Source organism: Manacus vitellinus, unplaced genomic scaffold (assembly GCF_001715985.3).
Source record: "Manacus vitellinus isolate BGI_N305 unplaced genomic scaffold, ASM171598v3 scaffold_9_pilon, whole genome shotgun sequence".
Taxonomy (NCBI): Eukaryota; Metazoa; Chordata; class Aves; order Passeriformes; family Pipridae; genus Manacus; species Manacus vitellinus.
The window spans coordinates 17,352,974-17,420,146 of record NW_021940917.1 but is presented as its reverse complement, the minus strand read 5'-3'; the positions used below and the strand labels follow the sequence as shown (position 1 = coordinate 17,420,146).

Sequence of the window (67,173 nt, the reverse complement as noted above, 5' to 3'; positions counted from 1 at the left end):
CTGTCTATTTTTAAATCAGTCACCCCACTCCTCAGTGTCCCAGTTCTAAATATTTTATTTGAGGATGTAATTTACTAACTCAAGAGCTCTTTCAAAAGCTTTTGAGCTTGATTACTATCATTTGGAACATCTGCCTGACAAACTTCTGCATTAGCAGAATGTGGGTTTCATTTCTCAGGGGATTCATGGGTTTATTTCCAGGAAACCTTAATCCATGAGTGATTTTGCATAAAATAATTGTCCTTTGCCTTGGATGGGTAAAAAGGTAAATTTTTTTTTCTTTCATTTTTTTTAATGGATTAATGGAACATAAAAGAAAGAAGAGGTCCAGAGTACAGCTAGCTATTTTTAGCTAGCTTCTACTGTCAGAATCTTGAAGACATCAGAATGAATAGCCTCATCATCTCTCCAGGTCTGCCACCACCTGTGGAATTAATAGATTATATTCATACCAGCAAAGCTGAGTAGCAGTTGACCTGTTTTGCAAACAGATTCATAAATGTGTCTGAGACCTTTAGTAGTTACAAAACTGTTTCTTGAGTCTGGCTTTATTGCTGCAACATCCAAGTAAAAGCAATAGATGACAAAAAGTGAAGAAAAAAGAAATGCTTTTTCTTTTGCTTAAAGATCTTTGTCTTTGGGGGGATTTCTACCACTAGTAATAGGGTTTCTGTTACTGTTTGTTCCATGATGGACTGTAAAATAAGTATTTGTTGAAAGTTAGGGCTAAAAAAGTCATGAATTTGGACGAGATCTTATTAACAAAGAGCAATGCAATGGAATATGCAGGGATAATATTATCCCCCGTGTATGTTTCAGTGGGTTCAACTGAACAACATTCTGAGTGTCACTAAGAGTTTCAATAGCTGAAATCCTTTCCATTTTTCTGTATAACCTCTGGGGGTTAGTTCAAATGGCTACATGTTTTATTTGGGGTTTAGAAAAATCACGGGAAAGCAGAACTCCAGGGCCAAATGCAAGATTATGGCTTTAAGCTGTATTTGTTGCCAGGTGTGATGCCCTATCCTCTGCAAGAATTTGCAGTAAGAACCTCTGTGATGACCAGCAGCTTCCAGATGTGTTGGACTAGCAGTTGTAGTACAAATTCTAATTGTTCAAAAAGTTCGTAGTAGGATTTTGAAAAGCTGCAGTTTTGGAAACTGGACATAAATTTTTCAAATAACTGCTTCTGAGTGACTCTAATCTTAATGTCACAGCAAATACCTCATTGTCTTGCATCTAAGTAGAGTTATTTTTATAACAGAAGGTCAACAAAATGAGTCATACGTTTTTGTTTTAATATTTTATTGCATGCAACAGGCCTTTTATTAAATGCAACAATGCTGTCTAGTGTATTGCTTGAGTTGATTTCACTGCACAGTTTTAGGGTCCTGCTGGCTCCTCTACTGAGAATGTGTAACAATTTTATTTTTTAAACAGATGCAGGATGGTGATGACAGAAATCAAGATACTGTGATTTATGGGATGCAGGCAGAATGATTTCCATTTAAGTGCTGAATAGGCCTAAACATAGAGGTTCTGAATGTAGTTCTGGGAATTTCCTACAGAACATGTACACTGCAGCTAACATGAAGGTAATTGCCACACCTGACTGTGTAAATGAAAAGCTACTGGTAGTTCCCTGACAGTCCTGAAAACTTTTTTCTCTAGAAACAGGCTTTAGAGAGTCCCTTTCTGACACCAGTCTTCATATAACAAAGCAAGGCAGAGATTATCTTAACTAGGTGACATGCTGTCTAAGAAGAACTTTTTCTGAACATCACATAGAGAGGTTCAAAAAAAATGCAGACTATAGGATCAACATTTTAGTTAGGGAGTGTTTAATGTTATGAACTAGCTGAACAAAGTGAGTGATCTCAAAAATATTTGACAAAAAGCCTTCTTGTATGCCACGTTTCTCTGAAGAAATTCAGTTTTAATATAGCAAAAGAGGAAGCCAAAAGGTCTTTTAAAATAATCTGTGCATCGAGGCAAAACTTACTACCTCCAGCTAGTTCAGAACATGCCTGAAAAATGGCACAGGGACTCCTCATTGTAGCAGAGATATGCCAAAAGCAGACTAAGACAATGGTGCATCATGCTTAATATTGTTTTGATCTGCGAATTTCCCAACAAAACCAGTTTGTTAATGGCAGATTATAGGCATTTGGGTAGATGTAAGCTTCTTTTCACAAAAAATTGGATTTTTGTGGCCAGCAAAGTGGAAATGGAGTTACAATTTCTGTAGTCCAGAAGAGGTTTTCCTGATCTTATGACAGAATATGGCTTTGTTGCCACAGTGATATATGACCAATTACAGAGCTTTCACATGTCATCAATAAGTAATTTCCTCTCTTTAATTTATGATTCTAATGAAATGCTTGGATAGAAACTGAGCTGAATGCGTATGGCTACTTTTTCATGGCCATCTGTAGAATTGCAAGCATTTGCAAAAAAAAATTGGTTTTATGTCATTCCAGGTGAAAGCTCAGATATCTCTGTGCTCCCAGCAAATGAGAATTAGATGCCTACGTGCTGGCAGGAGATGGATCTAAGACATAATCCTCTTCTCACTGCTCCCTGCTAGTCAATTTAGGCAGTTCTTGCTCTTCGAGCTGGCTTTTGTGGCTCTTACTCTCAGGCATATAACTCTCCCACTCACATTTTTTTAAGACTCAGTCATCCAGCATTCTGTCTGTGAATTTCACTAAGCATTTGAGCTCTTGAGCTGGGCTCTGAAACAGTGCCTGCAGCAACTGCATTTCCTTCAGCTACTCAGCTGCAAAATGAGCAACATTGCTCCTGAGGCATGATGGCTTCAAATGAACCAGGAAGTTGGATCTCTCTTGTTTAGTATCACAGAACTGTAGAATGATTTGCACTGGAGGGGACCTTAAAGACCATCTACTTCCACTTCCCCTTCCGTTGGCACGTGCACCTTCCACTGTCCCAGGCTGCTCAGGGCTCCATGCAACCTGGCCTTGAACACTTCCAGGGATAGGGCATCCACAGCTTCTCTGGGCAACCTGTTCCAGTGACTCACCACTCTCATAATAAAGCATTTCTTCCTAATATCTGATATAAATTTACCCTCCTCCAGTCTAAAGCCGTTGTCCCTTGCCCTACCGCTCCATGCCCTTGTAAAAAATCCTCTCCAACTTTCTTGTAGCCTCATTCAGATGCTGGAAGGCTTCTACAGGATCTCCTCAGAGCCTTTTCTTCTCCAAACTAATATATATATATATGTGAACACAGAGATACATATATATGTGTGCTTAAAACAATAAAAAACATGGTAACGGTAGAAGCATATAAGTGGAAGGGCTCTGAGTATTAGGACTTCAAAATGTGCCATACCTTTGGAATTTTAATTCAGACTTTTCCAAAATGATAGTCTCTTAGTCTTTTAGACATTTACCACCAATTTGGGTTTTCTTGGCAACTTTATTTTCAATAATTTAGAAAAGATATCAGAACTTTGCACCAAAAAATGCAACTGATGGAGATATTTAAAAGGTGTCTTTTTCAGCCCCTCACGTGATGTTCATTTAAGTAGAACCACAATAGAATTGTCCTCTAGAAGTATTGAATTTCATTGTCATTTCAGTGAAGACAAACTATGGCTCCTGCATGCTGTTTTTTAGAGGCTGACAAGTAAATAAATACCTTTTATTTTGACATTTGGATGAATGGCATCATTAGCTCTTCTGCACTCACTCAAGATGATAGCTGGTAGTTTTCCTTGACAACAAAGTTAAATGTCAGAAGACAATCTTGATGTTCATGTCAGTTTTGCTGCCCATGACTATTTTTCTACTGAGAAGTCTTTTAGTTCAAATGTAACTAGAGCAAGATCTGAGAGTAGCATCCTATGCCTACATACCTTTAGGACAAGAAGCTGTTAGAATGAGCTAATGCTTAGGCATTCCTCCCCAGAGATCCATCTTCAAGTTCATGCTTTTCCATACTAATAAAAACGAATCCTCATACATGGGGAATACATTCCAGCACAAACTAATTCCTCTTCACAGTTTGCTCATGACCTATGACTGGTATGGCACACGTGTTTCTGCCTAAGCTGCAAAGGTGAAAACAACAAGTCTGATAACAAAAATTAAAAACAAACAAACAAAACAAAACCAGGAGTATTAGTGATTGAGTCTCTTGCTGTTAAAGTGCAGTCCACTCAGTGGAGATAATTATTAGCATATAATAGAAGGTACATGTGTTAATATGTTGTTAGAAAAGTGTCGTGAGCTGCCTAGTAGAAATTAGTTATTAAAAAAAAAAAAGGTTTGGAAATACCTGGGTACTGCACACAAGTATTTAATGATCTCACAGTTAGCTATATTTTAGTAAACTCTGTTGGTGTTCAATTTTTTTTTTTCTTTTTAAATTACTGTAACTATGTTCTGCGTTTGGAGAAAAAAGTAATTTGCCAGATTTTTGAAGGCAGCTACCTGGTAATGCCTGCATGCTTAACTTCTTTGCTTTCACTGACACCATGAACTTAACAAGTCCAATGTTGTTTTAAACCCCCTTGAGCAGATTTTCATATATCAAGTATAAAACTTAAGTCATTACTAATTATTGGGTTCAACAGAGTTCCAATGTGACATGACTAGTTTCAGCATTAGCAACTTCCTAACTTACTGTTATGAATTTAAAAAAAAAAATTGGGGATGCAAGTATATTCTTTTATTAGCATGGAGAAAAGAGTGAACAGGAAAGGCAGGAAACATAGAAAACTGAATGGAAATTGTGCTAATCACTACAATGTATTTCTTCTTGAATCACAGGTCATTTGTCATTACTCACAAAGCCGTCAGTTAGTTTCTCTGCTACCCATCATCCTGTTGCCACATATTTTGGCCTCATGTAGTTAAGAATGATGCACAAATACCCTGCAAAAGCAGATTAGAAATTAATTCTGTCAGACAAATAACCGTACCCTGAAATGAGTTGTCTGGTTTTGGATCAAATCAGCTCTTTTAGACAGTATTTTAAAATCAAATATGTGCTCTTCCATACTATAAGCACTATAAAAGACAGACAGTTCTGTTCATCTGTACTCAGTAGGTTGAACTGAATGAGCAAGACTCTTTTCGTATTAGAAGTCCCATCAAGGCATTCACTCCTTTCTTGCACAGCGTGCTTCAAATAATTAAATACTCATTACTCGATTTGCTATAATGTGAGGTTTAGGTTTGGATTGCTTTTTTTGTTTGGTTGGGTTTTTTTTATTTGTTTGGTTGGCTGGTTTTTAAGTGGACTGAGCCATTTACTTGAGTTCTAAATCCAAAACTACCACAAAAAGCATCTTACCAAACTTGGCCAGTTCCATACTAGCAACACTGTCCATACATACTTGAGAGAAACATCATTTTTGTCAACATAGCAGTATCAGTTACTTGAAGGAGCCACAGTAATGAATGGTTTTGTGCCAGTCTAAGTACTGGTTTTATTTATCAGTAAGGATTAATCTTGTGTATGGTCCAGCTGACATAATGCATAACCTCACGATGCCAGAACAGCTTCAGTTGGAAATAGTTCTGTGTATCTCCTTCTGCAAGGCAGCAACAAAGCCTGATTCATTGTATTGCAAAAGCAATTCCTGAGTGTCTGATTTGAGCTGTGCTTATTGCAGTCTTTAGAGAAACTCAATTAAGTCTATTTTGGTAAAAGATTCTCAGACCTGTAGATTTGTTAGTGACACAGGAATTTAATTTCACTCTGATATGATCTAGTTTGCTTAGAACTAGCATTGCATGATCATATAATCCCTTTGTCTAATTGAGGGTACAATGTGTAAGGTATTATGTCCTGAATATCAGGACACAAGCAGATGATCTTCTGATGTTACCCATATGGCCAAATTAATTGCCAGATCATGCTGTCAGGTATTGACAGTACTGCTAATAATACATATCACACTAAAATTACTCTTAAAATTACTACTATTCACATGCAACTTTGTTTGGCTGTCTGCTGAATCTTTGCATGTAATGTTTTTGGCAGCAAATACTAAACAGAAAGACTTTATTTGCTTGAGATTAGTCTTGACCTAATGAATAAGTTTCATAAATGCTGGTACATGTCTTATTATTTCTGCTCTAAAAATGCATATCAAATTACTAGTTGAACTGTTAGCTGGGGACAGGGGGACAGGCTGCTGAAAAATAAACCATCACTTTTTTTTTTTTTAAAGAAGAACTTCTTTTTTGTCTTTCCTCCCATAGCCCTCCAGTATTTTTAGATTTTAAAAATGCAGGTAAAACTTCTCCTCCTCCCTTTAACTCCCTTTTCTCCAAAAAAAAGAAAGAAAAAAAAAAAAAGCAAAAGCAACAGTAAAAGATGTTTTCTGTACTTCATCTGCAGGGAATTTGTAGGTCAATTGAAATACATTCTTTACAGTGGCTGTCACAGCTATGGGAATTCTCTTGAAAAGCCCTATCTGTCCAAATTGGGTGAGGAGAACAAAATTCACGCCTGTGATCTGCTTAGGAACTTTTTGGGTTTTTTGGGGGATCCTGAAAAAGATTTATGAAAGCTAATCCAGATCATAACTGTACTGGCTGTATCAGATTAAGTGGGACAAGAGAGTGGATGTGTGTTCACCCTCTCAGAATTTTACCTTCCCTAAGTGTTAACTTCAATCTCTTCTTTTTTTCTTTTTTGTTTTTTTTGATAAACATTTCTTTCACCATTGACCCTCCTTAGACGCAGAGGAAAACTTCAAGATATATACACGAAATAGCAAAAGTAATTACCTTAATTTATTTTAATCCTTCTCTCTCTTCTTTTCTTTAATACAGGAGGTTGGCACTGCAGCTCTCCATCCACACCCCAGCCACCCCTCATCCACTTCTTTATCCCTACTGCATGAAATTAAATTTCCCAGGTAACTACTGGAGCATAATTTTGCAGCAACACTAAAGCCCTCAGACCTCAGCCATCCAGATATTGATCTGAGTGTGAGAGTAGGAAACAAACAGGTTAGTCTAAATATTTTCTCATTCTGAAAGGAAGACCCTTTGTGGTGTTTGACATGAACATCATTATTATTCAGCCTAACTACACTGCTGGTTCAACAGTTTACATATCCATGGGAAAGAAGGCATTTTGCTGCAACATGCTTCAGTGCATCTGCTGGCACCTAACCTACTGGCTAAAAGAAATAAAGCTACTGGATTGAACATAATATACAGTTTTCCCCTTAGGAAATACAGAGCCTATGGTTCTGCAGATTTTCCGTTTATTATTTTCTTGACATCATAAGCATCCATTTAATGTGGAGGGGACAAAACTATTTTACTAGCCTTTGATAACAGGCAGATTGCCCAGGCTGTCTTGGTTGCACAAAGGAAAACAGGAGAGTAGCTGGGAAACAAATACCTGTAGGCTGCCCAACCCAGCTAAGTTAGTAGAGTCCCATTGCTGCTGAAAATGTGCTCCAGAGCTCAGAAACATCTACTGAACCAGCACTGGACAGAGCATGAAAGTTAGCATGCATACGCTGGTCTTTGATGTTTCTCTGACCCAACTACTCTTCACAAAAACAATCTTAGATACTTCACAAAACAAGTGACCAAATGGTGACATTCATGAACAGGGTTTTGCTTCTTTTCTTTTTTTCTTTTTTTTTTTCCTTCCTTTATGGAAGACTATTTTCTTCTTTTTTTTTTTTTCACTTTTTTTCCCTCCCATTTCTGTTGCATTTAAGTGGTAGAATCTTTTCACTAGTCATATATGCTATCAAATATTGCAGAGCAAAATAAATTTTAGAAGTGCTAAATATGACACCAAAGCTAAGTATTTGATTTCATTATACTTTTTTTATATTCTATTACAAGATTAAATGTGCTACTGTGGATCTCAAGGTACCGTTTTTTGGGGGCAAACATTTAAAAAAACCCCAAACAATTATTTTCCATAGAAAGAATGTAAAGTTTACTGTTGCAATAAAAGAAAAGGGATCCTGAATTATATTCAGCACACACTTATGTAAGAGATACAAAAGCTGTGATTTCAACAATCAACACTTTACTAAAGATTGCAGGCTAACTTGGAAAGTTGGGTTTAACTTTGTAGTAAATAGCTCATTCTTAAATTTCCTAGCTTACTAGGAAAGTGCCTCTGCAGAACAGAGCAACAATACTTCCATCTGTTTGAACAAGCCATGTGGGCACTGCCTAAAGAAACAGACAAAGTGGGACTGCTCAGGCAGTGCTGGGCCATAGTGACCCCCACCATCCTTATGCAGCAGTTCTCTCCAGCCCCCATTATGAACTTCTTATTAACATCTACCATAAAGCATGACCTTGGTGTAAGTACTATAAGGTCTCACTGCTTTGTAAAGTTGTAAACTTGCTTATTTATACTGGCAGTCCCATAAAGAACATGTATTAAAAAATATAAGGAAGCTTATATGTTATATATATATTTTTACTGCAACCTTGGTTTGGGTTTTTAAGGAGAATCAGTGAAAGTGATAATCAGAGATTCAAGAGTTGACACAGGTTCTAGTGTCTTGTTAGGTGTAAAAATTAGTAAGACACAAGAAAATGTAGTTATTTTTAAAATGTCTTACATCCTACTCTTTTATGAGAACCTGGTTTCATACCACTGTTGTGACAGAAGAGAGAAATATGATGCCCCGTGTTGAAGAGAGTCACCCTTTCAGTATTCTCTGATATTGCTTCTGGCTGATTCCGAGATCATCACAATCCATTAGAAGATGACACTGAGCACACAGTGTATCAAGAGAGGCTAGAAAACAGACTTTATGCAATCAGACTTAAATCAAACTGAGACCGTAGGGTATTTGGTTTAAATTATCTTATATTTTATTTTAAAAGTCATAAAAAGCAATTATTAGGACACACAATTTAGAATTTTAAATTTTCTACTATATTTTATATTTATTAAATAATGATCTATAACAGTCATTAATAAGAGTAAGGAAGCTATTTCTTAGTCAGTATGCATGACAAAGTCCTGCAATAATTCTTTTTACGCTATATGAACAATTTTCCCCATTAAGTAGGCAGATTTTCTCTGCCTATTGTTCATCTGCTGATAAACATTTTGCAAAAGTTTGCTTTGTCTTCAGAATTTGACAGTCCAAACAGCCAGTTTAACAAACAAAAGAGGGTGGATTATGACCAAAAAAAAAAAATCTCAGCAGTGATGTTAGTATTTGGCTTTGTTTGGAGAGCTTTCTTCTGCTTCAGTTTCTTTCATCTTACATTCCATCAGGAAAGTCTCTGCAGAAGAGTTGTTTTTTTCTTCCAGCCACTGTGGAATTTTTACTTCTTGAAATACATATTGAGAAGTACATATAAAATATAAACTGCATAAAAAAAGATGTTACTCGCGTATTTTTTCTTTTTAGACACAATGTGTGACACAATATCTTTATATATTGAATATTTTTTTATCATTTTTTATCATTCATGTTCATTTAGTACTAAGAAAAAGTATCAGATTCAGCATTTATATTCCAAAGTTAAGATAAAATAGATTTCAATCATGTTTTACAGGTTATTTACTTAGAAATTTGTCTCAAGAGGTAAAAAGTGATCAATAAAAATAATGATAAAGTAAGTAAAGATATAAGATATATCTGAATGTAAATACCAAATATATAAAACATTATTCTGGAGATAACTATGTATAAATACTGGTAATTACTTTTATTGTTTTCTCATACAATAGGTCCTATGGACTGATACTTAAGAGCCTATTATTTGGTTAATTAAAGCTTCATTTTCCCAGATAAGATCATCTCATGTACTTCTTTGGTTAACAAGACATATGCTTTCTTAGAATTATCTAAAAAATAAAGAGGATCAGTAATTGTAGATGGATTAAAACCTTCATCCACAAGGCGAAATTTTTGTTGTTTGAATGTTCCAGTCATTTCCATTTTTTCCTGTAGAAGTGAGGAAGATACATTATTCAGAAGGGAAGCTTCTTCTCTTTTGCTCACATTCACATGTGCTTTTCAAAATCTTACTTGATATAAGATCAATACTGTTTACTCTCATTGTGCTGGAAATCTAGAACTTGTGTGCTGCTACAGACCAATACAAGGAGGTGTGGTGGACAGAAGCTAGAGCTCATTTCTTTCTGCATCCCTGTGCAATGTCTCATTAGTGTCACATGTGGTGCAGCCCCAGCCTGCCTGAGACAATCAATCTCCTTCACCGTGCACATTATAAAATGTGTTAAACTACACATCATAAAGAACGTGTGAGTAAAAACCATCACTATCAAGAGCTCTTTAATGATAAAACTCAGAAAATTCTCTATATAATCATTTGTTGTCACCTTAAAAGAGGGGTTGAAAGAGTCACATACTATATTAGCCGTATGTATATTCAGCAAGTCCAAAGGAAGACAGACCTTGACCATACATTTTGTGTTTTCAGGCCACTGTGTACCTTGGAAAAGTAGTGGGAGGCACCTCTAGTAAGACTCTCTTCTCTATTCTCCCTACCTCTACTCAGCCCAGCTTTATGATCTCTCTTCATCATCTTCTGGAGATCTCCTGGGAGGCCAATCAGCTGACTAGGGGCCAGAACCCAGCCCACCCAGGAGGGATTTAAACGGCTGCTGGGAGCACACCAGGGATCAGTGTTGGGCCCAGTCCTGTTTAATATCTTTACTGATGATCTGGATGAGGGGATTGAGTCCATCATCAGCAAATGTGCAGATGACACCAAGCTGGGGGGGAGTGTCGATCAGCTGGAAGGCAGGAGGGCTCTGCAGAGGGACCTGGACAGGCTGGATCCATGGGCTGATTCCAAGGGGATGAGGTTCAACCAGGCCAAGGGCCGGGTCCTGCCCTTTGGCCACAACCCCCTGCAGCCCCACGGGCTGGGGACAGAGTGGCTGGAGAGCAACCAGGCAGGAAGGGAGCTGGGAGTGGGGATGGACAGGGAGCTGAACAGGAGCCAGAGTGTGCCCAGGGGGACAAGAAGGCCAATGGATCCTGGCCTGGCTCAGGAACAGTGTGGCCAACAGGTCCAGGGAAGTGATTCTTCCCCTGTACTCAGCGCTGGTGAGGCCACCCCTGGAGTGCTGTGTCCAGTTCTGGGCCCTCAGCTCAGGAAGGACATGGAGGTCCTGGAGCAGGTCCAGAGGAGAGCAACGAGGCTGGGGAAGGGACTGGAGCACAAGTGCTGTGAGGAGAGGCTGAGGGAGCTGGGGGGGCTCAGCCTGGAGAAGAGGAGGCTCAGGGGAGACCTCCTCACTCTCTGCAACTCCCTGACAGGAGGGGGGAGCCGGGGGGGGTTGGTCTCTTTTCCCAGGCAACTCTCAGCAAGACAAGAGGGCTGGGTCTTGAGCTGTGCCAGGGGAGGTTTAGGTTGGATATTAGGAAGAATTTCTTTCCAGAGAGGGTGATCAGCCATTGGAATGGGCTGCCCAGGGAAGTGGTGGATTCTCTGTCCCTGGAGGTTTTTAAGATGAGACTGGATGTGGCATCAGTGCCATGGTCTGGGAACCACGGCAGTGTTGGATCAAGGGTTGGACTTGATGATCTCGGAGGTCCTTCCAACCCAGCTAATTCTGTGATTCTGTGATTCTCTTCTGTCTTTATATTTATATACATACATACATACATACATTATATATATAGCTTATATATATATATATATTATATATGCTAGCAATCTCTGAAAAAGAAAAATTAAGTATGATGTCCAACAAAAATGTCAAAGAGCTGCTGTATCTACTCCAGGTGTACCTCCACATTGTATGTACCTGCTCTGGTTGGTCTAAGAAACGTTCTGACATCTTCTAAAGTATGATTATATCAAGCTTAATACATTTTTAATTTCTTCCCTTGAAGTTTCACCCACTACCTTTTTTCTCAATTAATAACAGCTTTACCAACAGCAATTCATCTGTAATGTAAGCATTTAAATTTTAGTTGAAATTCCAGATACTTGATGTCAATGCTACATCCAAGATTCAGATTCCTTCTGTCCAGCATAAAGGCTTTTTTGTGCATCTATACAGGAGTAAATCTCGACTAGGTTATCATAATTTCATAAACTGACTACTGCAACATTCTCAAGTCTAATCTTGCTCGTTCATATCAGAATGCTGCTGCAAAAGATATCTTCCTGGACTTGTAGATAGAAATACGTATATTTCAATTTCAAGGTCTTTCGCAGTCTTTTCCTTTCCATTCTTTATTCTGAATCAGTATTCAGTCTCTGGTTAGCCTAGGGAACCAAGTTCCATAATTTAGCTTCTCTCTTTAAATGATGATTACTTTTTTCATCTGCTCCTCAGACTTAGGAGACTCCTTCACAAGCATCCTCAAAAACATTTTTCTGTTCATCTTTATCATGATGTTTTCAAAACACTAACCAGAACTGAAGATGCTCATCATATTTCAATTATTGTGATTATCTGTATTTTATTATTATTATCTGTATTTTATTATTATTATCTGTATTTTATTATTATTATCTGTTTTCTACGCTCCATTTTTTCCTAGCCCTATGTAATCCCCTGTATTGTATTCATATTTTTAACTCTTTGGGGGAGGGAGTATTTTTTTCCCCAAACTGGACAGTTACTAGAGGGAAGTAGTACAGAAATAGGGATGACTGATGATTACCGTGGTGATGACAATAACGTACATTTTTAATTCACCTTTTCAATTTACCTAGTATCTTTTCTTTTAACATTTGTCGTTAGCTTACACAGAAAATAGCATTTGTTTTATTGTGCATGATTGATATCTCCTGCTTTAGCTGTACTTCTTTATTCTCTCTATTCTATTGAATAAAATGGATTTTAGATTATTTTCTCCTGATGCAATTGTTCACATTTTTTAATCTGGATCTCTTTGTTTTACAATGCTCATGATTCTAATCTCCCTAAATCCTTTTGTATGATCTCCGTCCTTCCTCATTTGTACAATTTCTCCTGTTTAAACATAATCTGCAAATTTATTGACTTTTTGTGTAATCCCTTTCCCAGAACTCCATTAATGAAGACAGAGAATAGGACTGGGTCTAAAACTGGGTTAAGTGATACATGAACAAGCAGTTTCTGTTATTCACTTAGCCATTTCTGCATTTAAATGATGTAGATGTTTGTATGTACAATGCAATAATGCAGCTTACCTGGACTCTTAAGAAAAGGGGACAAGCATAACTCGGTAGATAAGTCACTACTTGCTTATACGTTTGCTCCAGGTCTAATGATGTATTCTGCTTTAAAATAACAGAGGCCATTCCTGCTTTTCCTTCATGATCTGGGGAAAAAGAAGTGAGATGAGAATTTTGAGAAATGAACGAAGTTGACATTTTAGGGATGAACCTTACAAAAAAATACTGTAGCGCACTAGCAAACTGGCAGTCACGTTTCACCTTCTGAGTTTCAATAAAGATGCAAGATTGCATTCATATTTTATGTAGTATTACACATATTTGGAGATCATTCAGGTGATCAATTAAGCAATAATGCTGTAAATGAGTGTGGTGGGTAAGAGCAAATGGAGTCCCATGCTTGATATTAATCAATAAAGGGGGATAAACGTCAACACCATTCCTCTCTCAGAAACAAGAGTGATGAGCCTCTTTCCTGGATTAACCAATTATGCTTCAGTTTTAGTCTCTCTCTCTCTTGCCACTATCTTTTCATAAAACTGTAGATCTGCAGATTGTTAACAGAGAGAGAGAGATTAAAAGTTCTTAATTGTTTGTCTGGAAAGAGAGAGCACTTTGTGTCTTTCGGAAAGAAAAAAAATCAATAAAATATAAAAGCAATCAACTTTAGCAGTCAAAACTAACTGCACACTTTAACTATCAGCTAGCAGTAACAGCAGAGATGTTCTGCCTTATCTTTGTTTTGGTTTGGTTGGTTGGTTGCTAATACTACAAAATCTGTAATGAAACTTGGTTTGTTTATCTTTTAAGTGCAATTATCAAGACACTCACATAAACTGTGTAGGTAAACAGATAAATATTGTACAGGAAATGAGCAGCTCTCATATTTTGGAGTCTGGTTTTCAGACAGCCTTCTTTACTACAATCTTTCTTGTTGTATGGCTTTAAAATACAAGTAAATTACACCTTCTTCACATTTTGAACTCCTTGTGTTTACCCATGCCAACAACCAAACATCCAGCCAGCTTCTCACTCCCTTCTCCCATGGGATGGGAAGGCAGCAGAAGGGAAAGCAAGACGTGGCTATCAAGATAATGGCAGTTTAATAGGGAAAGCAAGAGTTACAGGCACAAGCAAAGCAAAACCAGGACATCATTCAACGTTTCTCATCATCAGGCAGATGTCCTGCTACTTCCTATAGGGCAGGGCCTCACTCAGGGCATACAGTGGCTGTTTGGGAAGACAAATGCCACAGCCACAAATATCCACTTCCTTTCCTCCAGTTTTTATAACTAAGCACGGCATTGTATGATATGGAATATCCTTTTGGTTAGTTTCAGCCCACTCTCCCATTTACATCTGCTCCCAAAAGTCCTTGCCAATCCCTAGTATACTTGCTGCAGGCAGAAAGCCTGGTACAATGCAAGTTTTGGTCAGTGGTAGCCAGGCACTGGTGAGTTATCAACACTGTTTTAGCCACCAGTGCAAAGCACAGCACCATACAGACTCCTATACAGAAACTTATTTTTATGCCAACAAAAACCTAGTATTCATTTTTTAAAAAGATTTAACATGAATAAGAATCGAGCCCATAAGATGTCATGAAAAATAACAAAACAAAACAATCATTATTAAAAATAAATTAATGGGTTTTTTTCTTAATAATTTATTTACTTTACTCTTTGTATTCTCTTTCACTTTGTCCTTGGTTTTGTAATATTAATTGTTTACAGTTATTTTATGAGGCTAAGTGAAAGTTGAAATAAGACAGAATAATGTCTTCATACATTTTCCTTTAGAGTTACTTTATTCTTACCTTGTTGACATTTTATTTGGACACATGGATGTCTGGATTTTCCACAGATGTGAATTTAATAAATCTTAAATTTAGGTTATGTAGCTCTCACAAATTCATGCATGATAGCTTTTCAAAAATACACATAACTGCATACAAATAAAAATGCATGATTCACTGGCTCATTCACAATCTGGTGGTATTTCATTACCTGCATTTACACTTTAACTAGGTATTAAACAGATGACTCAACCAAAAGTGATTCATGGGTTTAAAATATGAAATCAAAATATGAAATCATAACTCCAACTAACCTAGGAGAAGAAACACATACAACTAAAGCTTTTACCTGGCACAGGCACACCATACACATTTGCTTCTTGTATGAAGTCCAGCATCACAAGGACATCAGAAACTTCTGTAGTTGCAACGTTCTCCCCTTTCCACCTAAAATGTGAAAAAAATAATCCCGTGGAAACATATGGACACCTCCTCTTTAAAAAGCATTAACTTTAGTAGAAGCTCCATTCATTTCAGACTAACACCACCTTAGATTTTTCACACTTGTCACATTGTTGTATTGATCTGATCACCAGATCATGTTGCAATTCAAATGTTACTGGGTATTAGAACCACTATACCAGACATCGAAAGTTTAAAACAACTGTTTCCAAAATTTTTACATGTATTTAAATGTATCATCTCTACTATTTGATACGTTTTTCTCCACATCAGTATCCAACTTGCTTGGTCACAGCAAAACCATCACTAGTTATATGCTTATGGAAAGGAGTGTCCAAAGAACTGGAAGTCCTACAAAACCTTCTGAAAATGAGCTATTCAAATACAGAGGAACACTTGTGACCAAATTAAGCCGCTATCATCCACTTCAGGATCATTATAAACTACATCACAATATAATAAACTGAACACTTGTGGTCAAAAACAAATATAAAAGTATTACTCTATTCTGTATATTTTTAATGAAATGTGAAAAGAAACAATAATTATACCTGAAGGTATCTCCAATCCTGTCCCAAAAATATAGAAAATTGTCATGATCTTGAACCATTAGGTCTCCAGTATTAAAATAAAGATCTCCCTTCTTAAATACATCACAGAGTAATTTCTTTTCTGTGTGTCTCTTATTGCCAGCGTAACCAAAGAAGGGGTTCTTCGCATTGACTTTGGAAATGAGAAGACCAGCCTCACCTATACAGAGAAGTTAAAAGAATACAAACCTAAGGTATCACTGGAAATTTCCTGTATTTAACATTAATATTACTTACAGTATTGTTCACTGAAATTCTGAGTCATTTGTACTTCTTCCTAGCGACTCATCAGTTTTCTCCCAGAACTGTCACCTATCAATTGTAAGCTCACTAATAGGTTTATTGTCCTCCCAAAGTGCACAATTCAAGTTGATATTATGTCTCACTCCTCACATCTTACTGAGTTTCCAAAGATGAGTCTCAGCTTCATCAGCTTCCTACTGAAAAACTAGTGTTAATAAAAAGTAGGTGCTCAACCCAGACATTAAGTCCCTATTTAGTCTCCTTTCAGAAGTTCTGAGAACACTTCTTTAAAATATTCATTAAAGTGATAAAGCATCATCATTTTACTTTTTGGAGTAAAATATGAAAGTTTTAATACAAATTTTTTTTCCTAAAAAAATAAAGAGAGACAGGGAAAGGAATATCCTATTAGGCATGTAGTGTATCAAGGTACTAGTTTGCTGAAAGTGGAATAATTGTAGGAAATAACCTTTTGGGAGCAAGTTGTGAAGAGTAAAGCTTGAGAGTTACATTACTTTGTATCAGAGACAAAAAATGAAAATATAAAAAAAAAATGCTTCTGGAAATATGCATAACTTTTAAGACTTCTTCCTCATAAAATACCTGTGCCTGTTTTCCAAAAATTGGTAGTGGTTAAAGCAGAAGTATTTAGTTCACTGGCAGTGTCACTGCAGCCGTGGTGCTCTGAAGACACAGGGCATGGGTGAGACAAAGACTATAGACAGAGATAATGCTTTTTATTAGTCTGAGTGGTATGTGTTCCCTTAACAGCTCAGTCTGACATCCCTAGAGAATAAATTCCTATAAAATTTCATGTTTCAGGGACTTATTTTCTTCTCCTTTGAAAAATCTGCTTCAACTCCCTGTTAAAACTGTCTGCCTGACCTTTAATATGACTTCTTCTTGCTTCAGTTTCAGCTATTACCTTCCTATAGTTCAAGAGATGCTTCAGTATCTAATAAACACTTTGGAAAATGGTATAACCATGACGTATCATATATTTGATAAGCGTTTTGAAGACATCTATAATCAAATAATTTTGTTGTTATTTTGCCTTTTTTTTTTTTTTTAATTTTTAAGCTGAATCACATCACTTAGTCAGAAACAATCTCTCATCGAAAACATTTGCTCTAATCCACCAGTGTTTCCTGTAGATCTCTTTGGCAACCATCTCCCTGTGCTAAACTCCTTTTAAAAACACAGATATCACTATCTACGTATTCAAAGATAATAATATCATACCATCACTTTTGAACATCACTGTTCTCTGAATGTATCCAAAGACCTCCTGGGTTCTTCTGGTATCAGCACTGGTATGTTTAATGATGTTTTGTCTTAGATCAAAAATCATATTGCTTTTATTTTCAGAGCAAAGAGTAATAGTTGTTGTTGGCATATTGCATTAACATGATAGCAAGACTCCTTTAAAAATTCTCTGGAGTGCTTCTATTAAAATCAATAGGCCATAATATCCTGTTAATATAAACACTTACCTTTCTTAACTTTTTCACACCAACCATGCTTATTTCTAATTGGTTCATCTTTTTGGAAATCATACTTGATTAAATCAAATGGGAAAAAAAGCTAAAAAAGGGAAAAAGTCATCGGTTATTTATCTACACAGTGACATCTGGTGGCAGCAAATATAAGCTGGGAAACCTGTACTCCAGTCTTCCTCATCTAAAAGGAGAACGCAGTTTCATTTAAAACTAAAAATACTCTGTATGTAAACTTACGCCATTTCCTGGAGTTAAGCAAAATCAAAAACATTTTTATAAATGAAGACAAGAACTGTCCTTTTGTCAATTTTCTTACAAGTAAGTTATGGGATCCACATTATCAGTGGAAAAGCCTACACTAGTCAGGATAATAGACGCGTATCTGGTACTTAAGTGACTTTTAGTGGTGGTGACTGATATGTTTTTGGGATCCTCTGGCACTGAAAACAGCTGGCAAAGCAAAGGCCTAAATCTCCTCACAAAGGGAAACCTGCTTCCCACTGGGCTTTACCCTTGCTTAGCTAGCCTCAGTTCTTCCCTCTTGCTTTCTCAGGCAGGTGTATAGTGGTGGAAGGTGAACACCAGCAGAAGGATTTATACTCCTGTGGCTCCAAGGAAGCTGAAGGAGAGGACAAGATACTCTAATCAAAACCAGAAATCGCAATTGGGGTTTTTTTTCCTCAAATATACGGCATTTGACTCTTATTTTGCTTCATTTTTTCTACTGTGATAAAAATACAAGCTGGATCTTTAAGAGACACTGACTGATACCATATGCTTGATACTATTTGGACCACTGTGTTTGCAGTTATTATTCTAAGGAAATAGTTTGCCCAGTTTGGGATTCTGTTTTCCTTTTTCATAAAGGAATGTATCAGCAACATTTAACACCTAGTCAAACCAAAGGTATGTAATTATCTTCTCCTGGAGAAATCTTGGTCACCAGGGAAACAATTTTATAAAACATATGAATATACACCTGCACTCTTCACAATAAAGAAATGCAGTATAATTTAAGGACAGTTTTATGAAAGTGAATGAAGTAAAGGGTAGGATGCTAAAACATAAATATCTTTGCTTTTCTGCAACTAATTCGGAAGAAGAGTTGCATATTTGCTTTACCCTAATTTGAAATGTTGTTGTAACTATATCAGATACTTTTGTTTTCAAGAAAGTCTGAATAAATAGCAACTTGAATCAAACATTAATCCCACAAATTCAGTCTCATCTGGAAAAAATTGTTTCTCTGAGTCTTTTCAATGTGTTTTCCTTCCAGTCTAAGCCTGAATCAAAAAGATATTTTTAACAGTTGATCAAAGGAAAAAGGTCATAGCTTGCAAAATAAAGTAATGATTCAAGAATGGGACACAATTTCCATGAAGTGAATGGTAATTTTTTTAATTAACCTCAGACTATAGGCATTTACCAAAGCCAAGAATCTGAGAACCAGAAAGTTTGCCTCGATTAGAAAATAGTTGTGTTATCCTCGAGGATCAGAATAAGAGTAATTTTTCTCTTATGATCTTTTCTTATGGATGCCTACATTTAAATGCTGCTCTTTTTTGCTTTCCTTTTTTTTTACATTGACATTACTTTAATACATTTCATATGACAGGCCAAATGCAATGAATAATATAAATAATAAAAGTGAAATTGTATAAAATGAAGTGTTATTTTGTTTTTGTGTTTTATCAGAATAGCTTAAGATAATGCATCATACAGAATAGTACGTTGACAAGATACAGCAATTGAGCTCTGAAGGAATAAAGAATTATTTTAAGTTGCTATAAACACTTAGAAACTGTAATTTATTATCTAAGATCATCTAAAAACTGTTAAGACTTTTACTATATATGACTATACTGTGTTGATGTATACAATTTTCAGTGCCTACAACTTTAGAGTATTAACTAGGCCTATTCCAGTTAGGTGTTCAAAATAATACTTGTGCAAATACATAATTAAAAGAAAATACCATGTATTGTATTAGATATGCATAATGAGTTCATATAAACTCTGTGCAAACAACTGTGTCTGTGCAAAGGTCTTTTCCAAGCTAAATCATTCTATGATTCTAAGCTTGCTTTTCATATTAAATATCAGAAAATGAAAGCTCCACTGTAAAGTATTTAGTCTGGGCACAGACTTACATTTGGTTCACCTCATTATTTAAAATTTAATAGGGAAGAAGACCTGAGCTGTTGAAGCATTACCATATTATTTTCACAGACTACTGCATGCAATATTCATCATTTTAATCTCCATTTTACTGCCTGAAGCACCACATAAATGTAGCAAACAAAAAGCATAATTTAGCTAGCGGAAATTTAAAATGAGTTAATCTGCAACATTATTGTCTATTACTGTGCTGCCTGGATGTAACCTAATAACAGCTTTCTCCCCCTCCTTTTTTTTTTTTTTAATTGACTGGAAATATGTGAGTTTAAATAATGATTTGAAAATAATTTTGAAATTCCTAAAGCTTCCATTTACAGTGAATGCTCACAGAGCCTTTTTCAGAAAATAAAGATCACAAGCTACTGCTGTTTATTACTTACTTGTTTTAGAGATTAAATATTGTTGAATTCTCTGGAAGAATATCTGTTTATAAAACAAAGCATTACGTGTACTAGATTTAGTTTCAAGCATCTTTAAAAACTGAAATTTAAGAAAAAAAATTCCGGAGCATAATGTCTCAGAGATGTTTTTTAAAATATACTTGTAATGCCTTATGTATGCTGTAAAGAGTGGATCCATATGTCCCCCACATAGTTTTGTTAGCCAATGTAAACAAAAGCAAGGAAAAAACCCTTTTAAGTTATGTATTGTAATACACTTGTAGTACCTTAGACTATTTTAGCTCAGAACTAGTCAAAAGAGCAGAAACATTAATTTTCATTGGCCAAAGCACTTAGGAGCTGCCAGTGCTTAGATTCACACCTGCCAATATTCTTGCTGTGAATCCAGTTTTCCAGGGTCTTAAAATTTTTTTAAAGCTAACTTTGTTTACATTTAAACTAAACAGTAAACATTTAAACAAAAAAGTATCTCTTCTGCCACTTCTATGACTGCATGAAGAAATTGCATGATACTAGTTCTGCACTGCTGTGGGAAAGACATTTTATATGCTGAAGTTATTTAAAATTTGTTATAAGATTTAAATGTTTCTCAGCTCAAAGCTGATTTTGATCTATAGAGTTTTGAATAAGAGATTTAGGTTGCTGTGATAGTTTGAATATGCTTAAGTTAATGAAAAATTACATTTACAAATACAGTTTATTACTACTTTTTTTTTTACATGCTGATATTCAGGTGTACTTGGCGTGGTTTATTTTTAGCCCTTCTTGTAAGCTTCCTCAGATCTCATTAATCCCAAGCTCCCTTGTTGTCTGCCATCACTCAGAATTTATTTTAGTATAAGAAAGAGATTTATATATACATGTGATGGACATGACTGAGGGTCTTAGATATTTTTTCCATACCACATTTTTAAAAGTACACATATAAGGTATGTCATACATAACAAAATTGATTAATATTAACTAAATATGTCAGATGTTAAGATTAAACAGTAGTTTATTACATTATGATGTTAATCTATGCACTATCTTCTTTGCAAAACATTTTAAGTTTTACAAGATAAAAAGCTACTCAGAGGCTTCTACTTTTCTTTTTGCTGACTCTATATAAACATTGATTTATTCATATACCAAGGGAAGCTTTCAAGCACATGAACCAATCCCTCTTATATAAAGAATATAGTGTGAAAATAAACAAGTGTAAACAAGAGCACTGCTTCTAGTATAAACACAGTGACTTATTGGATGTCTGGCAACTGCTATAGCATTCATCTCTCTTCTTATTAACTTATGTCTCTCAATTTTTTTACGAAAATAAAAGTGTTCTGTAGAACCTTAATTTTATCACATTTACTTGTCCCCAACCTTTGGCAGTATAAGAAGGAGAACAGCTACACTTCAGAATGCATTGTTTAATAATCTGCAACACATAAAATGTATTTAACAAAAAACACAAATGCCTTGAATAGGTAAAAACTAACTTACCTGTAGCATCAAAATACATATTTAGTTTGTGTCACGTGAAAAACCCACATACTACTTGATTAAAAATACAGATAATTAAATAAATATATAGGTAGTTTCAAGTCTAATCCTTTATCTGCTGTAACCTTTACATGGTATTTCCAAAAGGGTAATGACTTATGACAAAACTCTGCCAAAAGTTCTGCAATGCCAAAAACAAGTTTACTCAGGTTTGGAACATAACAAATTTCATAATAATATAAGACATGTGATTTAGAAAACTCTGAAACAAAAATTAACATCAACTCTAAGGTTCCTGGCTCACCTACTAGTCCCTAAATTCCAGACTCCTGATTTCCTGTAGTGGATCTGTACCCTGCTAGAGATACCCATCAGCATCAGAGGGCCACCATGCATGCTACAGAGCATGTGGGGCAGAGAGTCAGTGGAGTCATCTGCTTAAATTCCTGAGCTCTCAATGGTTTCTGAAAAATCCACTAGCTCCTGTGGTGCTTTTCTGAGTGTTTCCATGTTCCTCCCTGCAGTCTGAGTTCCCAGACCAGAAGTGAAGAATTCCTCGTGAAGCAGTCTGTGGTGATTGTCGTGTGGTGATGCTGTAGTGAAGTTGTGGACCCTGAAACACAGGCTGCCTAGGAACCTATCTGCACATCTCGAGAAGATACCTCTGATGTATTTACAAACAATGCTTTTACAATATTCTCTGAAAATAATGTTGTCAGGACATTTTGCTATCAGTTCTCCTCAGGAGCACAAACGTCACTTAAGTCAGCAGGACTTGTATATACGGATAGGTATCTCAGGCAATTTAAAATTCTAGGCAATGCATGTAGTACTATCCATTTCAAGAAGAGTAAAAACTGGCATAAACAACAACAAAATGTAGTCTCCTTGCAAAAAGCCTTGCTAAATATTCTTTCATATTATTAGCTAAAGCTTGGGACACACATTACTTAGGGACTTCTCAAACCATTTAAAAGATTGCACTAATAGGACCAAAAAAAAAAAAAAATCTATGTGTGAACTTCAAGTTGAAATAATTTCTGCATTTATTCAGAGGGATGAAGGAAAAGTCACCATGTGTAGTATAAATAATAACATAATCCTTCTCTCCAAGACATATGACTGCTGTTTTCAAGGCTAATGAAATACAGAAGGGCTTTTTTTTTCTAGTTTTAGTACCCTAGAACACACCAAACACATTTAGCAGATGGTAAATGAAGGGGCACAGCATTTTAAAATTTATAATCCTGGCAACTATATCACAATTACTCAATAATATATGTATTGTATTATCTTTGACATTTCTGTATAATGATACAGCATAGATGTAGTTTGAGTTACTTGTTTTTAATGACACCTAGGTATAAAATATCTATTAAAGTTATGTCTATATGCTACTGTATTTTAATTACTATTATTTTCCAATTATGACAAATATTTACATAGCAATATGCAACATAAATATTCTATCTGAAAACATCTTTAAATATAATCTGTAGAAAAACAAGTCAGAATAGGACATTTGTACGCTTATTTTACATGTGATGAGTTCTTAGGTACTGAAACAAATTCAACTTTCTCTTTTGTCCTCTAATGTGGTAGAGATTTGAAATTGTACTTGGAACCTACTCAGAACTGTCAGAAGAGACCAAGGCCTTTTTGACCCTGGTGAACTCTAAGAAAAGATGTTACTGCTGAAAATATAACTGGGGTAGGCACCCAGATATTATGGAGAGTCGACTAAACTTGCAATGACTGTCTTAAAAAATTTACCTCGGATTTATGACTGTAGTCCCATGTCCCAGCATCAAACTGAGAAATGCAATTTTTCAGCACTACTTTTAACCAAGTAAAATGTAAATAAAGAGTCACCTTATAAAAGAAATTGGTGCGTCCAACAGATCCAATTTTTCCGGTGTGGTTCATGAAACAAATGTTTCCTTCAGTAGCACCATAAAACTCACAGATCTTAACAGCACCAAATCTGTCTAAAAATTCCCTCCATACATCATTTCTTACTCCATTTCCAACTGCTAGTCGGACTTTGTGATTTTTTTCTCCTTCCTTCTGTAAAAAAAAAAAAAGAAAAAGAAATAAAATTAAAATATAGTATACTGATAACTGCATTTAATTGTTGCATGTGTTGTGGGGAAAGTGTACCTTCTTTAAAATACATCAAGTATAAACAACAAAAAGAAAAGAAAACAACAACCAAGAAGTTAAATAAAGCTGGCATGGCTGGCATACAGCTACAACATAGCAAGCTGCAATCAAAAACCTATTATCTCGTTGAGCAAACAAATTATTTCCTGAATAATGGCTACAATGATTTATATAAATGCTTCCACATTTTCAAAAATTGTCTTGTCTCAGTCTATTTCTACCCAGAGGAATTAGAAAACTGGGAAGAACAGAGAAAGGCAGGAATTATTTCTGTCGTGGGATTAAAGTCAGAAGAGATGAATAGTTACTTTCTTCTGTCTTCAGACTGATTATGAGAAACAATCAGATTTCACACACTTGTTCCTTCCCACACATTGTGTATGAGTCATCTTCTGTATTTTTTTCAATATTAAGACTTGCAAAATTTTGTTCTGTGTTACTGGGAATACATTATTTCCTAGTGATCTTGAGACTTTTTGTCAGCTCCCATGTTTATCACAACAAACATAACAGAATGCATCCAGTTCAGTAGAATGCTCTAATTTTATTAATACATTTCCAAACATTCAGATGGAATGGACCACCTTTAAAATACAATCAGATTTAAGATGAAGTACCAGAAGGCAAAACATCTAAACTATTGCTTTGGTTTGTTTGGGGGTTTTTTATTTACACCTATTTTAAAATAAGACTCCCTTTGTAATTATTGCAAGTGGCAATACAGAATGCTCTAGAAGTGAGATGGCACAAAATAAATATAGGTACAGTTTGTTACCACACAGCTTTAGAACTGCATAGCACTCTGGTACTGCATCACTGTCTGTATATAGCTCTATCTATGTACACTTATATATATCTATCTATGTACACTTATGTATATATGTATGCAAACACTCCTCTGTATACAAAGGCACACATATGCACGTATTCACATTCTTTACACATATATGTTTCTATAGATATATACATGTTCACATATATATATCACAGAAAAGAGTTGCTATTTTCTATTCTTCTATTTCTAGTTTCCCTCCCCTCCCCGACTCTAGTCTAATATGAATTAGTTATGTCTCTATAGTAAAAATCCATTTTAGCATCTTTAATCTCACACAGAAGCACAGCTAATTATTTTTGTGAAGAGATCTGGTCAGCTGAGTGAAACAGGAATCTTTTAAGTATTTTGGCTGTTAAAAGCAGTAATGCTTCTGAGTACACAGACAATCCTCAGAGGATTATGTCTTGGACAAATAAAATTTTTCAAGAGAATGTATATTTTGACTTCTATAACAAAAACTAGAAGCACAAAGACCAACAGAAAAAATCACAAAGACCAACTAAGTTTTTTTCTTTCCTCTTCAAAACCAGTAACTCACAGAAAGAGAAACAATTTTTTTGTTGAACTACAGAATCTTCTTTCTGCAAATTAAGTCCTCTTGCTGGAATTCAGCAAAGAATGCACCTATTTCACTAGGTGCAGATAGCCGTTGGCACATTACAATCTGAGACACTATCCTGCACTTTTACCTCAAAACTACATCGCTCACCAGCCTCCATCAGTCACTAACCATTCTGTTTTTACAATAACACATTTCTTCCTTTTTCCCTTCCCCTCTTCTGTCTTATTTTAGATGTGAAACTAATTTATAAACACAGAAGCACAGACTTCACTGACTTCCTGCTAAATCGTTATTAACAAGTGCTGATTACCTAGCAAAATGAATCTGACATGGACATAGCCTGGAACAAAGTGGTTTGTTTGTTTGTTTGTTTTTTATCTTCAGATACGATATCACAGTGCAACAGTGTAGGTTTTCATTTGCTTGAAAACGTCTGTTACATTACACATTCAAAGTCATTATACTGTCGTTGAACAACAAAGGTATTCCTATTTTTTAAGAGAAAGTATGTCAGTGTTACTTTGAACTTAATGTGGAAAGCTTTTGACTCTTTTTTTCCCCAAAAAAATTGTCCATCATTTTTAGGGTATTCTGTCAGCTGAACTTAAAACTTTTGAATTTTCCTTACAGTTTCAATGCTAAACTGAAATGAACATGACTGTAGCTGAACTGCAGTTATCCCTTGCTAATGCCACTATATTATTCAAATATACTGATTCTGCTGAAATATAAAAAATAGCTCAAAAGATACTTTCAAGGAAATCCTTTGTTCCACAATGAACAGAAGAGACAAACATGTGCTTATACACACACACAGTAATTGAGACTTTCGCCAGGCTAGGAACATTCAAAACCTCTAGAGACGAAGCTAATAAGAAGGTGATTTTTCTTCTATTATTTTAAGAAAAATAAAAGACAGCTGTTTGCTGGAAAACAAACTAGGATGAACTAGAAATTTGTTTTTCTCCCCAAAAGAACAAATACCTCATTATTTATAAGTGCAGTAATTTCAGTTCTTCATGTTGCCTTGTCTGGTTTATATTAATACAGTACAAAGTAGTTTCTGTAGTGGAAAACATGCAGAGTAGACCTGACAGGTCAGCATCCTGCTTTGCTTGCAGTGTTAACACCTATCAACAACATCAACAACACAACGTATGACCACTGCCTCACTTTAGACAGGGATGCTCATTCCTCTTGCAAAAATACAAAGAAGGTATATGATGTCACCAAGAACTTGATCACAGAAGGCAAATTTTCCTAAAAGGGAGGGCAGTAATTTCCTTTTTCACAGCTACTGTAAGTTTTCTGTTAGAATGCATTGCTGCAACTGCCGAAGTTGTGACTTAGTCAGCTTCACACAGTGGTACCTATCTGTTGATATAAGACTCCCTGAGGAGTACTTCAGGGATTTCTGGAGAAGACATTAAAACTGTCACTCATTTAGCAGTCTTTCAACTGAGAGAGTGGAAATTATATGTAATTTAATCTCCGAGCAGGTTTAATAAGTATGAAGAAAATTGTTACGATGAGGGAAACTTTAAGCAGTGAGTTTCACTTACATTAGTTTTACATGTAACTAAATCAGTACAGCTATATTTTACCTATTTTTATCTAAAATTTTTCACAACTAATATATGACTTTAATTCATATTAGCTTTACACATAACTAACTTTCAATGGAAAGTGAACTGCATCTTCACATGTATTATTGTCCAGATTACTGCCAGAGTCCAGATCTAGGGCAGGCATGCTGGTATCCATGGGCACTGTGGCTGAGTATTTTAGGCAGTAAATAAAATGCTACGGGGAAGGGAAGGGAAGGAAAAGGGATGACAGTTCCAACAAACTGTAGAAACACGGTTGAGTGATGCAGGCTTAGGCTGTCCTAATGGAAAAAGAAATAAAATAACTATGCAGGCACTTACACTTTAAACTGACTAGACCAAATAGTCGTGCTTTGAAGTTCTGCCATGTTCAGATGGCATTTCATCACCCAGCTTCTTTTTGGTACAATTGATAGAATTAGAGGAGTAGGAGGAATTCCAAGGGGTCACCTAGTACACGTCTCCTGGGAGATAAGCTTTGCTATCCCTGTGCCATTCTGGACACATGAAGGAGCTGTGGCATGTCAGCCAGATACTCAGCAACAGCTGGTCTGCAGCAATTGTCTGCATGCATATTCTTAGCCTGCTGCAAAAGCACAGTACCAAGTTAACATTTCCTACACTAAAAGCTGTGTTTCCTCACAATACCTCATCTACAAAGGACTCAGTGCCTTGCCCTGGTAAGCTGTCACCAATAAGTTAAACAGTGTGTGTCCTGTGATAATTCGACCATGATTTGTGTTTCTGAATGCAATTAATAGCTCTCTACAGATAACTAGGACAATGGATTTTAGAATAACAGAACATGGTAACATCTTTCCAAGGTTTTTTAAAATGTCCATTTATTTATTTTCCTGCACTATGATTTTGTTTTCTTACAGGGTGATTCTGAAATAAAATAGGGGTTCAGTCTACATTCACTTATTTCTAACAGTAAAGGTGAAACATTGTTTCAATGCCTTTTTTGCATTGAAATCAATCCATCAATAAGCAAGAACTGTTCCTACAGTACACCTGGATTTCTCTTCCATTCATTCTGCTAAGTTCTTTGAACTATGTGCCAAACATCTGCATACATCATAAATCATTTCTGACACCGTATGTCTCCATTCTGTGTGCTTGTTTCTTTTGTATATTAATTAATTGACAAGTCAGGATCTGCCTTATCACATTAAATACCACATACTTGGAATTTTTCATCTGCCAGTCTTTCCTCCATAAGTGTTCTTTGTAAACTATTTGGACTATCTATGCGATTAAGTTGTTGATAAAAGCCTTTTAGAGTGCTATCAACAGTGTACTACTGGTCCAGGAAGGATTCATGACTGCAGCTGTATAAAAATGTGCTTAGCAGCTGCTTTAGAATAATACAAGAAGATGTGTTCCTTGTCCTACTTTTACTGTTTCTGCCAAAGGAAAAGCCAAATGGAGAGAAGCAAAGACAATTCAAGAAAAGGAGGCATGAAATGTCTGTACCATGGCCTTGATGAAACTGAAAGCAATCTCAGGGCCTGAAAAATACAAACAGGTGTTAAATATAAAATATAAGACTGATGACACAGGATTTGCATTCATGTATTTACAAAAAATGGATGTAACAACATGTTCACCAGTCCTCTGTTGACACACTAGCCCTGAAAAAGAAGCATTAGGTAGTTAATTAGACTATATGGGAGATATCCCACTGTTACAGGTGTAATAAATTCTTCAAGATGCATCTCTACCTTCACTTTTCAGTAATGCCTAATTATAAACTGCAACTAGATTTTTTGAGCAAAACATATACCCAAACTTAAAAATACAAATAACAGAAAACAGGAAGTGTAGAGAAGAGATGCACCATAAGAAAGGAACAGGAATTGTAGGAACAGGACACATCCTTCTAAATCTGAAAGTGGTTGCTTGCTATTTAGCACAGCTCACTCTCACCACATTTCTATTAAGCCATCTCCTGATAATCTAATGGGATTAGACTCTAAAAGAAGCTTTCTTCCTTTAGCTCTTCTCATAAAAAGGTTTTATTTAGCTTCCATTTCCTCAGAAAATATCTACCAACAAAAAAGTCACCTTTGTCTTGTGTTCCACCCATTAATATGAAGTAGATTTTTGTACTTTTGGTTATTGCCCCTGGAGCACACTAGTCAAAACAAATTACACAAAACTTTTCAAAGGTCAATTCAGAGAACTAAAGCGTGCACTGATTATTTCTTACATGTCATATTGCACACAGTATTCTGTGAGCAATATGAAGCTTCCCTTTGTTGAAGTATGGTTCTGATTACCAGGACATTTTCTGCATGACTCCACTAGTTTAACCCAAAAGATGAGTATCTAGGAAAAACTGGAAGGTGGAAGGAAGGAAATTGGTCAAAGCTGTGTGACCAATGAGTCTTAAAGACTCAGGAAAGTCTTGGGCCACCATGCTACAACCAGTAGTTGACATTGCATCTAGCCTTCAGGGGTGTTTTGGATAGGAAAAACTAATGCTTCCTAAGGCCGAAGAAACTCTACAAACATTACAGAAGACTTTTTCACAAAAAACATCTGAAAACCTTTACCATTATTAGGGAGAAGAATGAGAAAACAGACAGAGGATCATCATGTGGATGGAGTCCAAGAGAAGTATGCCAGTACATTTAAGTATCACTAGGGAGTAGTCAAACTAGACAGGTTTATAATCTCTTTTTAAAGCCACTTTTAAAAAACAATGCTGGTGTTGTAGTTAAGGCAGCTGAAAGCACAGACAAAGTTTGTTGGTTTTATAAGATCAATTGACCAACTGATGCAGTCTGGATTGAAGTAAATGCAAGTTTCCAAATCTCGGGTCCATTTCTAAGCTTCAATTTTGGATGTGCTGAATATGCTCTTAATTTAAAAGTTCCATTTTCTCTGACAGAATGTACAAACAGTGTTCAATTCTCATTTAAGGCACTGTTAATTCTGTAATAACTTGGATTAAGAATTATGTCTGCTTATGACATATGCAAATGGTTGCTAATTTTTTTAAGGGACAGTTTACTAGACGAATAAGTAAATTGCAAAATCCCCCCCAGTAAATTAAATTGTAATGACATGTAGAGATTATTAATGGAAGATACAGATGTGGTTGTCTGTAAATGTGTAACATTACTGGTTTGGGGTATTCAATAAAATGTTTATGCTGAAAACTTGCAATGGTGTTGACAAATTTCCACTCTACATTTTAAGAATATCAGAAAGAACGATTTCCAGTATTGAACATAATTTGAGCTAAACTTTAATGGGGAATAAAATGTGATTTCAAGTCAAACCTCCATTGTAGAGAAGCGCAGGCTAACTAATTTTTCCTTGTCTGTGTGACTGTCAAATATTCTTCCTTCAAAGAAGCCTGTTTCTGGGTGACAGATAGTGCTATCCAACATGCATAAACCCCATTCTTACACTCCTTCCCACAACACTTGAGTCAACTGCAGGAAAACAAATGTTCATTCTGTTTCCTTATCCCGGTAGCACTGCGTTCCTCGTAGTAATTCCCTGGGAATTACTATTGTTCTAACACAGAAGAGTTTTAACAAAATAAATCCTTAAGCATCTTTTCTAAAGTCACTTCAGAGAGCTTAATCCCATCCAAAGAACCCTTGGCCGAACTGTATCTAGTAGAGAGACTGCCTTGCTTCAGCTTATAAAAACTTAGTCTGAAAGCTGATATATGCGGTCTTATACTCTCGAGGTTACCCCAGGGAAATAGAAAATGTTACTGATGACGAAGGATAACACTGGCTCAGTTCCAAGTGGACATAAAGCAGGACGAATGCTGGGTGGGAAATTCTAAGCAATGATATAATTATTTGTGAAATCGACTTTGTATACAAGGAGAAGCGCACTCCGGTTTTAAACAGAGAGTTAACCCAGAAAAGAAGGAAAGAGATGCTGAATTACCATTTCTATCTGTCCAAAAGCTTCAGGATGTAATGCATTATTTAAATAGATCATGACATAAAATTTGAAATATATCTGCAAGTGCCTTTAGAAGATTTTGTTTACACTTGAAATGTTAAATTTTAAATTAGGTGCAAGCCTCTGAGGAAAATATATCCGCAGATTAGTAGAGAAGTATTTCCAAGGCTTTTGCTGAGAGAGGATATAGGGAGCTCTGCTATGCCATACTTCTGTAATTTTTTTAATCATGTTTAATAGAGACTTTGAGCAATGTCATCCAGCAAGACCAAGTTATTCATTTTCTGAATATTCTTTTTCACTGGAGTAGTCATGCTAGTATGTTAGAGCGGAACTCATTTTGTAGCTACTTATGGCTATTAGCCATCAATGCTGGTTCTTGTACTTTCACTATAATCACAATACTGCAGAAGAAGAGTTTGGATGAGGGCAGGCATGAGGATTACTCACTTAGGAGCCCAGCAAAATCTATAAAGGTCACATAATGCAATGTCTTTGTACTTGTACTTAAAGAAGAAAGACAACTTCCTTTTCTAACAAATGGTCTTTCCAGACATCAGATTACTAAACCAAACTGCATGCAGAGCAGCTTCAGAAAAATTCTACTGCAAGAGTGTTCAAGAGCTGTTACAGATGTGAGTGGGAGGCAGAATGATCAAACAAGACAAAACCAATAACGAAGCTCAGCCAGGAGTCTATATGCTACCACACAGACTTGCCCAAAGTTTAATTCAAAATCTACGAAATAAGAAGCCACAGTCTGGACTCCAGCTGTAAGAAATATACTATTTATTTCAAGTTTAGTGTTAAAAAAACAAATAAGGAACATAGGGTAATTGCTATGGTTTAATCTATGTTGATTAGAAGGGCTTTATAGTGCTCGAACCATGAGAACGCTGCCCACATTTTCACAGAACTTTAGAACTTGTACTTGTCATATCTTTCTCGTGCTGCTAGCCTATACAGTACTTCTACATTAATGAGACTTAAAGAGAGAATCCAACTTGGCAAATTATTTTACCTACTTGAAAACTAAGAATGGACTGCACAACATATTTTACAACCTTCTACTTATTTGTGTGAACATATTTCTCTTCCAGATTTACCATGACAAATACTTACTATTTTTCTTCAAGTATCTAGCTCTTAAACGGATTCATGTTATAATTTTAATTTTTCTTGAGAAGGTTTAGCAAGCTAGCAAACCAAAAAAAAAAAAAAACAAACCTGTAGCCTCACAGAAGAAAGAGTTTGAACATGCCAGCTCCTAGGAAGTACGCACATAAAATCACAAATAGAATAGTTATATAGTTAATAGAGAGTTAATGACTGTATAACCACAGTATGTAGTATATAAATAGTTAATGATGGTATAAATAACTTTATTGGAAAAAACTTAAAACTGCTTTAACTTCATGATGGCTTGGTAAGGATTTAAAAACAAGAGATTTTGTTTCAGAAATGAAGTATATTAATCTATCATTCTTGCTTTAAGATACTGAACAGGATAAATAGGAGTGCAAAAACAAAAACACATGTCTCTCATATGTCTTGATTTTCCTTATGGCCTTTAACTTGATCTTTTGTTATCCTGTAATTTTTTGTTTATATTACTATAAAGTTCAAAAACCAAAACAAACAAAAATAAAATAATTAAATAATAATAACAATAATAATAAAAAGCCACCACAAAAAAACCCATAACCACAGCATAACAAAAAAACCCCACAACAACAACTAAAAAAACCCAGAGAATGAAAGGTATTACTATCCTGGTTTTCCACTGCAGTCAGTGGTGGTCACTGAGACATTAGCCATGCTCTCTTTAATTCAAGAACTTCCACTTCACTGAGGCATGTGTGTACAGTGCAGTAGGGTCTATGACCCACCCCTACATTGCTTAAACATTCTTCTGAAAAATTTCCAGAGGGAAAAGAAATCCAATGACCTTTTCCATTCTTTGGTCAGCAACTTGAAATATTAATGAAAATTATTATTCTACTGGAAAACAAGACTGATTTGCATTCTCTTATTTTAGAATACTGCTTAAGGAGGATGTTATTCTGAAAAACTGTAAAATGAGGACTTGGATTAGAAAATAATTTTCAGATTAAGTAATTTGAATTACTGGCGTGTTTTCCTAAGACATGAGTCACTTTAATAAAATTCACTGAAAAGGAAATAAACCACTGATTTTTTTTTTTTTTTGAAATAACAAAATGAAATTAGGGTAGAGGCAAAGGGAGGCTGATCAATGAGGTAACAGCTGCATTGCATCTAACTTCTGTACATATTCATAAATCACTTTATGTTCTCTTAAACATTTGGTTAAATTAAGAGAGGACACGGTTCCTTTTGCTTAATGTTCTACAGGCATTTGCAGGGTGTTATTTATTTTTATCTAATATTCAAAATAAAATCTGTTTAAATAATAATTGGGTGAAGTAATTCATTAAAATGTTTAACTCGGTAGGATAATGTAAGAGGTAACATTTGGGATTTATTACTGAAAAACAACAGGACAACCCACAGCTCATAAATGGATGGAAGTTGCCAGCAAGAGGAATTTCAGTTTATACTGGATGATTAATATTTTTTGTGTATTCATTTTGACACATTCAGGATAGAAAGTCAGTTGGATTTGCTACACAACAAGTTATATTCATTCCATCTGTATTATTCTATATATCTTGAGTTAATCCCAACAAATTTTCGGCATTTGGTTTAGCCTGAACATCTTGGGCTCTCTCTATTATCAACCAGTAGGCACAGAAATATACCAGAAAATAGCCAGATCAAAAGTTAATTCAGTTAGCCTGAGTCAGCTCTACGTGGTAATTGCAACAGGTTCAGCACACTTTGTACTTGGTATCATGTCAGTAAACCATCACACCACTAGCTGCCAAGGGAAAAGAAGTATTTCAGGGAGGAAATGTCACTGTAACAAAACTGGATTTGTTGTCTAGAATAGCTTTCTCACTGGAACAAAAAGCAAACTTTTTTGCATTGGAACCAAAAGCTGCTATCCTAGACCAAATCCCTTCCAAATTTTAAAATATGATTTAGACAGTCTCAAAACATGCACATTCCACAAGGCATTCCACAGTGCTAAAACATGAACTGCAAAATGTGAGACCTCTGTTACACTCAGGTGCCAAGAAACAAAGTTTTGAAAATTCAGAAAAGACACTGGACTGTAATCCTGGTTTTCTGAATTTACCTTGTGAAACTCTGTAAAATAATATTTTTTCCCCAAATGATGCTGAATCAGTTTTTAATCTCAAAATCTTTTCTTTTAGTACATCTTCGTGATTCAAGCCGTTATTTTTATTAAGCCCCCTACAGATCCCCAAATTTTTTAAGAACATCACATAAAAAGAAGGGCAGAGGGACATTTCCAATACAATCTTGTTCCCCTTTCAACATACCCACATGAAGAACGATAAATGTACATATCACTTACAGACAAATAGCCATCACTTTGATTTCACTTACCACTGGCTGATTGCAAAGGTAACGGCAAAGTTCTCCAATGTACTGGATGACAGTCACGTTGTACTTTCTGCAGTCACTCCAAAACTGACTGGCTGAAAACTTCTTTTTCAACACACAGGTTGCACCTTTATGGAAACAGTAGAAAAGGAAATGAAGCAATTTCTCTGTGTGGCAGTTATGTTCACTGGTTCTACAAAACAGAACATTGGAGGAGCTACGAACAGCCTTGTTTAGAGAATTATGTGGTACTTAAGCTGTTTTATTTGAAACCTGGTAGACAAAGAAGGAAACCAGCCTCCTGGCTAAGACAGTAAAAAAATAGACAAGAGCTTGAACACAAGAAGAGAGCTTCTCATTGTCAGTGTTGTAACATTATTTAAAAGAGTTTAACTGAAAATACTCAGAAAATTCCGCCTGATTAACAAATCATTTGGATATCACTGAAACCTCACTTTGAAAGAAAGTATTCAGCAATGCAGATTCAGACAGAGTTAATCCATATTACAATGATCTTTCCTTTGCTCTGACTTGTCCTTGATCCGTAAGGAAACAAGAAATACTTGCCATGAAGTTCCAAAGAAATCTCTTATAAGAGAGTCATTGAGGACACATTGTCTCAGTAAAACACGTACTTTATTGTCCATGACAAAACAGTACACAAATTAAATGAAAAAGAGTTATATTTCATCTAATGGTATATGGAAAAGATGAATATGTACTCAAAATGTAATTGTCAGGTTTTTAAGTTCACAAAAATACATTTTATTTCTATTCCACTGTATAATGTTTAGTCTGTACAGATACCAATGTACTGTACACACTGTCAAAATATTGCAGATGTCCTTAACTTCATTTTTATCAAAATATAAAAGAAAGTATAAGCATTCATGACACAAATTACTCTAACTAGTTCTTCTCCATGAAGAGACCTTCTTGTAGAGATCCCTTGTTATTATAACATGCTCCCTCTCCCCAAAATAAATATATAGCTATTCCAAAAAAAAAGACTATTCATTTAATTTCAGCAAAGCATCAGTTTTCCTAGTGGCAATGAACCTAAGTGGTTTTATACACTTTTATAATAATTAATTTTATATTAACAACACAATTAAATTAAACAAGATGTACCCAGTTCAATGCATCCCCCGATGCCAAGAAGAGATGCTGCACTGTGATAAAGAGGCAGAGTAATATAAATTATGTCTTCTGCAGTAGCACCAAAAGCCCACAGTCCAGCAGCTCCTTTAAGAACCTGCATGTGACTGATGACTGCAGCCTTTGGAAGACCTGTAATAAAAACACAAAACAATGCATAAAGTTTCTCTTAAAGAGAACTCAGTTGTTTTTTTCTCCTGTGTTCAAGTCTCTAAAATCATAAAAGAATCAATTCTTTGTTCTGCAACCAAATTTTCAGCCATCTGTTTAGATGGCCACGAACAGACAACTGCTTGTTTAATATAGTATTGCATGTTTGTTCTCTACACATAAAGATAAGCCAGTTTGTAACCCCATCTGTTTACTATTTAGTTGGATGTCAAGTCAATTCAAACAGGTGGAAACACAAAGAAACTCCATGGTTTGTCTGCTATCGAATTATATAGAGCTAACAAAGTGGCAAAACTATTTACTCTGCATATGGACTTCCTTTAACATAAAGAGGCATCACACCAGATCTTGTTCAGGCATGAATCATAGTGATTGTAAGGTAAATTAGAATGATATGGGATCTACGTGAAGTAGTGGGTGCTTATCCAAAAATCGTGCATCCATATCTTCCCATTTGTTTTAGAACTCTGTTAAGACTATGTAGAACTAAAAACAAACAAACAAAAAAATCCAGTGAAAAGTCCACTCCAGTTAGGTTCTTCTTTTTGAGTTTTCTTCGTGTTCAGCCCAGCATTTTTGTTCAGCAACATGCAGACTCTCCCGCAAGGGCTTCTTGGGCTACTCGCATCCACAAATTTCAGGCTGAGTCAGGCTGATGATGAACAGTGAGAGCTGTTCAATTTTTCAAAAAAATTTAATGGTTCATAAAGTTTTCTCACCTATTCTAGCAAAGCTACTGTTTAATTACATGGTACATAGTAGAAATTCAATGTAAATTAATGTGATGCATACGAGGATTCAAAAATATATTAAATCCTACATAACTGAAATTTGAGACTTCACACAGATATTCTGAATGCAGTCATAACAACAAAAACATACTACCTGGATAATTCTGTATTATTTTTTAGCTAATTTTAACTCCTTACTTTTGACCAGCAAGCTCAACCATATTTATATTAGTGGTATTACAAACATAACCTCACCTCTTGACAATATTTATAACATCCTAATATTGTTTTTGACTGGTGTTCCTATTTACTATTTTTTCCCCAAAAAAAGCAAACAAACTGAATTACTGTTTGTATGAAGGAACCAAGCTATAAATCACATATTCATTTAAAATCTTCTTGTTGCTAAAACTGTTGTGTTCAACTGAAGGGGAAAGTCTATCTGCCCAGCTTAACAACATCGCTCTGCTTTTCAGTGATCAGGTGTTTTTAAGTCTTAGCTTCTTAGCTGCTGGAGCACTGGTTACAAATTCAGACATCTGTTTCTAAACTAAAAGGCTATAACTTAATCCTATTTTCTGTCTCTACTGTGACTTGCATAAGACATGACTTAACGAAGGAAAAACAAATGTCTTTTTGCTTGTTTCAAGATTGTTTTTTAAAATCCTAGATAAAATCTTAGGTGTTTTGGCTAGGCAGGGCTACGTGATCACAGAACAAAGCAATGTTTTACAAACAATTTAGCTGTGAAGTAATGAGAGGTAAAGCCTCTCATAGTATTCGCACAATGTGGCAGGAAAAAAAAAAAAAAAGAAGAGAAACCCATACACCACTGAATAGAGTTACTGACAAGAAACACTCTTGTTTTCTGTAATAAAGCTTCTAGACGAGAAATATGACATTCTGCTGTTAAAAGATACACTTTCAAAAAAAATCAAGTTCCTGGGTGAAAGCTGAAGGAAAACATAGACCTTTTCAGCAGACATGTACCTGTTGTTCCCGAAGTAAATATATATAAAACAGCTGATTTGAGGCTGCTGGCAGAGCATCGATTAACTGGAACAGGGTCTTCAGATGCAGCTTCTATTTTGTCTAAAAGGGTGTGCACACTTGGAAGAGTGGAGTCTTTGGTCATTATCCAGACGCTGACATCTTTTTGAAGGTTAGGAAGAATTTCCTCCAGTGTCCCAAGCAAATCTTAAAAATTACCATGAAATAATGTTACTTACATTATTTCTTCACAAAACTAGAGAAAAAAAGTATTTTTCCTTAGAGTTTTGATAGTGGAAAGAGAAATTAAAGTAGCCTCCATGGATATAAATAGATGCAATAAAATAATTATGAACTAGAATGAGAATGCAGTGAAAAAAGGGTATAATGTGCTAAAAATACTGCTGACCCCACATAGTCTAATTGTCAACTAGCCCTCAAGGCAAAATTGTGAGCCTTGATTACTAACTCCTGCTTCCCACATGATATCAGATAACCCTTAGTCATTGCTAAGACCAGAATGAAGTGTGGTTGAGCTTCAACTTCAAATAAACCATGAAGAAATCCATTAAAGATGCAAGGCAATTATATTCAAACTGGTAATTACAGTGCAGGTTTCCTTGGATGCCGTCAACAGCAATCTCCCATTATTTTTTTTCAAAAGTGCAGACAGAAGTGACTAATTTGAAAACAAATGACACACACACACAGAAACTAATTTACAATTTAGTTTACGAACATAATTTACTATATCATGCCTGAATTTCACAGAATAGAAATATGATACAGGCCCGTGGCTTATTCAGAATAATAGAGTGCTAAAGAGTGCTAATTCAGTGCTAAAGAGCCATGTGGCTATTTATGTAGCACTTTGAATGTTTTAAAAACCTTAATGAATTTGATTTTGGGCACATCAGACGATGTTATTTTCTTAAAAGATCATGTTAATTTACTGAAAGCCACTCCTTCTACTGGCCTTTATCTATATATAAATACACACTTATCTTTATAAAATAAAACCAGCAGTCTAACTAAGATTTATTTTGTTGCCTTACCAGGAAAAAAATGAGAGAGATTCCCAGATCTAAAAAAAAGGGGAAATATATAGAAAGACAAATCCTTAATACATCCACTATTTATATTTTGAAGCATTTTTATAATGTCACTTTCTCAGAAGACTGCACAGTCTTTAAAGTACTAATCTGGGAAACATGGCAAGAGTAGGAGTAACACTGCTCTCAGTAGAATTCATTTACACTTAACTGCCTTGATACATCTCAGTCAATCCAATTAATCTTGCAAATATTCCTGTGGGTACAAATTTGTGTTATTATCTCAGTTTTTATAGATGAATAAACAAATAAAGCTGACAGGTCTCACAATGTGGCTTTGCCAGAGCCAGCATTTGAAAGCCTGATGTCAACTCCAAGTTCATTTCACTAATATTAAATATGGATACCAAGAATGGAATGCATCTATTTTACAGCAGAATAACTGAAGATTTTTAAACTTTCAGAGAACTACTTTCCTAATGGCAGACTGCTGTATATATTTTAATTAATAACATAATAATCTGTATTTCTATTACAGAGGTACAGCCTACTATCATTAACTAAACATGTCTTACAAACCTAAAGCCTACAGAGGACAGGTTTTAAACATTCTAAACATTCTATGAATGTTGAACAAATAGATCTGACACAGTGCAACATTAAAATTTTTATGTTCTAACTTCCTTGTACTGCAGAATGGTTTCAAGAAGGAATCACACAAATAATTTTAAAAGTCTAAAATACAGATGATCTCCAGTTTGAATCATTGGAGCACAGTTCCCTTCTATTATACACGGCAATGAAATGAAAAAATGTGAATAAAAAATAATGTTAAAGACAATAGTATTAACTGCAGGAAACCTGATGTACTGAATGTCAAAGTTCATTGGCATATTAATTCTGTCTTGTTGTCTTATAATAGAATTACAGTATATTGTTCAACCAATAAATACGAAAATACAACAGTACTATTTCTAAACAGCTATTCATAAACTAAGTGTGACAGAATAACTATATACTTATGACCCTCTAATGTGTCTCTTAAATATATTAAGGATACTTTATGTAGGTGCAAGTTAGGCTGAGAACCTAGCAAAAGAAACACAAGTGTTAGAAGTGGCTGAACTCTCCGTTTCTGTTCTCAAAAACAGTAAAAGAATACAGCATTCTCTGTCATTCTTCATTAGTGCACTGGCTCCAGCTACAATACCAGCAAAGGTGCTCAGGACTGCTAAGAACTTCTCGGCTCTTCCAGCTTTCTGTAATTATTTGAACTAGACTTGGCTGTTTATCCTGTGTAGTGTCCTTACCAGGTAACAGAAGTGATGTACAAATATTGAGGAAAAACTGCCCAGTAAAACTCATCATGAAGAATTATTCCATGTAACTAAAGTGGACTTGTAAATGAAATTTCACCTGTCATTTAATCACAAAAGACACAGCCAAAAAAATCAAACATCAGTGAATACCATCCTGTTTAAGTACCACAGAAACCAAAGGGATCATTGCAGCATTTCCTTATTTTTGATGGCTAAATTCATTCCTTCTTTCAATTCCTTAATTGTTTTGCTTTTAGCATTTTTGAAAGTGAAGATAAAGATGTATCACCTACCAACTCCTAACTTGTCTACAGAAAATATTTTTTTTTACTGCTGCATGACATGAAATCAAAAACTTTTCTAATGTTTTAGTACTAATAAGTTCTAGATAACATGTGCACCAAGTTCTTTTTATATTTGAGTAACATGAAGTGCAAGTCTGTCAAAAAGAAGAGGACCTACCTCTTCTTTTTCTTTTTCCTCCTTTTCTTGGTTCAAAGGGAGAAAGATGGCAACTATTAATTGCAGACATGATCATTTAAGATTCAAGAATGACATGAGGACACAGCTCTCTTTTAGTAGACTGAAACATATTTACCCAAGATAGTTAAGATCAATCTTCAAATTAAACATGCACACTGTTTATTTTTTCTCTAAACATTCACTCCTAGAACCTAAGGTTTTTGTGTTTTTTTACTACTGTTGAACAATTAAATGATTACACAGCAGAATTTTTCTTCTGTGCTTAGGAATCTAGTATGTGGAACAATATGTGAACAGCTTGTAACTGAATGTTGCCTTGAAGTAAATTTCTTGGTAGATAGCAGAGAACAGCAGAAACAATAAATTATATCCTGAATAAAAAAGGCAATTTAAAACAGCTATATTCAAAGTGCCAGAAGCTGAAAGTTACTTCTGGAACACAGAGGAAACGGGGTGTCTGAAGATAACTCTCAGTTGTGCTAACATATTTCCAAACAATAATTCTAATGATAGTCAACTAACATTTTGTTCCATGAGTGTTTCGTTCCACAAAAAAGCTTCTGTGCCAGACATTGTGAAGATCTCTCTAGTCTTTGCATATCGTCCTGTTCACCTGTCAGGAAGAAACAGCCCTCTTGGAAGAACTATAATTCAATTATTTCTAGAAGTACCTGGTGTGTGCACTTTGCCATATAGGAAAGTAATTGCAGTAAAGCAATCCAGCTATTTAAACTTGTGGTTTCTCTCCAGTACTTGTTTACTTTTTATACTATGAAAGTATATTCAGGTTTTGGGTTACTTGATTTGGAAGAAATGGCTGCTTATATGAAGCATGTAAAGTTCTCTCTGTGTTAGTTACATAGTTTGTATACAAATATTCACCCTTTGCTAATTATTTGGCTCCTCTGGGACAAAAATATCTGGAATTGATCTTGAATGCTTCTCCACTTTTTTTGCTTTTCTTTTCCTCTTGCTTTTAAAGCAGTTCATTATTCAACAAAAGTTTGAAAAACTGTAACAATTTACTCACATGAATACATAACTCAGTTACATCTTTTGAGAAAGCAAGGAAAATACGCTTTCAACTAGCAACCTAGGCTTCAAGTTGCACAAAGGTTTTTTATGTTATTTTCTAGCAGAGAAACAATGCAGGCTTTTGGCAAGGACACAGTCCCACACTGATGAAAGGAATACATCAGATTATGAGATCAACTTGTACTGAACAGAAAGTTACTCAGAAAGAAAGCTGTATGAAATGGTTCTTACAAAACTTTGATGTGTGCCCTGGCTGATGTGCTCAGGAAGCTGTGGCAAGTCCAAACTCTTCCCCACACTGTCTGGCCTCGGAAAATAATTTTTACTTGTACTTGATCCCCCAAGTGACTTGTTACACTCGGCACAGCTTCTCACAAAGTCATAATAACAGAAAAGTCAGCTGTGGCTCAGGATCAGTGTTGGTATCTCGAAATGCCACCGAAAGCAGTAAAGGTAATAAAACACAAAACACCTTGTGAATCACAGTTGGCCCAGTTTTTCCACTCAAAGACCATCTGGGACAAGACATAAACCAAGAACAAGTAATCAGAGAGATATGATGTCTAACAGAGGGGGGTAAGCATGTCTCCCACAGGCCTTCTGTAGTTCCCTTGTCCTAAATGTTTAGGTCCTAATAGTTTCTTATTTCATATAGATAAGAAAAGGTGGCTTTGATGAAATCCATTCTTTTTTTCACTCAGTGACTAACATGAGAGGTGATACTTCTACTTGTATGTAACACCATATGACCTTAACTTACAAATACCAAAAAAATATTTTGTTTAGTCTCTTTCTTGAGGATGTAGACGTGCTTTTGCCTAGTTCAGCAGCAGCAGAAAGCATTGCTAGTGCCTCAAGAGTAAGGAATCCTGCCCAGGAAAATGCTGTACAGCTGGGAGATGTGCTTCTGTACAGAACTGCAAAAATCACAGGATGGCTGTGGATAGAAGGTACCTCTGGAGGTCGTCTTGGTCCAGTCCCCCCCCCCAAGCAGACCCACGTAGAGCACGCTGCCCACACGTGTCCGTGGCCATGTACACTCCCTGAACAGCCTTTGTTATCAAGACTGATACAAATCAATCTCATGGAGTTTAGAATGCAACCCTTTAACAGTTGAATCCTTGCACAGGAAGTCGTGATGGTGATGTGGGGTGTCCTACTCCAGGCTGAACTCTTCCAGGTAGGAACACGCTAGAAAAGTGCTAGCAAATAAATTCCACTTGTGCATTTCTGACGGGTCACTAGATTGTAAGTGTTGTTTAATAGCATTTCTGTCACTCTGCAGTAAAGACAACGATACAAAAGACACAATGTAATTCCTTCTTCAAGCAAGACTTCAATCAATAGAAATAGTCCCCAGAAAGGACCCAGTGCCTCAAAAGGTGTCTTCTTTTTAAGCAGCCCCTTACTCCTCTGTTTAAGCAGCAGTTTTTAAAAAATTAAGAGTGGCATGGTCTGGTAACAACCGTAATGAGGACAAATACCTTTTGAACAGGTCAGATTCCTGTTAGAGTAAGCTAATGCTGGCTGGCTGGTAAAGAGAGGAGTATTCAGCTTGTTTCTTTCTCTTTTACAAGTTCCTCATTTATTTTCAAGTTAGTTAACTACTGTTTTATTTTAAAATGCCATTTTAAAGTCCAACTTCTTAATCCCTTTCAAGAAACATTCCCCGGAATAGGAGTGGTGGTAGAGAGGTTTCTGGGAACGGAGTTTGACAATGTTTAGTAACAAATTAAAGCAAGGGCTAAATGCTCTGGGAACACAGCAGACAAAGGAGAGTAGTTAAAGAAAAAAAACCTCTCTGACACAAAGGTAAATGGAAATAATGGAAAGGAACAGAAAGACTAAATATTGGCAAATCACAAGATCTGTATTCACTTTTTAGTCAGAGGCTGGATGAGAAGGAAAAAAAAGTTTACTAGACTGTGCTAAATTAATTAAAAGAATATTGCTGTCATAGAAAAAAATCAGCCTTTTAGAGATAGCCATTTCATATAAGAAACAACAAGACAGGGAAATTTTGAAGTTTTTATAATATGTCTCAGTCTTAAGAATAAAGCATTCAATTGCAGGGTTCACAGAACACATTAAATCAAAATCAAACCCACAAAACTCAAATACTACTGGAACACTCACATCTAAAGATTGAAACAGCAATCAAAATGTCAGAAAATTGTCAGACCAGAAGAAAGTCTGATTCCAAGTGCTGAAGCAAAGACAAGATGATACTAACTGGATGGGGTTACCAGACTGAAATGCCTGAAAAATATGCAGGCACATAGCAATAGTGAAGAGCACAAATTTGGTTAAAGAGAATGACCTTGCAAGAGGCAACTATGAAAAACAGGCCAGGGCAACAGAAGAAAATGCCACCATGAATAGTATCCAGCCTATTTGTACAGGAATATCACATTTGTAAAAAAATAAAAGCATTTTTGAAAATTACAAGAGGTACTAAAGAAAGCTGCAAGGTGCAATCATCTCATACCAAGGGAGGGTACATCACCATTCTGAGCAGGGAAGATTTAGCAAAGAACAGTTGTCTGTGGGAACTGTTTCAGATAGCAGGCAAAGGTGGAAGGTTCCCCACAGCACAAATGGAACCTGAATATTAAGTAGATTTGAATGTGCCAGTACAGACAAGAATTTCTAGAGCAAATTTGATCTCACTGAGCAGTTAGCAGTCAAATTGTTAAGAGGATGATTTCTGCTGTGCTGCAGTCTATACATAAGATCAAAAGTCATCCATAATATTGAAAATATAGTTTTGTAACTATTCCAAGTGAGGTCTGTATCTGTTTGTGGAGGGTGAAAACCCTACATATTTTTGAAATTTAGAACTTCACTATGCAGAAATACTGCCATTACATAAAAATGCCTGATTTAAAAAACAATCTCAGTTGACAAAATTGATGCCTGACTATGGCAGTGATAGATATTAGACCACAGGTTGATTGGTTTTAGTGTAAATATTTTGTTCAAGCTACCCACATTCCTGTGAAAATGGGGCCACAAGGGCAAAATGCACAAGTAAGTCATGCCTTTTGATAAGGAAGAATCCCTTGAAACACACACTAACAGTGGACACATGAATAGACCTCCGAGAATTACATAACTGATTGTGTAACCTCAATGTTCAATGCCGCTCTGCAATTTTTTATAAACATTAGTGGGAAATTATTATCTATAATAATTAGGTACGATATGTTTCTTACAAGAGTGATGTGAGTTCGTCCTCAAAGTCACTGGACAGTGTACAAACCTTAAGTTGCTAAACCTGGGCTTCTCTGGAGAGGTTTCCATATGATGTGGACAATAAACAAGGACCCAGCAACTTTAACTTCTTTCACGGATACAAATAAAAGAGTGTCAAAGTCCTGAAGAAGAAGAATTTGTTGGTGTCTCTGCTTTATTATCTGTCTGCATACAGCTTTTCTTTTTGTGAGCAAAGGAAGACTCCCAGAACAACCTCGTTCGACGCAGTTGCTCTTACTATCAGCTGCTGGTAGCAAATTAAGAGTGAAGAAACACAGGTCCTGATCCTGCTTTGCAAATGGTGCTTTCATTCTTCAGGTAACCTCTCATTTACATAAAAAACTTCTCTTAGATATAAGCTTTGATCAAAAGTTTTTCCTTCACTACAGTCAATGAGCAAGAAGTTCCTGAACATTAATTCCAGTCCTCAATCCATAAACTCAAAAACACATATTCATGAGAGGTGGCTAAACAAGTTTGATTTTTTTTAATTAAGTAAGAGGGCAAAATAAAAACCTTTCATTTCAGAAGCCTTGTTATCATGTGTTGGGATTATATTTAAATTCATTTTTGTTTCAAGAGCTTGTTTTAATTACCAAGCATCTTAAACCAGCCTACCATATAGATTCAGAATAATAAGATTTATAATTAAAAATAGGAAAGGGAAAAATCTTAAATAAATTTTTGAAAGCTTGTATTTGTAGCAGAAGAGAACAGATGGAAGGAAATTCCACCATTTGGCTGTCATGGATGCAAAATCCCATGACCCATGTAACAGGAGTAAGGCAAGAAGTTGAAAAACAGAATAAGGCAAAGTGGACTTGAAACAATAATTTTGGAGAGGCAGGAAAATATTAATATGAAATATTTGGAAATATTTTCCTCCAACCACATGTCAAGGCTCTATGTGATCTTTCAGCATTGCAGGCTCACTTGTACTTGATCATAAATGCTGTGGTAAGTTTATGTTTTGGATCTGTCTTAAGTTCATACATTTCTATAACTGAAGCCAAATTTGAGCATATAATGCCCAGTATGCCTACACTGAGATCTGAAATTCTTTTGAAGCATTTAATAAAAATGTAATACTCTGGAAACTTACACAACACACACTTCTATCCCTATTCAAACACAGCAATTTCTTCTACAATCCAACACCAGCAGTAAGTTGGTTATTATGAATCAACCTTCTATGTGCTGTACTATTAAAACTTTAGTTCCTGGAAAACTATCATACCTCTGCAAACAGTTGAACAGCAGAGGTTGTACAATCTGAGCTTAGACCTTCTAGTTTTGCAGTGGTTTTGATCAGCAGGAAGACAGGAGAGATGGTATAAGAGAATAAAGTCCAGGACTTAACTAGGATTAAATCTGACTGTTTGAGGAGGAATGAAAAATTATTCCTAATAGCTAATTTTAATATTTCTAGAGACATACTAAGCAACTACAATTAAGCAATTAAGCACTTGGAACAGGCTGTACTTAGATGTTGAAAACTCTCCTGTAATGCACATTTTTTAAGAAAAGGTTAAATGGGTGTCCCCAAGGCATGGATATGCTTGATTCTGCCTGAGAGGCTGAAACTTCAAAATTTCTTGAAGCTTCTTCCAGCCCTGGGTTTCTTTCATTCTGTGAACATCTGAAAATCAGGTTTTCAATAAAGGAGCTGGAGAGACAGATACATAGGAGACGTGGCATTAAAAGCTTTGGATGTAGGAATGAGGCATACACCCTACCTGCTCCCACAACCAGTATCTTGGGCTCACAGCTACTGACACAGTGCAGGAGAGATCTGAGGCGGACATTGAAGTTGAGGAATGCCACCACACAGCCCAGCTTGGCCAGTCCGAACCACACGTGGATGAAGTCCGGCTCGTTGCCCATCAGCAAGGCCACGGTGTCTCCCTTCTTCAGAGCCTCGTGCTGCAGGAAGACCTGTGCTATCCTGTTACTCCTCCGGTCCACATCCTGGTAGGAGTGAACTGTCCCTTCGTAGATGAGGAACGGCTTGTGGGGCTGCTTCTCTGCCAGCTTCACAAACTTGTCCAGGACGGTGACAACCCTCCCTTGCAGCCGGTACACCTCCACCCTCAGCCCATAGGTCACCACTTTGAGCAGGTACCTCAGGTCGGCCCAGAAGTACGGGAAGAGGAGCTTCTGGATGAAGTGCAAGGAGAGAATCCCGACGGCAGCCCCCGGCACCCAGGAGGGCGGCACTGGGAGCGGGTAAAGGTCGTCCCAGGCACGCATCTCCCCGCAGCCGGGCCGCCGGGCACACGGCCGGCCGGGGCGCGAGGCGAGGGCCGGCACGGGCTGAGGCTCTTCCCGCCCTCTCCTCCCCCAGCCGCGCCAACACCCGCTCGGGGCAGGGGGAGCCGAGTTCCGACGGAGACCACCGCCCTCCCTCAGCCCCGGCGGAGCCGCCGCCCGGAGCCGCCCGCCGCCTCAGCCGCCGGCACCTGGCACGGCCCGGGGAGCGGCGCGGGCAGGCGGGGCGGGAGCTCCTGCGCTGCCCGGGCACTGCGCGGCCGGAGCCCTCTCCCCCTCCGCCCCGGCACTCACGGACAGCGCCGAGCTTGCTGCTGCCGGCGGGGCGGCGGCGGCCGCTCCCTGAGCCGGTTGCATAAGGCGCGATCTCCCCTCACCCCGCCCGGCGGCCGCAGCCGGGGGTGGCTCCCGGGAGCGCAGGAAGCCTCGCCCCGGGACGGAGCGGGCGCGGGGCGCGGGCCGGGGAGGGCGGTGGGAGGTGCCGGGGTGGGGGGCAGGTGGGTCCCGTTCCGCCCCGGGACCGGTGACCGCGCCGGTGCCCGGGGCTCGGCCCCGCCGCGCTCACACCGCTCCTCCGCCCGAGGCTGGGGCTGAGGAGGCCGGGGCTGCACCGAGCCCGGGGCCGCAACGTGCCTTCGGCAGCGGTTCTGCTTTCCCCCGCCAGGGAAAGGAGGGCTGGGCCAAGGCCGCGGGTCCGTGGGCTCTGCCAGTTGATTCTTTGCGCTGAAGGGATTCTCTGTGCCGCTGGCAAGAAGTAGGCACACCTGGGTGCTGGTCCTGCTGCTGCTGCTGAGCCTGTGAGCGCCGGTACCTCAACCCCCCTGCCATCCCGGGGTACCCCCTGCCTTGCCCTCGGTGAGACACGTAAAGTGGTGCTGAAGTGGTTCATTGCAGCTGAGTCTGGACCCCGATAAACTGAGGTTATATTACGAGTGACACATTTTCTGCCCTTATGTTGATCACAAGGAATTTGAATTCATGACTCCAGTGCATCACAAAAAAAAAAAAAAAAATAAAAAAATAAAATAAAATCAGAAGATACTTACTTAGTTTAAAACTGTAGCCCGTAGTAAATTTTTTTATTATTATTTTATTTTAGTTTTTTACTGGATATGAGTGCACTTTTGAATAGTTAGGAATTTTCTAAAGTTGTAAGACTGTAAGTACTGGTAGTTTCCAGCATGAACTCTGCTGTCTGCTTTTTGTCAGTATCTCATTAGAACAATCTAGCCTCTTGTCACGGTCCACATCCCATCCTATGGTATGTCTCACATACTGAGGTAGCAGTTTAGATTGTTATTTTGTGCTCCAGGGTGTTACTGAAATATCTGCAAGGATGTACTACTTATTAATCCAATTGGCACTTGATATTCAAATCTTTTTGGTCCACAAGATAGTATGTCTTAACTGTGAGGTCTGAAAGCTGACAGTGTAGACTTTGTTTCCACTGTCAAGCCAGCCCTCTGTGTCATTTGTGCACTTAGGAGTCAATGAGGGATGTCTTCCTTCTTTGGACAAAGAATAAATTCATATACCAGAGCATGCTTCTTCCAGACTCGTCTTGAATTTTGAATTTTGTGGATTGTGGGGAGAGAATCCCATTCTGTCTGGAAGGATATGCTAACCTCCTCCTTGAGATTGTCTAGCACAAGGGTTTGTAGAACCCCGAACAGAGCAGTAAAGCCTGAACAGTTAAATCAACTCCTCAGTCCGTTCTTTCTGGAATCCTCCTTTACTACATCCAACAATGCCTCACAATTTCTGCTCTTCAAGTCTTCCAGACTTTGCTTGTGCTTTTCCCATCAGAATGGAACAGACTTAGATCTTTGCTTCTTCAGACCAGCTATCTGATATTCTGTTCATCCAGTCTCCACCTAGTCTATTGGCCTTGTGTCCAGTTCTGCTAAATCTCCAGCCATTCTCCTTTGCTACCAGTCTATAGCTTCTTTTTCCTCTCCCTTTCCCTCTCTTTTTTCTCTCCTTAGCTAAGTTGATTAGAGCACTGTGTTAATAACACCGGGGTCTCAAGGGCAATCCCCACTGGTACTTATGACCCTTGTGGGTCCCTTTCAACTCAGAATATTCTGTGATTCTGTGATATAATCTCCTCCTCTCCCCTTCACCTTCTTCTCCCCTGCTCTGTTTGTCAGTCACTCTTTCAGCCCATGAACCAACCTATACTGTTTACCTTTCCTTTCTAGGGCAGAGACAGTTTGTGTATGGTAATTCAAAAGTTTAAATATTAGAAATAATACGTCAGAGATATGATTTCATACATTAAGCAAATGGCCTAAATTTGTCCAGAGTCCTCCTTACCAAACTTATATGCCATTTTACTTTGTGTAAATTTGGTGAGTTTTTTAGCTAACACAGCTCACTTCAGCAAAAACCTCTTGTCAGCTTCTTCCCAGGTCTTCTTTACGTCCAAGGATCTTCTTAGCCTCTTCTAGAGCCTTGTGACAAGAATGTCGGTATCATTGAGGTGTGAATGGAACATTGATAGATGAGGAAGCAAGAGCTGCAAAAGAGCTGGAAGGATGCTCTGTACTGATCATGAAGAATGCACAAAATGAACTAATGAAGACAGTGCAGAATGCATGCACTTTCCAGGCAATCAGATTGAGGAATGTATTGTTGCTGGCAAGCCCAGGAGGCTCATACTCTGACACAGCACAAATGACTAATTAAGGGACAAATCTACCCTCTCACCAGAGGGGGGTGACAACAAGGTTGCAGCATGTCATGTATGTCATTGCTCTCCTGTTACCCAATAGGCGACAGGAAAACAAGGACCTGATAAAATTTTCAAGAGATGTAATTCAAATGCTGCAAAAGGATTTCTCAGATTTCCACGTTATTACAAGGAGACTTTTCCCTCCACATCAGATGTGATACATACTTCCGTTCCAGAAACTCAAAAATTTATAAATTATTCTAAATCACAGCGCACATTGCCTTCCTCAATGTTTGAAAAAAATTACTGCGGAAGGACAGTAACAAAAGTCAAGGAATCTTTGAATCTTGACATCTGCTTCCTGCAGCTAGATAATTGGTAGTTTATTAGTAAGAGAAAGACTTGATTCAACTAGACCTTTTGAAGATAGATTTCCAGCACAAAAAGAGGAAAAGCTCAGTTTATTCAGGTTTTTTTTTTCTGCCCTTGAGACTCAGGAACACTTCCTGCCCATGGGAAGTAGTGAATTAATTCCTTGTTTTGCTTTGCATGGCTTTTGATTTTCCTATTAAATCCTCTTTATCTCACCTTATGAGTTTTCCAGCTTTTACCCTTCTGATTCTCTCCCCGGTCCCATTAGCGGGGGAACGAGCGAGCGGCTGTGTGGTACTTGGTTGCTGGCTGGGATTAAACCATGACAATAAGGAATAACAGAAATTCAGTTCTGGCCATTTGACTCAAACCAAAGCCCAGCTTCACGCTCACTCCTTCATGTCACTTGAGAAAACTTCGTAACCCTTAGCTTGGAACCCTGAGGACCACGTGACCTGTTTTTCCCGTGACTCCACGTGCACTAAGAATTGAATGGGAGGATTGGGAGGGCAGTGGGTGAGGCATCAACAAACGCATTGAGAAGTGGCAGGCAACAGCTTCTCACACTGCTTTTCATTTCTAGGAGTGCTCCTTGCTACTGGGACATCTCTCCTTTAGTCAAACTAAAGTGGTCGTGAGTGGTCTTTGTTCGTCAGCTCCAAGTTGCAGACACAATCAGTTTACCTCAAAACCCTATGTCTTTGGCTATTTTTTGCCACTAATCACCGATTTTTGTAAAGTTTTTAAGCTAAGTTAACTCATTTGGCTTTGCCCCAAAGAAATGGAGCAGAGCGGACACTCGAAGAGTTGAATTGCATTCCCAACGGGCTCTAGTAATGTTATTTTCTGTTTTAGCACTAAGACAGTGGCCTGACTAGATCAAAAATATACAGAGACAGCTTTGTTACATGAATGCTGACTGAACAACCATTGGAAACAAATTCCAGGGAATTAAATAGTGCAAAACTAGATTAAGAGTGGATTTCATGGCTCTTTATAGGCAATACTGTTGGGTTGACAGTTTTTATTGATACTGTAGTGCTGCTTACTTGAAAAGTGCAGTGGAGGCACCTGTATATGTTCTCTCCTAGCGAGGTAGGAGATACTTTACAGGAAGACAATAGTATTTAGTTCTTCCACTAAGAAGTGAGAATCACTTCTTCCAGAGAGACATTCTGTGAGAATACAGAGTTCTAGCTTGCTTTTCTTAGGGTAAGGTAACTTAATGGGCCACTGTTTTAAATTTATAAAAAATAGATAAGTAAATTAAGTGCTGCATGAACCTGTGCTTAACGTAAAAAAACCCATTGTAATTATTTGGTTAGCTAAACTTTGGTGTTGTTAACTGCTAGGTAAATGTGCATAAATAATGAACAAAGGAAAAGGCTGTGACCATTAAGGAAGATTTATACTTACATGCTGATTTGAGAGAAGATAGAGGTTGAAGGATACTCTTGTTTGCAAAGATTGCTTTGAAGAAGGCAGAAAGATGGGGGAAGGGAAGGCAGATGAGGTCTATGAAAGGCTCTGGGTGTGTGGATGTGAGTGAAAGGAAAAGAAATAGGTGATTAACAGAGTACAAAAGGAAGGGAAGTACTGAATTGCCAATGGATGATAGAGATGCATTTTAAATATACTGTGCTGTGAGCTAAAAATCAGTCAGGCAAAATTGCATTTACTGAGGGGACTAATGACTAGCACGTCACCAAAGACATGTTGTGAGAATAGAGAGGTAGAATTTTGTGCTTTAGATGTTATCTGTGCTGCTAATACCCAAGAACTGAAACAATGAGCAAAATTCTAATATAAAGACTACAGTATTATGAAATACTTAGTTTTCAAGGGAAATTGTGGGTTTGTGATCTCTGAATTGTCCTTGTTCCTCTTAGCTCTGCACAGAAATTATATCAACCTCTCCACTCAGTATCCAAGTTTCTTTAAAAAGTAAACATTAATTTACTTCTTGTATCCTCCTGAAGGGAGGCAGGAAATGCCTCTGATGTATAAGTTGTTTTTCAGCAATTTTCTGATTTTTTTATAAAAATGGATGAGGCAAAAAATTTCAATAGGCGACGAATTTACAGAAAAGATTTGCAGAATTTGGGTGAAGCCATTGCAAAATTGCTTTTAAACCCTGACTGTGTCAGAATTCTTCTGGGATATTGGATTAATCTCTTACACTCTCCTCAAACTGGATGATTTAGTCAAGCTATGTGCCTAATCTTAAAGGCCCTCTTGGACTGTTAATTTGGTGGTTACACAAACAGCTCTAGATCAAGACGTGGGGATCTGCAGTTTGTATACTATGCTAAGTGGAATGGAGAAAAATCAAACACTTAAAAATCATCAGACACATTTGACTAATTTTTCTGAGTCAGATTCATCTCACAGGTATCTGTGAGGTAGATGAGAGTGTTGGTTATAATGGGAGCTTGCACCAAAGAAGTCTGAGTGTGACTGAGGAAATCTAGAGTCACTCGTCTGATCAAATGCTGCTGTCTAATTAGGGATGAGTGGATTGTTTGCTTGAATTACCTTACAGGGTCTCAGCTGTAATAGCAACATAAGAATGTGGCTTATACTCAGGCATTGTCTGTACCTCAGGCTTGAATCAGTTGCTTAGGATTAGGGATCTAATTCTATTCTAGATTCCTTGGCAATATATGTGCCTATCTGACTTTAGGTGCCTTATGCAGAAGGTGCTGAACTTTTGATTAACAGTTACCAGTCCCAAGTAGTCCTTTCAGTTTAGGTAGCTGGTCTAGCTCCTAAAGTAAGGACATGGGTTAGGAACAGGTTAAATTTACCTTCAATATTTTTGCTCTCTGCAGTTTCAGATTTTTAATCCAATGGAAATATATACACATTTATTAATATTTTTTAAAGTAAGCAACATAGAATTTGAATGGCACACAAAGAAATTAATAACTTTTCTTCTTGCTGACTAGTTAATATCACTAATGAAGATACAATTATCTGTATGCATGGGTCCTTGAGTGTAACACAAACTACTGAACTGTTGGTAAGTGAATATGAATTGCATTGAATAAGGCAATAGTTGTCTGGGAAAAAAATATATGTTATGACAAGATTAGAATTACTAATGTAGTGCACACTTGCAAATGCTAAATGCATAGTGGAAAGAAACCTTGATTAAAGCTATTCCAAAGGTCAGATCTTAAAAACCTCTAGATAATTCTCATATTTAAATTTAGTGATATTTGTTCTTAAGTAAATAAACTCCCAAAGGAATAGCAAGAAATGTACCTGTTCATCAGTTTCTTGCTAAATGTCATGAGGTGGAATCTATTTTACTTTTGACATTATGTAGAACTCATAAACTCATACTGCAGACAAACCACTGAGCCCTGAATTATTCAGTACACTGTAATTATTCTGCTCAATTTCCCTTCAACAGAAAACATTTTAATGCCTGAGAGTATGCTATGACCCAATAACAAAATACAAAGGAGTTTAATTTTCTACTAGTGGAACTCAAATGTAAGAATTTTTTTTAATGTGGTTAGATAAAACTAAAATATTTCCCTGTAACAACATCTCAGTATAGCAGGAAAATACACATCAGTTATAGAAATGCTTCTGTAATGTAAAAAAGTTGTAGTTTTGATGCTATCACTTTGATACCTTATGCCTTTTAATATCCAGATAACACAGCATGGTGCTGAATGTGTATTTTTATTAAATCCAAACCTGGTTAATATGCCTAAGGGAATTTACTTGTGCTATTTTAGTGGCATAAGCATCAACAAAGTGAACTACTTGAATTTTTTGGTGGGGGAGGAAAGTTGTTTTAAGTAAGGTATTTTAAATGTATGGAGGTTTTAGGTTTTGGTTTAGGTTTTGGGGTTTCTTTCCCTCAGGGAAAACAATAGCATAAATTCTGAAGTGTCAGCTATTTTTCAATTGTTTATTGAAGTAATTTTAAAGCAGCGGATTTTCATCTGGAATAGAATTTTTTAATTTTACAACAGAAAGAGGTGAAACAAGCATTCCTAGAAGAAAAAAATGTCTATGACTTAAACATAGAGAGCTGTTTTTTCAGGTTGTCAGAATGCTGCGATATGGAAAAAGAAGAAAACAGCATCATATTCTGAATATCAGCTTGCAGGTTGTCCCCCACTATTGAATTCTGCCTTTTTCATATTCAAAAAAATAGAAACTTATAATCTAGACTATGTAAAAATAAACATACCTTGAAAATGCATTTTTCAGCTCTTCACATCTCACTCTTCAATTCCACTCCCATTAAAGTAAAATAGTAATTTCTAAGTAATTGTGCCTATTGATTTCCACAGGTTAGCTGTGGAACTTATGTCTAGCAAAGTCTAAAATCCTAAATCTGGAAACGGACAAGTAATAAGCAAACCAGGGTTTGATGTCTTAGTGGCCAGTAAGAAAGTCATAATGCTGAAAAAGCTGCACAAAACTAACTCTTGACTAAAAATGTCCCGTGGGGATGTGGGGAATGAATGGTGTAGACATAATAGAGTTATTGCAGGAACCTGAAGAGGCAAAGTCTAAAGTTGTCGTGGCGTGGACTGGACATTATGGAAGTTTTTCATCATCAGAAAGCATTTAGTATTCAAATCCATAGGAAATGAAAATTAATTTTTATAATATTTTGGGATGCTTCCTTATTCTGTAGTTCTGTGAGGATGTTACTTTGAAATACTTACACTGTATGAAGCATCTTGTCTCAAGTCATTCATTACATCACGTCAACACTACAGACTTGTGTCAGCCTTTCAAAGATGTAGAGAAATATATCATCTCTGGTAGATGGAATTTTATTAACAGATGGCTTTAGTATTAATGTAATAGGTCATTAAACCACCACCACCATTACAATTTACTGTTTATTTTAGTTAGCTTTGAATAAGCTCTAGAGGTAAGTATGTAGTTTTGCCTGAATTCATGAAACTGTGTTAATACTGGGAGCCATATGCCCTGTATATGATGCCAATGCATTAGTAATACAATAAAATTTAGCCATAAGCTTCCAGAAAATCATATTGAAATATTCAGATTTTTGCACTCCTATAACAACTTTATTGAAAGTAGATGGAATAAGCTCATAACGGTGAGTCTTTTGATGCTGAAAAGATAGAGTTGTGGTTCAGTCTTACTGTCATCCAGAAGTGATCTGAATTAAGAACCAATAGTAACCCACAAGTTTATGCATTTGAGATGAAATGATTGTATGGAAGAATTTCACATTTTCCTCTGATAGACTCAAACCAATATTTTTGATTTTGCTCATTACACAGCTCCTGCCTTGCTTATCAAGTACAGGACATGGCACTGACCTGTCAAATGGGTGCATACTTTACTTGGCTCTTGAGATACATAATTGTTTGCAGACAAAGAACAAAATAACCTCTGAAATAAGAGTCAGATGAAGGTTTGAATCTGAATATCAATCCTTTATAGAGGATATTCTGGTGTAGTCTCAGGTGTAAGGCAAACAAGAAGACTAAATCTTTAGAAGACTAAAGCATATGGAAACCCCAGCAGGACATGAATTCAACAGAGAAAGAAACAGACTTCTTAGTATGAAGTGCCATCATTTTCACAACCTTTAAGGTATTTTCTTGACCCCTAGTTTAACTTGACTCACGTTGTGGGTGCTTTGGAAGTACCTAAACTTTTCTTGAAAGTTTTACGCCTTAACTTTTGGCTATTCCTGTTATTGTTGCTTTAAATTACTGCTGCAGAGCATAGTATTCAAATCAGGTTTTTAAGAGACGTCAAATAATAAAGCATACTTTTATATAATCTTATCTTGACTTGGAATAGGATAATATAGGAGTCTACCAGAAATCTTCCAGTGATTGTCAGGGAAATTTGCTGGCGTGTTTGCCTGTGTGAAAGCAGCATGGAGCAGGTGAGGCGTGAAGATCTTGAGCAAAACTTCAGCAATGCTTAAATGTGACAAACTGGTTCATATCTGAACTAGATGACTACCATTTCCAACATTTGCTTCTGCTTTGTTGTTATATGCTGGGGAGACGTATTTTAACTTAAAAGAAGATTATTTTTTTTAAAAGCATCTTTCAGATCAGGGTGTTTTGAATAACTACCAGTTGGAAGTGTTTAGTGTTTTTATTATCCCGGTGAATTTCTAGGTGAAAGGGCTGCCGTAATCATCCTTCAAAGGATTAGAACAGGGTGTTTGCCTTCTATGCCTTCGGGCATGCATAAGATAGTTTTCAACTTGCCTGTTTTCCAAGCTTTCATGTTTTCATCACAGAATCAAACCATATGCCAGAGAACATCTGACCCTTATTTGTGCTTTAATTTTGTGCTTTGATTGCATTAGCAATTTTATTTGATGACTGTGATGATAGTATTATTGATATTAGCTGATATAACAGATCATTCCTGTCACCTCTGCTTGCTAGACATACTTGTCTGTGCTTGTATTCCATTTCTGATACTGTCTATGTTTAAAAAAAATTCCTCTATATGTCTTCTGTATAGAACAACAGTTTCAGAAATACTTTGTCATCTGGTATAACTGAACTATATTGTAAAATACTGACTTCTTTAAATTCAGTAGCAAAAATTTTTGCTCATTTTCTTAGCTTTTTCCTCACATACTCCTTTTCTGTTGTATGGAAATGAAGAAAGGAAATTACTCTCTTGAAAGTCCAAGAAGCAATTTACACGGGGCTAGGCAGAAAATAATTTTAGGTACTTGAGAGTTACAGGTACAGTACATGTTTGGACATTAGTGAATCTTGAAACCACAGTCATTTTGTGGTGCAAGAGACTCATTCCTCAAGCATCTTCTATCTGGATCCCGTTGAGTGTGATTGTAAACCAAATTGTTTTTGTATTAAGTCTCCTGGATTGAGTGGATGTGTTTTTGTACAGCTAATAACAGTTTCTGGCACATTTGAATTTTGCTTGCTTGAAGCAATGTTTGACGTGCTCTTTGTACTCCCTTTTTTATCTGGTATTCCCCTCCTCCCCTTCACAAAGCAGCTTACTTTAAGAGGTGATGGGGGGGAAAACTCTCACTTCGTCTTCCCTTGGCTCCATTTCACATAGTCAGTGTCACCAAGCAGCAACAGTAGAACTACTCAACAAGCTGGGGGACAAAACAGGTGCTGAGGATGCTCCCAACACAGGCAGTAGTACCTTCCCTGAACAGAGGGCAGTCCTGCTGAGCACACCCAGATCTGGGGTACTTCAGTATAGGGGCTGCAGTCCCAGACAAGGCACAGTAATGAATCAGGTTGAGGATTCATCCAGTCACTCCAGATGGGAGACGAGGCCAGAGGCAGGACTAGAGACAAGAATATGGCAATGTCCATCCCCAGGGCAGGACAAGTCAGTTCAGGTAAGAGTGGCTCCTAGCCCTTAGCTTAAACAGACCTTTTGGAGCCTTTGGGTAGAGGGGAGGAGGTCCCAAGTGACTGCTGGTCAGGGCCACCAGGGTGAATTTATGTCACTGCATGGTACTTGACTCTCACAGATTCTCTAAGAAGCTATGGCACCCTCTGACTCCAGCTGGAGTCTCATGACTTTAGCAGTTTTCTGAAAACTTTTCCTGAAAAAAAATTCTTTTATGTTCATTCAGGTAACTTGTCATATGAACTGCAGTATTAGATCTGTCATATTTAATCACCTTGATTGATAAACCTCATGAGGCTGAGACAGAACAGACATGGAAAAAAAGTTAATGAGGAACAAATAAGGTGACTCAATTGGATACTGTAATATCATTAACTTTACATTTATTTTATATAGTCACTATTACATGTGAGGAAAATATCTTTTGTATGTGTCATTTTATGGTGTTTGTAAGCTGTAAGCCATGAACACTTCAGACAAATTGGCCATTTTCTTAGTTTCTAACTGCCTGGGGTGTGTCTATATTATTAAGTGGTTATCTAAAAAATGAGGAGGTAAGTATGTACATATCTTCAAATACTAGCCTGGTAATAAAAGAGAGAAAGTGGTAACCACAAGGCAAGTATAGGCAACTTAAAACCAGCATTATGTGAGTAAACAGCTATGCTTTTGCTTCTGGGGGAGATTCTCGTGCCAAAAACTTCATCTGTATAGAGTTTAATAACTTTTCATATCTATATGAATGATCTTGTTGCAAAATGTCGCTTTCATGCCAGGGTGTTGAAAAAAAAATTTCAAGGACCTGTCTGTGTGCAGGGGCCATTTCTTTTTTTAAAGGACTTGCTGAAATCTACTTTAGTAACCTCTGTTGTACTCCAGTCCATCAATCACCTAATAATTGGCCTATTGGCTATTTGCAGCTTCACAGTCCTATCTCAAAGGTGTTAACAGAACCCCTGTAGCATGAGTGTTAGCAGTCAGTGAAGTACTGATGCATGCCAAGGCAATCACAGTTGTCTTTTGTCAGCTAGTACACTGTCTGCTCAGGTGTCACTGCGTTGACAGCACTGCAAATGGCTTTCACGTGAGGTAGTCAGCTCCACTTTCCCCTGAAAGCAAAAGGGATTCTGGAAGCTTTGACAAGGTCAGCTGACCATGGAAGGGTGTACAGAGGTGACCAGCCAACATGTTCTGACTGCAGTAACTTGCCGTTAGCGCGTCCTCCTGCGTTTCCATCTCTCTGTAAACCATGATAACTGAAAACTAACGGCTTGGGGAAATGAGTTGCTTTTGCAATTGCTGCAGAATGCCAAGGTAGGAAAGTTTTTGCCTGATTAGCTTGTGTAATAAGCAAAGCAGAGAATTGCCTAGCTGGAGCAAGAGAAAACCACAAACTGCAGAAAAGTTTCACATCTGTGATAGCAGTGACTGCAGCACTCTGCCTACAGAGCACTGGCTTGGCCACGGGCAATCAGTGCCTTCTCTCATGTCCTCTCTAAGTAATTCAATGAAGACCTCTCACTCTGTTAAAACAGCAAGAGTTGGGGTCTTGTTGCCTTTTTTTTTTTTTCAGACTTCTTCTGACAATGGGGCAAGAAAGGATGAAGATAAACACTGGGGAAGGGGCAGTAGGAAGAACAGGGAGGCCAATGACATGCTGCACATTCCATCACCTCTCCTGAGCTCTGTCCCTCAGCATTACACTGCTGTCCAAAGGTTGGGGATATCCTCTCTGTATTGTGAGAAGTCAAGGAAATGCAGTGGTGGTAAGGAGAGAAGCAAGTTATGTCATGAGACATGCTAGTTATTCTGACATTCATGCTGACTGATTGTTTTCCTGAAGCCAAAGTTCAGAAGTCTTTGCTACGCCTGTATACTGCAGAAATAAAGTGTTTGTTTGTATCACTTTTTCTAAAGGGTTTTAGAGCCTCGTTGTTACTGGGCTCTTACTTTGGAAAGTGAAAAAGGTTGTGTCTGGAAGTTGCTAAAAATCCTTTTGTAAAGGAGTGCTGAGTGTACTCACAATTTGGTTACTCCATCCTTCTTTCTGTTTATTTTATAACAAAATTATTTAGTCTACATGCTTTGCAAACACCATATTCAGAAACTAGTGGTTAGTAAACTATTTTGAGAAAGGCTTCCACAGTAAATTTAGTAAAAATTCAAGAATAGTCTCCTTGTAGTTTCCAAAAACCAATCAGAAAAATTATGGGTGAGGTATTGCTAAAAATAACCTAGGAAAAGGATCAGCCATTTAATAAACTTCTCTATTAAGGATTCCACAATCAAGAGTTCTGTTCCTTTTAAACTGTTTTTCAACACAGAGCATAAACAATTTTTAAAAATTATTGTTGATCAAAATACTGCTGCTTGTGTGGAAGAGCCACTTGACAGGCCTGGCAGAAGACAATATAAGGACCTATTGCTAACAATGCCATTTTCCATTCCTCCACTCAACAGACTCCAAAATTTCATTTACTGTCTCTAACATTTAGAAGGAGCATATTCCACGTATCGTCATCCCTTTCAGGTCTCTCAAAATCCCACTGTAGGGTTGTGTATTTATCTCTCTCTCTCTCTGAAAGCCCTTAATATCTTTGCCACGTTGTTGCTCTTCTTTCTGAAAAATATCTCAGTCTTCAAGGCACACTATAGAATGATTAGGGTTTTTTGTAATGGAAGTAGTACTTGTGTTAAGATTATCCAACTCAGTTAATTTTTACTGTGTCCTTGTCTTAAGTATTATATATCTATATTATATTTTATCTATATCATAATTATATATCTATAATTTTTGACTCAAGGTGGAGAGACTCCTAGTCTATTGATATCGATATTTTTCTTCTTGTTTTCGTGATCTTCTTATTGAGGTAAGTAGATCTGTCCTATAGCTTTGGCTTTCTTTTTCTTTATGTCCTGAGGTAAAAGTACAGAAGTGTTTGGATAAGGGTTCTCTATACTCTAATTCACATAAAATGCATATGTATTGTTAATATTCATGTGGTGGTGTAGATGTCCACTTAACAGGAAGTAACAAGTATGTAGAAAAATAAGCTTCCATGCAAAGTGAGGATTTTATATCATCTGCTTTGTATGAGTAAATAACAGCAGCTTTTGTCAACGTAGTAAGTTTTGTACTTCTAATTCTTGCAGGTTCCATTTTTAATTTAGTGGACTGCAGCATATTATATGTCTTAGAGTAAGAAGAAGTCTATGCTGGAGATTGTTTTAGAACATAATCTACATTTCTTCACCACTTCTATTTCAAGAGCTACAAGTGTCACCATATGCAGAAATGTATGAGCTCTAAGGTGCAGACAAAAGAAAAGTTTCAATGTCTGTTATCAAATGGGTCCATAACTTCATATGGCAATTGTTATAAAGATAATGGTCAAGACAGATATTGAAATAAATTGAAGAATTTTTAAACTTGATGACAGTGTTGCTTTCAGAAAATCACTGTTTTGGGGAAACTTTTTAATTCCAATGTGAAGGATAAATGAATATGAGAATATACCTGTGTAGTAAAAAAGTAATAGAGGGCAGTTTGTTATCAAAATTCTGGTATTTAAAACACTATGAATTACTTTATAAAATTTGCTTCACTCATTAGTCCACATTCAAGGGATATCTATGTTAAAAATGACTTTATATGTAGTTATTTACAATACAGCATGTCAACATTGTTTATTTAAATATACTCCTTCAAGGCTTTTGATAAAAATCTTTGGTGAGCTACATTGAATTTGATAAAAGTCAATCAAATGCTCAAAGCAAAACCAGAAAACTCAAGCAAAAACAACAAAAAAGTTGTTAAAACAAACACTAAAGCAAGCATTATCCAACAGTAAGCACACTGTAATATTTAAAATACTGCCATGGTTTTCAATTACTGAGAGAGGTGCTAAGTCCACCTAGCAAGAAACATGGAACAGTCTAAAACTCACATTTATCCTTCCCTTTGACTTTATGGGTTTCCTAATTTTGATTTATCTGTAGGACCTCTGAAGATAATATAACTACGATTCTTGAATAGAATTTATAGTAAAGGAAAGCAGTATTGAACACTTTACTTTGAAAAATTTTTCTGTATGTCCATTTGGGATTAACCCATTTTTGCTATCATCTTAAAGAAAGATGATTCCTTGTCTTAGAACTTTTATTTCTCTTGTTTGTACTATTTTGGTATGTTTAGGTATCAACAGGTCAGAATACTAGGACTGAAATTTGCCCACCCCTATTCCTCTCCCCTATGTGTGAAGGACATTAACATATGTCCAGCAACTCTTGAGTTTCCTTTGGTTTTTCCCTTTGATTAAACTGCTGAAGTTTAATCATGATGCATGTGGTAAAATGTTAGTAGTTTCAAAACAGCAGTTATATTTTTTAATATTATAAGATGAAGAGGAATCTTTTAGGTTTTTCTTCCTAATATAAATATATTTTTCTGCTTCTAAAATACGAGCTTTCTTTTTACGCTTTTGAAATCATCTGTGTGTGTTTTGGTTTTGACTTAAAATAGTGTATTTTGTATAATGCACCAGCAGTTACAGAATCCTGTCATTTGATTTCTGTGACTGTTCTTTTAATCAAAACTCCTATCTGTAGAAAACTTTAGAAGACGTCAAAGTTGGTTGACATGTGTAAAAATTTAATCTAGTCCTAGTGAAGAAAACAGACAAACAAGTGCTTTTAGGCCTAAGGGGGCACTGGCAACACCAGATAAAATTAGCAGTGCCACATTAAACCAACGGGATATTTTAAAATCAGCATGTAGAGTGGGAATTAGAATGCCATGCAACCCTTCAGTTGCCCCTGAACCTCTATGACATTTGTCTGCTGACAGTTTGTTTCCCTGCTTGAGGCTTGGAGCTCCTGCACGGCCTGATATCTCCACAGGTTAAAATCATCTCAGGTTTCTGGATGTTCAAGGTCTTCAGGTTCCTGCACTGCCTAGCTGTCAATACTCCAGACATTTGTGGCTGGATATTAAGAAACTCAATTTCTTCTAGAAGAATAAGTGAGAGGTCTGATTTTGCTTTTAATGCCCTCACTCCCTTATGTAATATTCTCTCTTTGAGTTGATCTCCCAGAGAATATTTTGGATATTTAACTTGCTTTTTCAACTCAAAAAAAAAAAAAGAAAAGAGCAGATTTATTCATAGGTAGGGATGATTCATGTTCAAGTTAAATCATGTACTGGAAAAGTGGAATGATGAACTTGTGGTGCTACACATCAGCCCAAACACAAGGATTCTCTGGAGGCTGCAGGGCTGTTCTGTGCATGACACCAACTTGGGCAAGAACCAAGTGGTGGTAGGAAATGTATTCAGCTGCTGAGTGGAACAGACTGCAGAACTGATCAACACCGAGGTGTTATATTTTAAAAAGTGATCAGTGACAATAACAAGCTCTTAACCCAAGGCAGCATCAAGCCAAAATAGACTGAATCACTTGTAGGATGTACATATACATTTCTGTGTAAGTACAGCTGTAGCACATGTGTTCAGATATTAGCAAACTTACTTTTGAATGTCTTTCCAGAGGTTATTTCTTTGTGTTCCCGTAAGTATCACCCTCTTTCTTCAAATCTTAAAAAAAAGAGGCAGCATTATCAGCAAATGAAAGTCCTGGTATCCTTGTAGCTATAAGGCTTCCAGGTTTTGAAGAAATTATTGCCATCTTTATTTATGGTTGAAATAGTAAATGTGCTAGGGATTTTTTTTGTACTCTGTAGGGCTTTTTTCCTATTGCCAGAAATATCATGGTCTGCATATGAACTATCCAGTCCCTCAGTTTCTTTAAGTGTTTTCTTATTTGATAGGTCACTGTTGTTTTCACACCCACCTGTGACAGGGGTCAATAAATCACATATTTAAAAGCTTTTCAGCACTAAAAATTCTTATCATAATATTTTAAATTAATTTTTATAATAGTAATTTGACTCTGGTTTAAACACTAAGTTTCAACTGTTGTAATTATTTTAAGGCTGTTGTACAATCCCTGGTGGTATTCCTTTATGAAAGTAAATTTCCTAGGTAATATATTTTTCCAAAATTGAGTGCATGTCTTCCTCCAAAACAAAGCAAAGCCATCTATACAGGAATTTGAAATAACAAGTGCAGAGATGTTATTGATACTGTTTTGCTGATACGAGAAAGAAACAATGCAAAAGACCAGACAAGATGTTGAAGCCTGATATCATTATGGAAAGTACCCAAGGAGAAACAAAAAAACATGAAAGAAAGATTAACACTGGGACATGACTGAAGGCTTTGAACTGTGAAGCAGATGAAAATGTATGGAAAAATACCTGACTCTGCCATCTGTTTCTGTTCTTACCACAATAACCTTACGTATCTTGAATTTTGGCAGGTCACCTAGACCTTGCTGTTGCATACAGAAGGGATAATTTCAGTTCTGCTTCTGAACAAAAATACAAAGCATAGGGTGGGGAGAGGCCACAAGAAGTCATCTAGGACATCTTCACTGTAGAAGTCAATAAAGTAAATAAAGTATACTGATATTTATTTCACCAACACATACATTTATGAGAACAAATGTACAACCAATCCCTGTGCCCCTGTGAAAATATGTGATCTCCTGTGAATGTTAGTCACAACTGGATGACTGCTTTTTTGAACTGAAGTATAATGGTCTCAAATAAGTCCATAGCAGGCTTTTGGAAATATACCAGCCAGAAGCTTAGGGTACATCTGAGCCTAATTTTTTTTAAAAGCATCTCTACTCAAAATATTTTACAGCTTCCTCAGCAGCCTAAGAATCTCTGTTAGTGTGTGGAAGGGTTTCACAGTACCCAGCTGCCTTGTTCTCTTTGGTCACCTTGAAAGTGGCATTCTGTTCAGTGTTCAGGCATTGCCAGCTCTTCACCCAGAGATACCTCTATGCTGCAGCAGTCTCTACTGCTCATGAAAATGTGTGTAAGTAAGAGGGGAGAGTGCAGGGAGACCTATGTAAAAATGAAGTTGCCTTTGAGGACTTGTGCTTCGCTGTTTTCTGTACATCAAATTTAGGCGCAACTCAAAGCACCCAGGTTGGAAATCTTTATCATTAGTAGGAAGAGACAGGTACTTTCAGAGGCAGCTTCCATGCTTAATTATGTGGTTGGCACATGCTGTTGCTGCTAGAGGTCATTAAAATTGCCCTTTAGCACTTTTGGTTGTATCTTCATGGGGGAATGCAAACACAGCTGGATTCCCTCTCCCTGCTCTCTAAGCTGTTCTGGAAGCTCTTAGTCTTTCAGAAGGAACCAGCTTTTGTGCAGGACAAGTTATCTTGGCCACTGTGCTTTGTACCCAGGGTAGCCTCAATGGTTTTGCGTTTGGAGCTTGCTTTATGTGGTCTGCTGGAGACTATAAGCAGACTTGGTCTGCCTCTGCCTACTTTGGAAGACACCCTTTGATTTGATCACTTTAATCAAAGTCTTCTCTTTACAGAGTTGCTGATTAATTATTTTCCTTTTTGTGTAGGTAAAATTAATTCCTTCTTGCATTTAATTCTTTACATGCTTTCCCTGTTATTGCTTCCCTAGTTTATCAAGACTATTTCACATTCCATTTGTACTGGTAGCTAAAAAAGGTACTGGTACCTTAATAAAAGTACTTGGTAGCTCCATCACTGATGGAGAGAAATTTATTAGCATATCTTTTGTTCCTTAAACCAGAAATTAAATTACAATTTTGAACTGAACTGTAAACAAAATAGATGTAATTTCTTTTCCAGGGCATTTAGAAAACATTAAGGATAAACACTTTTAGGTGAAGTGAGGTGGGATATAATTTGCTATCTGTAAACATGTGCAAATGAATGAGCTACTGACTTTTAATTGTGCAGCCAGGGATAGAATTGTCTTGTTCTCCTCTTTATTTTAACTTCTTATGAAGATTGAATGTTGGGAAAGAATTGCATACAGAGAGGAAAAGAATGAGGAAGAACAGAGGCAGCAACTGCAGACAGTGTTCTGTAATATATCTCCATAGTGAGAATAAAGTCAGACAGGTGACCAGACTTTTCTCTGGGCTTCTGGGACCTCTCTAATATTATGCTTATTATTAGAAAATAATTATGTCCTGGGCTGCTTTAGGAGGAGTGTTGCCAGGAGGTCAAGGGAAGTTCTCCTTCCCCTTCCCTCAGCACTGTGGATGCCACATCTGTAGTGCTTGTGTCCAGCTGCAGGCACATGGAGAGAGTTGTGTGTACTGTAGAGAGTTCAGGACAACATGAAGGTCTTTATGGGATTGGAGTGTGTCTCCTTCCAGGAAAAGCTGAGTAAACTGGGACTATTTAGTCTGGAGAAGAAGGGCTCAAAGGGAATCTCATCACTAGGTACAAATACCTGAAGGCAGTGTGTGAAGAAGGTGGAGCTAGATTATTATCAGTAGTGCTCAGTGACAGGACAAGAGGCTGTGGGCACATATTGAAACACAGGAGCTTCCTCCTGACCATTAAGAAAAGGTTTTAACATCAGGGAAGAAGTCTTTTTTTCCCCTCAGGGTGACCACACACTGGTGCAGGTTGCTCAAGGTGGTGTTGATAGATAATCAAAAGCCGTCTGGGTAGCTGGCTCTAGGTGTTTCTGCTGCAGTCAAGGGGTTGGACCAGAAAATGCCCAGAGCCTTCCAACCTCAACCATTCTGTGATTGAAAATCAGGCTACTGCTGTTTCATAGAATTCTGGGCATGGAAGCACTAGAGAAAGAAATCAAGTATCAGTAATGTTCAGAAATGCTACCATCTTGTGGTGACTGAAATGACTGAACATACTGATAGCACTCTGAAAGTCCCTATCCAACCAGTATGTGCAGTGTCTACAGGCCTCCTGAAACAAGCTTTCAAAGTGCTTCTGTGATTCCTTAGTACTATTGTAGTAATTTCTTTTGGTAGATTAGGTTTCTTTGATATAATTACTTTCGATCAACTTGCAGCAAATTGTTGGAAAAGCATCTGGATTATGCTCTTAGACATATGGTTTAGATAGTCCTGCAAGGAGCAGGGAGTTGGACTCAATAGTCCTTATGGGTCTCTTCCAAATTGAAATATTCCATTCAATGATTCTATTATATAATAAATGATCTATGGCTTAGCGTCACATAATAATTTTTTCTAAATGAAACTAAAGGCTGTTTTGAAGGGTTCTATGACCCTCAGAAAGACCCCCAAAGCAGAATAAAAATTATTCTTTGCTGTGGAGAGCCTACAACTGATATGCTATACTATATATATATATACAACTGATGTGTATACTATATATGTATATTTTGACTGCTCATTTTGTATTTTAGTAATTCCTAAGACATTATTAATCTAATAATTTGTGCAGTTCTGAAAGCAGAATCAATATTATGATCTAAAGGAGCAAAATATTCAACAAACTTAAGATACTGGTGTCGTAGACAAACATAATTTGAATCAGTGAGAAATGTAAAACAAGGATTTGCATGTGTGAGCCCTGGAGGTAATATGAGAAGATGCAGTGCCACTTACACAGTGCACATAACTATTGTGGCTCTGTCTTATGAAGATATGAGTTCTATCACAGAAAGACTTAATTCGATTACTTTATGTTTTTAGAACAAATATTGCACACTACTCTTGTTTAAACAATTGCAGTAGTATATTTGAAATTTACTTTCCCTGTTGTAGAGTAATTGTATTTGTATGTTTTTTTTTTTCAGCAGAAACCTTGTTCCTGTACATCTGTATTGTTAAAGGAATACAACAGTTTGGTTTTGGTTAGAAGGGATCTTACAGATCATTTGGTTCCAAGCCCCCTGCCATGGGCAGGGACACCTTCCACTAGACCAGGTTGCTCCAAGCCCCAGCCATCCTGACCTGGAACACTTCCAGGGATGGGGCACCCACAACCTCCCTGGGCAGCCTGTTCC

General features: G+C 37.0%; 1 protein-coding gene across 1 annotated transcript; it reads right to left on the bottom strand.

Annotated features, from left to right (window-relative positions):
- Positions 1-8,857: 8,857 nt before the first annotated feature.
- SLC27A6 (solute carrier family 27 member 6) lies at positions 8,858-46,850 on the bottom strand. The gene is made up of 10 exons (XM_018085931.1): positions 46,312-46,850; positions 37,432-37,638; positions 35,513-35,671; positions 34,385-34,509; positions 23,659-23,853; positions 17,717-17,807; positions 15,942-16,140; positions 15,278-15,375; positions 13,149-13,279; positions 8,858-9,934 (listed from the first exon to the last, which is right to left on the bottom strand). The coding sequence occupies exons 1-10, from the start codon at positions 46,823-46,825 to the stop codon at positions 9,758-9,760; spliced, it is 1,896 nt and encodes a 631-aa protein (XP_017941420.1). The 5' UTR covers positions 46,826-46,850; the 3' UTR covers positions 8,858-9,757.
- Positions 46,851-67,173: the final 20,323 nt, after the last annotated feature.

What these genes read in the sequence shown, in the direction of transcription:
- SLC27A6 (XM_018085931.1), bottom strand. Translation starts at nt 46,825, where the DNA reads ATGCGTGCCTGGGACGACCTTTACCCGCTCCCAGTGCCGCCCTCCTGG. An exon ending in ATTTACTTCGGGAACAACAG is followed by an intron (nt 35,672 to 37,431) that starts GTACATGTCTGC and finishes TTTTTATTACAG; the next exon opens with GTCTTCCAAAGGCTGCAGTC. An exon ending in GTGTGAAAAAGTTAAGAAAG is followed by an intron (nt 16,141 to 17,716) that starts GTAAGTGTTTAT and finishes TTCTCTGTATAG; the next exon opens with GTGAGGCTGGTCTTCTCATT.